At 42.6% G+C, this 72,089-nt stretch overlaps 3 protein-coding genes across 21 annotated transcripts in view; all 3 read left to right on the top strand.

The window, feature by feature from the left end:
• The first annotated feature begins 19,411 nt into the window (after positions 1 to 19,411).
• LOC109889935 (polymeric immunoglobulin receptor-like) lies at positions 19,412 to 28,878 on the top strand. Of its 17 annotated transcripts, none has more exons than XR_004209834.1 (12): positions 19,413 to 19,562; positions 21,443 to 21,766; positions 22,203 to 22,538; positions 22,872 to 23,007; positions 24,517 to 24,605; positions 24,760 to 24,800; positions 25,129 to 25,197; positions 25,765 to 25,830; positions 26,034 to 26,099; positions 26,269 to 26,322; positions 26,508 to 26,632; positions 27,899 to 28,878. XR_004209834.1 is itself a non-coding variant. In XM_031823566.1 (11 exons), exons 1-10 carry the CDS (start codon positions 19,505 to 19,507, stop codon positions 26,320 to 26,322), a joined length of 1,128 nt encoding a protein of 375 aa, XP_031679426.1. In that variant the 5' UTR covers positions 19,413 to 19,504; the 3' UTR covers positions 26,508 to 27,276. The 17 variants fall into 17 exon arrangements, 14 of the variants coding, with proteins under 14 accessions (XP_020337370.1, XP_031679421.1, XP_031679426.1 ...); XR_004209835.1 differs by having other exon boundaries at positions 22,941 to 23,007; positions 27,899 to 28,875; XR_004209836.1 differs by having other exon boundaries at positions 19,414 to 19,562; positions 22,941 to 23,007; positions 25,765 to 25,818; positions 27,899 to 28,875.
• A 10,119-nt stretch (positions 28,879 to 38,997) lies between these two features.
• Positions 38,998 to 44,202, top strand: LOC109889937 (CMRF35-like molecule 1). Of its 2 annotated transcripts, none has more exons than XM_020481786.2 (5): positions 38,998 to 39,143; positions 39,858 to 40,181; positions 40,621 to 40,956; positions 41,383 to 41,431; positions 42,125 to 44,202. In XM_020481786.2, the coding sequence occupies exons 1-5, from the start codon at positions 39,086 to 39,088 to the stop codon at positions 42,363 to 42,365; spliced, it is 1,008 nt and encodes a 335-aa protein (XP_020337375.1). In that variant the 5' UTR covers positions 38,998 to 39,085; the 3' UTR covers positions 42,366 to 44,202. The 2 variants fall into 2 exon arrangements, with proteins under 2 accessions (XP_020337375.1, XP_031679419.1); XM_031823559.1 differs by having other exon boundaries at positions 38,999 to 39,143; positions 41,299 to 41,431.
• A 21,477-nt stretch (positions 44,203 to 65,679) lies between these two features.
• Positions 65,680 to 72,089, top strand: part of LOC109888975 (polymeric immunoglobulin receptor-like) — a 7,677-nt gene continuing 1,267 nt past the window's right edge. The window contains exons 1-5 of one of the 2 annotated variants that reach the window (XM_020480122.2): positions 65,680 to 65,822; positions 69,211 to 69,534; positions 69,941 to 70,276; positions 70,727 to 70,793; positions 71,860 to 71,948. In XM_020480122.2, the coding sequence (XP_020335711.2) occupies positions 65,765 to 65,822; positions 69,211 to 69,534; positions 69,941 to 70,276; positions 70,727 to 70,793; positions 71,860 to 71,948 (874 nt within the window). In that variant the 5' untranslated portion in view covers positions 65,680 to 65,764. The remainder of the gene's footprint in view (positions 65,823 to 69,210; positions 69,535 to 69,940; positions 70,277 to 70,726; positions 70,794 to 71,859; positions 71,949 to 72,089) is intronic. The other variant, XM_031823558.1, reaches the window with a different exon arrangement.

Here is a 72,089-nt window from a genome sequence, read left to right as displayed (position 1 = left end):
AGCATGATAATGCACGGTCCCATGTCGCAAGGATCTGAAAATGTCACAGTTCTTCCATGGCCTGCATACTTACAAGCCATGTCACCCATTGAGCATGTTTGGGATGCTCTGGGAAGACTTGAACGACTGCGTGTTCCAGTTTCCGCCAATATCCATCAACTTCGCACAGCCATTGAAGAGGAGTGGGATAACATTCCACAGGCCACAATCAACATCCTGATCAACTCTATATGACGGAGATGTGTCGTGTTGCATGAGGCAAATGGTGGTCACACCAGATACTGACTGGTTTTCTGATCCACACCCCTACCTTTTTTTAAAGGTATCTGTGACCAACGTTTGCTTATCTGTATTCCCAGTCATGTGAAATCCATAGATTAGGGCCTAATGAATTTACTAATTTCCTTTAATATGAACTGTAACTCAGTCAAATCTTTGCAATTGTTGCATGTTGCATTATATTTTTGTTCAGTCTATATAGTTTATCTGACACATAACATTTGTATTTTTGTCTCTCAGAGATTTCAGGTATTCCAGGCCTATATGTTGACCAACAACATGTCAAATCAAATCAAATTTATTTGTCACATACACATGGTTAGCAGATGTTAATGCGAGTGTAGCGAAATGCTTGTGCTTCTAGTTCCGACAATGCAGTAATAACGAACAAGTAATCTAACTAACAATTCCCCAAAAAACTACTGTCTTATACACAATGTAAGGGGATAAAGAATATGTACATAAGGATATATGAATGAGTGATGGTACAGAGCAGCATAGGCAAGATACAGTAGATGATATCGAGTACAGTATATACATATGAGATGAGTATGTAAACCAAGTGGCATAGTTAAAGTGGCTAGTGATACATGTATTACATAAGGATGCAGTCGATGATATAGAGTACAGTATCTACGTATGCATATGAGATGAATAATGTAGCGTATGTAAACATTATATAAGGTAGCATTGTTTAAAGTGGCTAGTGATATATTTACATCATTTCCCATCAATTCCCATGATTAAAGTGGCTGGAGTAGAGTCAGTGGCATTGACAGTGTGTTGGCAGTAGCCACTCAATGTTAGTGGTGGCTGTTTAACAGTCTGATGGCCTTGAGATAGAAGCTGTTTTTCAGTCTCTCGGTCCCAGCTTTGATGCACCTGTACTGACCTCGCCTTCTGGATGACAGCGGGGTGAACAGGCAGTGGCTCGGGTGGTTGATGTCCTTGATGATCTTTATGGCCTTCCTGTAGCATCAGGTGGTGTAGGTGTCCTGGAGGGCAGGTAGTTTGCCCCCGGTGATGCGTTGTGCAGACCTCACTACCCTCTGGAGAGCCTTACGGTTGAGGGCGGTGCAGTTGCCATACCAGGCGGTGATACAGCCCGCCAGGATGCTCTCGATTGTGCATCTGTAGAAGTTTGTGAGTGCTTTTGGTGACAAGCCGAATTTCTTCAGCCTCCTGAGGTTGAAGAGGCGCTGCCGCGCCTTCCTCACGATGCTGTCTGTGAGTGGACCAATTCAGTTTGTCTGTGATGTGTATGCCGAGGAACTTAAAACTTGCTACCCTCTCCACTACTGTTCCATCGATGTGGATGGGGGGGGGTGTTCCCTCTGCTGTTTCCTGAAGTCCACAATCATCTCCTTAGTTTTGTTGACGTTGAGTGTGAGGTTATTTTCCTGACACCACACTCCGAGGGCCCTCACCTCCTCCCTGTAGGCCGTCTCGTCGTTGTTGGTAATCCAGCCTACCACTGTTGTGTCGTCCGCAAACTTGATGATTGAGTTGGAGGCGTGCGTGGCCACGCAGTCGTGGGTGAACAGGGAGTACAGGAGAGGGCTCAGAACGCACCCTTGTGGGGCCCCAGTGTTGAGGATCAGCGGGGAGGAGATGTTGTTGCCTACCCTCACCACCTGGGGGAGGCCCGTCAGGAAGTCCAGTACCCAGTTGCACAGGGCGGGGTCGAGACCCAGGGTCTCGAGCTTGATGACGAGCTTGGAGGGTACTATGGTGTTGAATGCCGAGCTGTAGTCGATGAACAGCATTCTCACATAGGTATTCCTCTTGTCCAGATGGGTTAGGGCAGTGTGCAGTGTGGTTGAGATTGCATCGTCTGTGGACCTATTTGGGCGGTAAGCAAATTGGAGTGGGTCAAGGGTGTCAGGTAGGGTGGAGGTGATATGGTCCTTGACTAGTCTCTCAAAGCACTTCATGATGACGGATGTGAGTGCTACGGGGCGGTAGTCGTTTAGCTCAGTTACCTTAGCTTTCTTGGGAACAGGAACAATGGTGGCCCTCTTGAAGCATGTGGGAACAGCAGACTGGTATAGGGATTGGTTGAATATGTCCGTAAACACACCGGCCAGCTGGTCTGCGCATGCTCTGAGGGCGCGGCTGGGGATGCTGTCTGGGCCTGCAGCCTTGCGAGGGTTAACACGTTTAAATGTCTTACTCACTTCGGCTGCAGTGAAGGAGAGACCGCATGTTTTCGTTGCAGGCCGTGTCAGTGGCACTATATTGTCCTCAAAGCGGGCAAAAAAGTTGTTTAGTCTGCCTGGGAGCAAGACATCCTGGTCCGTGACTGGGCTGGGTTTCTTCCTGTAGTCCGTGATTGACTGTAGACCCTGCCACATGCCTCTTGTGTCTGAGCCGTTGAATTGAGATTCTACTTTGTCTCTGTACTGGCGCTTAGCTTGTTTGATAGCCTTGCAGAGGGAATAGCTGCACTGTTTGTATTCAGTCATGTTACCAGACACCTTGCCCTGATTAAAAGCAGTGGTTCGCGCCTTCAGTTCCACACGAATGCTGCCATCAATCCACGGTTTCTGGTTGGGGAATGATTTAATCGTTGCTATGGGAACGACATCTTCAACGCACGTTCTAATGAACTCGCACACCGAATCAGCGTATTCGTCAATGTTGTTGGCTGACGCAATACGAAACATCTCCCAGTCCACGTGATGGAAGCAGTCTTGGAGTGTGGAGTCAGCTTGGTCGGACCAGCGTTGGACAGACCTCAGCGTGGGAGCTTCTTGTTTTAGTTTCTGTCTGTAGGCAGGGATCAACAAAATGGAGTCGTGGTCAGCTTTTCCGAAAGGGGGGCGGGGCAGGGCCTTATATGCGTCGCGGAAGTTAGAGTAACAATGATCCAGGGTCTTTCCACCCCTGGTTGCGCAATCGATATGCTGATAAAATTTAGGGAGTCTTGTTTTCAGATTAGCCTTGTTAAAATCCCCAGCTACAATGAATGCAGCCTCCGGATAAATCGTTTCCAGTTTGCAGAGAGTTAAATAAAGTTCGTTCAGAGCCATCGATGTGTCTGCTTGGGGGGGGATATATACGGCTGTGATTATAATCGAAGAGAATTCTCTTGGTAGATAATGCGGTCTACATTTGATTGTGAGGAATTCTAAATCAGGTGAACAGAAGGATTTGAGTTCCTGTATGTGTCTTTCATCACACCATGTCACGTTGGCCATAAGGCATACGCCCCCGCCCCTCTTCTTACCAGAAAGATGTTCGTTTCTGTCCGCGCGATGCGTGGAGAAACCCGCTGGCTGCACCGCTTCGGATTGCGTCTCTCCAGTGAGCCACGTTTCCGTGAAGCAGAGAACGTTACAGTCTCTGATGTCCCTCTGGAATGCTACCCTTGCTCGGATTTCATCAACCTTGTTGTCAAGAGACTGGACATTGGCAAGAAGAATGCTAGGGAGTGGTGCACGATGTGCCCGTCTCCGGAGTCTGACCAGAAGACCGCTTCGTTTCCCTCTTTTTCTGAGTCGTTTTTTTGGGTCGCTGCATGGGAACCATCCCGTGGCACTGGTTGTAAGGCAGAACACAGGATCCGCATCGCGAAAAACATATTCTTGGTCGTACTGGTGGTGAGTTGACGCTGATCTTATATTCAGTAGTTCTTCTCGGCTGTATGTGATGAAACCTAAGATGACCTGGGGTACTAGTGTAAGAAATAACACGTAAAAAAACAAAAAACTGCATAGTTTCCTAGGAACGCGAAGCGAGGCGGCCATCTCTGTCGGCGCCGGAGGATCCGACTGGAATTGTAGGAGGGAATCTCAATGTTAATTGTTATGGGAATTCTGGAGCTATGAGGTGGAGCAGGCTGGGTGGCTCTTGTGGGGATAGGAATGTTGGGAATTTAGATGGAGCATCAGTAGAATTAAAAGGGATTATTGATGCCATTGGAAGAATAGTCGTAACAGTGACTATGAGTGCACTAAAAATAAAGAACACGGGCTGGTACTGGTGTGCATTGGGAGACCTACAGATGCCTGTTCATATGACTGTCAATCAACAAACCACAACACAGAATTCCACCATAAGTAAGTATTGAGTGACTATTTACAACGATCCATGCTTTAATCAAATCAAATCAAATCAAATGTATTTATATAGCCCTTCGTACATCAGCTGATATCTCAAAGTGCTGTACAGAAACCCAGCCTAAAACCCCAAACAGCAAGCAATGCAGGTGTAGAAGCTTTACTTCCTCATTTAGAAGCTAGTTAAATTCTGATAGTAGTGTTATTTTCTTAAAACCTTTGTAGCAATGCAAATCCCACATAAATGTATGCAAACTTACCACACATTTTATGTTCAATTTAAATATTTAGATGGCTGAACATTTGATTGATAAAAGGTTTCTATAAATAAATACAAATATGGTATTTACATTTTATTCAATTGGCAAATGTTCTTATCCAGAGCGACTTACAGGAACAATTAGGGTTAAGTGCCATGCTCAAGGGCTCTTTGAGTGGTTAGAAAATGAATAACTAGATATGCAAATATATTCTGGAGAAGGGAAGTATAGTATAGGGAAGTAAGGAGGTAAGTATAAAGTGTTTAGAATTAAGCATCTCCAATCCAAAATTCAATCTAGAATCGGCTTCCTATTTCGCAACAAAGTCTCCTTCACTCATGCTGCCAAACATACCCTCGTAAAACTGACTATCCTACCGATCCTTGACTTCGGCGATGTCATTTACAAAATAGCCTCCAACACTCTACTCAACAAATTGGATGCAGTCTATCACAGTGCCATCCGTTTTGCCACCAAAGCCCCCTATACTACCCACCACTGCAACCTGTATGCTCTCGTTGGCTGGCCCTCACTACATATCCGTCGCCAAACCCACTAGCTCCAGGTCATCTATAAGTCTTTGCTAGGTAAAGCCCGCCTTATCTCAGTTCACTGGACACCATAGCAACACCCACCCATAGCACGTGCTCCAGCAGGTATATTTCACTGGTCATCCCCAAAGCCAACACTTCCTTTGGCCGCCTTTCCTTCCAGTTCTCTGTCGCCAATAACTGGAACGAATTGCAAAAATCTCTGAAGCTGGAGTCTTATATTTCCCTCTCGAATTTAAGCATCAGCTGTCAAAGCAGCTTACCGATCACTGTACCTGTACACAGCCCTTTTGTAAATAGCACGCCCGACTACCTCATCCCATGTTATTACTTACCCTATTGCTATTTTGCACCCCAGAATCTCTACTTGCACATCATCATCTGCACATCTATCATTCCAGTATTAATGCTAAATTGTAATTATTTTCATCTCTAGGGCCTATATATCGCCTACCTCCCTATTCTTCTACATTTGCATACACTGTACATAGATTTTTCAATTTCTCCTCTTGTTGTCACACCCTGACCATAGTTTGCTTTGTATGTTTCCTGTGTTAGTGTTTGTGCCACACGGGACTGTTTTCGGGTTTTCACTTTGTTGTTTTGGTTATGTGTTCATGTTCAGTTTTCTAATTAAAAAACCATGGACAACTACTGCGCTGCATTTTGGTCCGCCTCTCCTTCAACAGAAGAATCCCGTGACAGAATCACCCACCACAACAGGACCAAGCGGCATGGTAACAGGCAGCGGCAGCAGGAACAGCGCGAGGAGTACTGGACATGGGAGGATGAGTTGGATGGAAAAGGACCCTGGGCACAGCCTGGAGAATATCGCCGCCCCAAAGAAGAGCTGGAGGCGGTAAAGGCGGCGAGGCGCTGGTATGAGGAGGCAGCACGGCGGCGTGGATGGAAGCCCGAGAGTCAGCCCCAAAAATGTATTGGGGGGACACACAGGAAGTGTGGCGAAGCCAGGTTGGAGACCTGCGCCAACTTCCTGTGTTTACCGGGGGGCTAGAGAGACCGGGCAGGCACCGTATAATGCTGTGAAGCGCACGGTGTCCCCAGTGCGGGTGCATAGCCCGGTGCGGTACATTCCAGCTCCGCATATCGGCCGGGCTAGAGTGGGCATCGAGCCAAGTGCCATGAAGCCGGCTCTACGCATCTGGTCTCCAGTGCGTCTCCTTGGGCCGGCTTACATGGCACCAGCCTTGCGCATGGTGTCCCCGGTTGGCCTGCATAGCCCAGTGCGGGCTATTCCACCTCGCCGCACTGGCAGGGCGACCGGGAGCAGTCAACCAGGTAAGGTTGGGCAGGTTCGGTGCTCAAGAGCTCCAGTGCGCCTGCATGGTCCGGTCTATCCGGTACCTCCTCCACGCACCAGCCCTCCGGTGGCAGCCCCCCGCACCAGGCTGTCTCTCCGTCTCATCCTTACAGGTGCCCCGCCTGTCCAGCGCTGCCGGAGCCTTCCTCCTCTCCAGCGCTGCCGGAGTCTCCCACCTTTCCAGCGCTGCAAGAGCATTCCTCCTCTCCAGCGTTGCTGGAGTCTCCAGTCTGCCCAGCGCCGCCTGAGCTACCCGTCTGCCCAGGGCCATCAGAGTCGCCAGTCTGCCCAGCGCCATCAGAGTCTCCAGTCTGCCCAGCGCCATCAGAGTCTCCAGTCTGCCCAGCGCCATCAGAGTCTCCAGTCTGCCCAGCGCCGCCTGAGCTACCCGTCTGCCCAGCGCCGCCTGAGCCACCCATCTGCCCAGCGCTGCCAGTGCCACCAGTCTGCAAGGAGTCGCCAGTGCCGCCAGTCTGCAAGGAGCCGCCAGTGCCGCCAGTCAGCCAGGAGCCGCCAGTGCCGCCAGTCAGCCAGGAGCCGCCAGTGCCGCCAGTCAGCCAGGAGCCGCCAGAACCGCCATTCAGCCAGGATCTGCCAGAGCAGCCAGTCAGCCAGGTTCTGCCAGAGCTGCCAGTCAGCCAGGATCTGCCAGAGTCGTCAGCCTGTCCCAAGCTGCCCCTCTGTCCCGAGCTGCCCCTCTGTCCCGAGCTGTCCCTCTGTCCCGAGCTGCCCCTCAGTCCAGTGGGTTCATTTAGAAGGGTCGCCGTGGTTAGGAGGCCACGGAAGCGGACAATGGGGTGGATTAAGACTATGGTGAAGTGGGTGCCACGTCCAGCACCAGAGCCGCCACCGCAGACAGATGCCCACCCAGACCCTCCCCAATAGGTTCAGGTTTTGCGGCCGGAGTCCGCACCTTGGGGGGGGGGGGGGTACTGTCACACCCTGACCATAGTTTGCTTTGTATGTTTCCTGTGTTAGTGTTTGTGCCACACGGGACTGTTTTCGGGTTTTCACTTTGTTGTTTTGGTTATGTGTTCATGTTCAGTTTTCTAATTAAAAAACCATGGACAACTACCGCGCTGCATTTTGGTCCACCTCTCCTTCAACAGAAGAATCCTGTGACACTTGTGTTATTGACTGTACATTTGTTTGTGTGTAACTGTGTTGTTTTTTGTTACACTGCTTTGCTTTATCTTGGCCAGGGCGCAGTTGTGAATGAGAACTTAAAAATATATATTTTTAACTGCTTTTGTTCGCTATGTATCTCTCTGAACCTGTCAGGGTTCCACCTGTCACCAGAGGGCGTCAGGTACTGTCCTAGAGACATTAACGACACGCAGGTGTGTCCTATTTACTCATGATTTCCCTGTTCAAAGAGATGTGTTTTATGTTGTCCTTTGCAGAAACTTGACTTGTTTACCATGTGCGGTAATTTCCTGAGTGAGTTTTTTGAGACCTAGTGTTGTGTTTTTTCTAGTGCACTGTGATCCTGCGGCTATGGTTTCTCAGTAAAGTATTTATGTGTATCCTTAACCAATGATTCCTCATTCCTTTTCGCGTTATGCTTGTAAGGCTCCGATTGTCAAAAAGGATTTCCCACCCGTCTTCTACTATTGTTCTCCTCTTCAGTCACAACGTATCCGGTGACTTGCCGTGTAGACCTGAATAGAACTACAGAGTTTATTCTACTTCCATTCGCTTTGGAAGATGCTTAATTGAAGATAGGCTAGCCAGCCGTGTCGATGGTTCCCAATGGGGTGATGAGAGTAGCGTACTACGGGGGTTTGAGCAGAGTCGTAGAATGGTCCCACTTCAATTAGCTTTCTAGATACTTAGAACAGCTAATCAGTTGTACCAGTGATTGTTCAGGTGGTGACTTTATTGGCTCTACCTCGTGTTGAGAGTCAGAGTTCAAACCATGTTAAATGTGAGCTGGAGCTCTATGTCTCTCTGGTCTGACAAGTTAATTTCGTTACCAATAATTTTGGCAGTTTGTTTGAGAATGGTGCTTCCGTCAGGCTGAAACACACTCTTTCCTCACTCCGGGGCATAACGTGTCACTTGTAGAAAGTTATGTAAAACCATTATCTCTTATGGCTCCTAAAACCATGTCCCGCTTAGCACTAACACAAATGTCATATTTCATTCACAACGCATCGGATGGACACTTCGAACATGTAGTGTATGTACTTTTCAAGTTACAGTATTTCCTTTAACATTTTTAATGACATCACAAAATAACAACCAAACGACATTAGTGTCCTTTAGATCGTCTCTTACCATTCCCCACATTCTATGTTAGATGCAGTTAACATACACTTAGGTTGGAGTCATTAAAACTTGTTTTTCAACCACTCCACAAATTTTAACTTCCTATGGTATAGGGGACGCTTGCGTCCCACTTTGAGCAAAAGCCAGGGAAAATGCAGCGCGGCATATTTTTTTTTTTTAGATCAAAATCAAACTTTCATTAAATCACACATGTAATATACTCAATTAAAGCTACACTCGTTGTGAATCCAGCCAACATGTCAGATTTTAAAAAGACTTTTCGGCAAAAGATTAAGCTATTATCTGATGATAGCACAACAGTAAACAAAGACAGTAAACACCCAACTTATGGTGGGAAGCTTGTAGAAGGCTACCCAAAACGTTTGACCCAAGTTAAACAATTTAAAGCCAATGCTACACTCAATTAGTATTTGGTATGTAAACTGGCCATGTTCTGTTATAATCTCCACCCGGCACAGCCAGAAGAGGACTGGCCACCCCACATAGCCTGGTTCCTCTCTAAGTTTCTTCCTAGGTTTTGGCCTTTCTAGGGAGTTTTTCCTAGCCACCGTGCTTCTACACCTGCATTGCTCTTTGGGGTTTTAGGCTGGGTTTCTGTACAGCACTTTGAGATATCAGCGGATGTACGAAGGGCTATATAAATACATTTGATTTGGTCTTGGCCATAGTGGAGTTTGGAGTGTGACTGTTTGAGGTTGTGGACAGGTGTTTTTTATACTGATAACAAGTTCAAACAGGTGCCATTAATACAGGTAACGAGTGGAGGACAGAGGAGCCTCTTAAAGAAGAAGTTACAGGTCTGTGAGAGCCAGAAATCTTGCTTGTTTGTAGGTGACCAAATACTTATTTTCTACCATAATTTGCAAATATATTCATAAAAAATCCTACAATGTGATTTTCTGGATTTTTTTTTCTAATTTTGTCTGTCATATTTGAAGTGTACCTATGATGAAAATTACAGGCCTCTCTCATCTTTTTAAGTGGGAGAACTTTCACAATTGGTGGCTGACTAAATATTTTTTTGCCCAACTGTTTACCTCTCCTTAATGCAACCACTGTGTCAGATTTTTTTAAAACTTTACGGAAAAATCAAACCATGAGGCGGAGCTCAGAAATTCTTTAAATTCAAATAATATTATAAATATTCCCTCACCTTTGATCTTCATCAGAATGCACTCCCAGGGATCCTAGTTCCACAATAATTGCTTGATTTGTTTGAGAATGTCCATTATTTATGTCCAAGTAGCTACTTTTCTTAGGGCTTAGGTACACAAATCCAAACGCTCGTGCAGGTCCAGCGTAACGTCGGACAAAAACTTCAAAAAGTTATATTACAGGTCTTAGAAACATTTCAAACTAAGTATAGAATCAATCTTTAGGATGTTTTTATCATAAATCTTCAATAACGTTCCAACCGGAGAATTCCATTGTCTGTAGAGAAGCCATCATCAGGTCGCTATCATGTGAATTGCGCATGACCAGCCCTTGGCTCTCTGCCAGACACCTGGCTCATTCAGCCCCACAACACAGTAGAAGCCTCATTCAAGTTTCTAAAGACGGATGACATCTAGTGGAAGCCCTAGTAAGTGCAACTTCATCCATATCCCACTGTGTATTCAATAGGGGTTGGGTTGAATATCAACCAACCTCAGATTTCCCACTTCCTGTTTAGATTTCTTCTCAGGTTTTTGCCTGCCATATGAGTTCTGTTATACTCACAGACATCATTCAAACAGGTTTAGAAACTTCAGAGTGTTTTCTATCCAATACTACTAATAATATGCACATATTAGCAACTGGGAATGAGGAGCAGGCCGTTTACTCTGGGCACCTCTGGGCACCTTTCATCCAAGCTACTCAATACTTCCCCTGCAGCCATAAGAAGTTAAATGCAGTCGTATCATATTTATATATTTTACCATTAATTAAGCAGGGAGTTACCATTGAGACCAGGGTATATTTTACAAGCTCTACGTATACAATTTCATATGAACCAACGTGCATTTGCATCGTTATAGAAAGTAATGTTCTATCTTTGTAATGCTCCCAACCGAAGAAAAAAAAGTTATTTACAATGTTTTGACCATGTTGGTCGTCGTCAGGTTCAGCCTCTATTTCACTAGGATGTTGCGCAGGGCACAGAGTTGCGTTAAAGACAGTGATGTCTATGTGTGAATTGGGAAGTAGAAGACACACACCAGGTCACAAGTACCTAAACACACACGCTCTCTCATCCATTCATGGCTCCACATCTCCTCCTTGTCCTGCACATCCTTTTCTTCCTCGCTGGACTTTCAGGTAAGAGAGGGTACACCGTTTCTTCATTGATGTTAGTATCAGGGCTCAGTTCCTCCAAATCAGACACTGAGTACATTCTGACATTCATTGGACTTGTAGCGTTCTGTCTACTTTGCCCAAGGACATGGTAGTCACATTGTGCATTGTCATATTTGGTCTGATGTGTTGATGAGAGCTGTTTTTAATGATAGGTCTCCACATTCAACGTATGTATTTTTCAGCAGTTCTCTTTTTTTTTAAATAGAAAAGGCAAAAGCTCCCATGTCTACAAATATATTTGTAGATTACAAATATTATTACCTATGTCTTTTCTAACAAATGTTGAGTAACATATTATAGACTAACATAAAAATAAAAAAATTCAAGGATGTACTACAGTACTAAAGTATCAGAACAACCATCCAGAGTATGTGACAATATACAAAATATTACCACAACTTCAACTCATTATTCTTTTCAAACAGCACTTTAATTAATTGGAACTAGAGATGTCTTCTTAGTTTAGGGGTGTAGTATGTCAAAGATAAGTATGATTTTAATGGTCAAAGTTTTGTCTCTGATCATGGCTAGACTTGGGTGTGACAACATCAGCACTTAAAGTGGATATCTCAGTCATTATCTGCTGTCACAACCACATTTGGCCACATTTCCAAAGTAATTTGTTTGATCAGCTGGTGGGACTGTTTTAATTCAAAATGGGTTGGTTGTTTGTTGTTGTCTCTACAGATATACAGAGTGTGTCCACAGTGAGACATGTGTCTTTAAAGCAAGGAGGCTCCATCACCATCCCATGTCTCTATGATCTGAGATATAGAAACAGTGTGAAGTACTGGTGTGCGGGATCTAGTATCCTTGGTTGCTCTTCTGTAGTACACACTGACCATCCTAAGACCAGTGGAAAGACCTCAATCTCTGATGACATCAACCAGCGAGTCTTCACTGTGACCATGACAAGTCTTAGTTCTAGTGATTCTGATTATTACTGGTGTATTGTGGAGAGGAAGAACAAGGCAGGTGATGGGGATAGACTGCAGATATCTGCAGATATCACTGCTTGCATATCCAGTAATGCAGGATGAATAGTGCTCAGTAATGTTGCATGGACAACCTGTTGATGAGTGTGTTACTTTTCCCTTTGTGGCTGTAGGAGACAATCACAAATACTTTCACCAATTAAATCCATAGAGGAATATTGCTGAATTATAAAATAGGATTGAACATACCAATCACTGCTGGTTTTTCCAATGATACAGCAAAATATGCTTTATCAAACATACAGTCTGTTCTGACCCAGGAGGCATACACAAATAATTCATTTAATTTCAACTTGAATATATTATTTGATTATTAAAAATGGCTTCAATGCAAAAAGGCACAAAATAAGCATTTGATTGAAATCCATAGACAGTTGCATATTGCTGTAATGAGATCATTCACTTCTGTGTTATTTTATATGGGCTGGTGTATCTCTGACAATATTTATAACATTGGTGACTTTAGGATATCTCCCAATCTTATGGGTGTGGTCTTTTATCTGACTCATCATATCACAACTTCCTATCTCCATTGTGTTCAGATATTCCAGGACTGTATGTGGATCAACAAGAAGTGACTGGAGTTGTAGGACAAAATGTCACTGTGCAATGTTACTATAGTGAAGCTGGAGCCAGAGGGAGGTGGTGCAGGATGGGTGGGAAATGTCTGCTGAATTCTGGAACTCTAGATGGAACATCAGTGACATTACACCAGCAGACCAATATTGTCACCAATGGCAATGTTTTAATGGTGATTATGCGTGCACTGAGGATGGTGGACACTGGCTGGTACAGGTGTGCAAATGGATACTACCAGATGCCTGTTCATATCACTGTCAATCAGCAAACCACAAAGCAAAATACTATCACCTTCAGTAAGTACTGAGTGACAATTATTGGTAATGTTAGGTTCTAATTTTCAGAGTACAAACTCAACGGACACTATGAGAACTTTAAACCAAGTTTATTCTGCCCCGAGGGTCAATACAGCTGCGTTAGACAAAGACATGGTTTCACCCGTGGTAGTATACATACCCCACTTAGGGTGGAGTCTCCTCCTCACCCGTGGTAGTATACATACCCCACTTAGGGTGGAGTCTCCTCCTTATCACTATACATTGCATCATTATTGCTAGGCAGGGAGCTGAGTGATATGGGTCTTAAACGGTTCCTCCCCTTAACAGTACGGCCACATGTGACCATTTTCCCTGCACTCAGCCCCTCCTAAGCTTCATTATGGCACCTCTCGTGTCTCTTTTAGAACTAATGATTTACAATAGTTAAAGCTCAGAAACCAAACCTATCAGTAAATAATGCTTTACTTCCCAAATTAGAAGCTAGTTTGAGAAATGCTGAAAGTGCTGTATATTTCTTCTACCTTTGACACTGACAACATTTCCAGTGCCAACAGCCCAATCTGCAGTCTCTTCTCAGCCATCAGTCAGCAACATCCAGACGTAAGTATACACAAACACCCCTCAAAAATCACCACTCAATTTAAATGTGCATGACTGAAATGTGGACTGTTGAAAACCATGGTTCCAAAACATTGTTCTAGCCTACAGAAGGTCTGTGGATGACTTTACAGCAAATTCTTCCTTCTACAGAAATGGCAAAAGAATGCACAATTGTGAGGTGATATAGAGAGCAGATGTTGCTTTGCAAGGTATCTCTACCTGAAAATACACAAGTGATTAATAGCTGGTATTCAGCAGTCATAAAAGTATGCCTTATTGACTTTGAAGATTTACAAAATAGTGATTTTGTCACACAGCACATGCAGCAGCTCTACAGAGATGAGATGTTGACTTGCAATGAAAAAATGTAATATACACAACAACTGAAACATTTGATTATTAAAGTAAAGTAATGTGCATAAATTGTTAATAAGTGATACGCAGTAATGGGCAGTCACTACCACATCATGGGACTTTTATTCATTGTTTTATTCTGTGTTGTTACAACATTCAAACCAAATAATAGAAAACGAAATTGAAAACTGTGATATTTTATAAAGAATTGAACCGAAACCGACTGGCCTCAAAAAGCACTAATTGGTCAGCACTAACTCTTCTACAGATTCGAACATACATTTTTCTACCTGCTGAAAGTTGGTAATGCACTGCTCTTCCTCCTGTGCAACATCATTGGAGTGGTAAAGTTTAGGAAAAACCGGCATCAAGATGATACCAAGGATGTATAGAAACCAAAGAGGTCTGTCTGGAGTGATCAAGGGTCAAATTTACCAACGATTTGCACCAAATGCAAGGCGTGCACCTTTTTTTCCAAGTACAGGGAGGAAAAAACTATAATATGCCTCTGTCATTAGGCTTAACCTTTTTTCTTTACCACAACCTTCATTTGACATATTTGCGTACCTTTCATTTTTAATTCCCTTAGAATTAGACTAAGGTATCATATTATATTCCAACAACACCTTCTATTTTCTTTATCCAGCTTTATCTGTGTGATTCATTTTATTCAAATTATTGTATTATTATGTACAGTACATGTGTTGTGGAATTAAATTATTGTCCGATGTGTCTCTAACCCTTTTCCTGATGGTTATTTCTCATGGTTTAATTGTCACATTCTGACCTTAGTTATTTTATTATGTCTTTGTTTTGGTATGGTCAGGGCGTGAGTTGGGTGGGTTGTCTATGTTAGTTTTTCTATGATTAGCTGTTTCTGTGTTTGGCCTGGTATGGTTCTCAATCAGAGGCAGCTGTCAATCGTTGTCCCTGATTGAGAACCATATTTAGGTAGCCTGTTTTCTATTGTGTTTCGTGGATGATTATTTTCTGTTGTCTGTTGTGTGTCTGCACCAGCCAGAACGGTTTTTGGTCGTTTCTCTTTGTTATTTTGGTTATTTCCGTGTTCATTCTAATAAATATGGACACAGACCACGCTGCACCTTGGTCCTCACCTTCTTCCACCACGGCCGTTACATTAATGTAACAAATCACAGCCTGGTTGAACTGTTCCATTAATAATTCCTCTAGATTAATAAATAAAAATATCCATGCTAATAGACTAAATTGTTGATAAACATTGTTAATAAAGAAACTAGACCAACACAGGACTCAGGAGTTAATACATGACAGGTTATTAATGTATAGAGGATGGGGAATAAACCACAAACAATCATCAAATTAACCAGTATACATAGTAGCTTCATTTATCTGTTATTTTACCAGGGAAGTTGACTGAGAACACATTCTCATTTGCAGCAACACCCTGGGGAATAGTTACAGGGGAGAGGAGGGGGATGAATGAGCCAATTGTAAACTGGGGATTATTAGGTGACCAGATTGGGAATTTAGCCAGGACCCTGGGGTTAACACCCCTACTCTTACAATAAGTGCCATAGGATCTTTAATGACCTCAGAGAGTCATAACACCCGTTTAACATCCCATCCAAAAGACAGCACTCTACACAGGGCAGTGTCTATATCCCCCTTGGTCAGGTTCAACAGTTCAACACCAGTTTTAGACAAGGTCTTTCACGGGGCACATGGTTGCATTGTGTCATTAAAACAGGAAGAGCCTTAAAGGAATGATGGATCAGGAAGTAGTGTCAGTTGCTTGGATTTCTTGGTCCTTGACACACACCAGGGTGCCCATAAAACATAAATACTCACAGACACTCTCTCTCTCATCCATGGCCGGCTCCAGGTATAAGTGACATAAGCGGTCACTTAGTGGCCAAGACCTCTAGGGAGCCCCCAACCAGCTGAAAAAACTCAGTCAAGGTCTCATCTTACTGTCGAGAGTTAACATAATAGAATACACAAGGCACAAGTTCAAAATGTGGCTGTGCATCAACAGTTTTTTTTCTTGTTTTGTCAGTCACTTGACAGTCACTCAATTAGCCATGTCAGCTAACAATATTCAGAATGGTAAATTACTTTTTTCAAACTTCTGTTGAGAATTAGAATAGTACAATACACAATGTGCAAATTCAAAATTTGGTTAGTCATCAGAAAATTGGGCTACAACCAAATCTCTTAGGGCCCCCAAAAAGCTAGTGCCGGCCCTGCTCTCATCCACTCATGGCTCCACATCTCCTCCTTGTCCTGGACATCCTTTTCTTCCTCACTAGATTCTCAAGGTAAGTGAGGGAAGACATTTTGTTGTTTGATATTATTAGACTCAGTTCCTGAGTCAGACACTGAGACTGATTACATGCTGAAAGTTATAACACTTGTAATGTCCCAGGGTTACTTTTACCATTGACATTTTAGTCACATTATTTTTGAGGGACTCAATATTGTACAAAGTAATCCATTCAGTTTTCAGTATATAAACATGCCAGTAACTTATTTTTTTCAAACATAACTTTGAATTGATTGAAACTAGAGATTGTCACCATAGTTTAGGGGTGCAGTAAATGTCAAAGCTACACTATATATACAAAAGTATGTGTGCACCACTTCAAAATAGTGTGTTTGGCTATTTCTGCCACAGCCGTTGCTGACAGGTGTATAAAATCGAGCACACAGCCATGCAATCTCCATAGACAAAAAATAGCTTGGTGACTTTCAACGAGGCAGCTAGAGCTGCCCCCGTCAACTGTGAGTGCTGCTATTGTTAAGTGGGAACGTCTAGGAGCAACAGTGGCTCACCCGAATAGTGGTAGGCCACACAAGCCCTTAGAAAGGGACTGCAGAGTGCTGAAGTGAGTAGAGCGTAAAAATTGTCTGTCCTCGATTGCAACACTCACTACTGAGTTCTAAACTGCCTTTGGAAGCAACGTCAACACAAGTACTGTTTATCGGGAGCTTCATGAAATGGGTTTCCAGGGCCGAGCAGCCGCTCACAAGCCTAAGATGACCATGCACAATGCCAAGCGTCAGCTGGAGTGGTGTAAAGCTCATCGCCATTGGACTCTGGAGCAGTGGAAATGCCTTCTATGGAGTGATGAATCACGCTTCACCATATGACAATTCGAAGGTCGAATCTGGGTGTGAAGGATGCCAGAAGAACGCTACCTCTACCAATGCATAGTGCCAACTGTAAAGTTTGGTGGAAGAGGAATAATGGTCTGGGGCTGTTTTTTATGGTTTGGGCTGGGCCCCTTAGTTCCAGTGAAGGGAAACAGCATAAAATTACATTCGTGATGATTCTGTGGCAAGAGTTTGGGGAAGGCCATTTCCTGTTTCAGCATGACAATACCCCCGTTCACAAAGCGAGGTGCATACATGGTTTGTCGAGATCGATGTGGAAGAACTTAACTGGCCTGCACAAAACCCTGAACCCTGATTTGGACAAAGTTTAGCGGTAGCTTTTTGGTTTCCTTTGTCTGCATGTTGAACGAGTGGATTACTGAAATCGATGATGCCAACTAAACTGACTTTTTGGGATATAAAGAAGGATTGTATCTAACAAAATGACCATTCATGTTGTAGCTGGGACCCTTGGGATTGCAACCAGAGAAAGATCTTCAAAAGTAAGTGATTTATTTAATCGCTATTTGTGGTTTTGTGAAGCCTGTGCTGGTTGAAAAATATGTTGATGTGGGGCGCTGTCCTCAGACAATCGCATGCTTGCTTTCGCTGTAAAAATATTTTGTGAATCGGACAACGCAGTTAGATTAACAAGAATTTAAGCTTTTAAATTGTATAAGACACTTGTATGTTCATGAATGTTTAATATTACGATTAATTATTTGAATTGCGCACCCTCCAATTTCTCCGGATGTTGTCAACAGGTGTCCCACTAGCGAGACGCCTATCCCTAAATGAACAACCAGCTCATTCCAATAATCTGGTGACATTTGGACCTCATAACCTTACAAAAAATGTATTCATATGTGTATGTTTTTTTGTATTCTGTTAGAAAAGGACATGTTTGACTGTCAGAAAAACATATAAGTCAAGCTGTTTAGGTGCATTTTCCAACCTGTTAGGTGCATAATCCTAACAGGGTGGAAGCTAACAGGATGGAAATTTGTAACCTAAATTAGCCATATGTCACGGTCGTCCTCCTCTTCATCTGAAGAGGAGAGGCGAGATGGATCGGAGGACCAAAATGCGGCGTGGTATGTGTTCATCATTAATTTTAATAAAGAAAACACTGAACACTGAAACCCTATACAAAAACAATAAACGAAATAACAACCGTGAAGCTAATGCGAACTGCGCTGAAACAAGCAATCAACATAGACAATCACCCACAAACAAACAGTGCAACCCAGGCTACCGAAGTATGATTCTCAATCAGAGACAACTAATGACACCTGCCTCTGATTGAGAACCATACTAGGCCGAAACATAGAAATCCCCAAATCATAGAAAAACAAACAGACTGCCCACCCCAACTCACACCCTGACCATACTAAATAATGACAAAACAAAGGAAATAAAGGTCAGAACGTGACACCATAGCTTTGTGAGTGTGCAATATTGAGCTAGAATAATTTCAACTCCTTTATCAAATATATTTTAAGTGGGACATATAGACCAACAATATGACATACAGACTAACAACATGACAAATGTAAAAATAGATACAACTGAGTGTTTATATTTATTCAGCTATGCACCGTTTTTCCCACCAATAGAATTATGACACTTTATGAATGTGGTGTAATTGTAAGAAGAGGTTGTTTTCTTAAAGGAGAAGTACAACAAACTAACAGGGGGGAAAGTGATATCAGGGACACAGAAAATCTTCCACAAGAATAAATACAATAATCATTAAAAACATTCTTGAGAGAATTATTTTAACAAAGACTACGAAATAATGAAGAAAGATTTGAAACATTATTTTTGGCTTATATTTCTCATGGAAGTTGATGAATAACACCCAGGGACATGGTACAAACGTCTACATCCACTGAAAAAAAAGTGCTAAAATGAGTAAAACTTTCTTTGAAGATCCATATTTTTCTGTTTTTAAAGGTAAAGGACACCTGACTTTGTATTTAAAGTCTATTGGAAACCACTTTTGAATATATATACTGAATAAGAAGTGATATTTCCTACCACGAAGTAGGAATGACCCAACCAGCCAAGGTACATTTTACATGTACTTTATCTGTACCATTGTAACTCATTCGATGACTATAGCCAAGGTGTAAAGTGGTTATGAGGTTATCAGTGTATTAAGGATGGTGAATATTCCATAAATAATCATCATATAAACAAGCATATGTATTAGCATACATTTTGACACATTTTGACCATATCAGCCTTGGTCAGGTTTTCAACAGTTCAACATCATTGAACACACAAGGTCTGGAACAGGGCACTGGTTGAACTATGTTGTTAAAGCAGGAAGAGATTTGAAGATAGTGATGTCTATGTGAATCAGGAAGTAGTCAGTTGACTGGGTGCCTTGATTGCGGACACACCAGTACTCCCACACAAACATAAATACTACCAGAGACGTTCTCTCTCATCCATTCATGGCTCCACATCTCCTCCTTGTCCTGCGCATCCTTTTCTTCCTCACTGGAGTCTCATGTAAGTGAACGAAGACCTTTAGTTGTTTGATATTATTGGGCTTAGTTTCTCCAAGTCAATCAGTGAAAACGTGCTGAAAGTCATAACACTTGTAATGTTCTGTCTACTTTGCCCATAGATATTGTGGTCACATTATGGATTTCAGCATTTTGTGGTCAGGTGATAGATACATGCTGTTTTTAATAATTTCTTGTGAAACAGTTGTACTTTTCAACAGTTGTATATTTCTAGTTGTTGCGTAGCACATGTAAATGAGACTTCAAGTAAAAGAGAAGTAACATACTATTACTAAATAGAAGAGAAAAAGTGACGGTGTCTATCAATATCAATTCAAACAAATCTGCAAGTTACATATTTTGCAGAATTGTTTTTTTTCTGGGTTCAATGTACTACAGTAGATGTCAAGAACAATCCAGTCAATTGTTTTACCACAGTTGTCAGACGTTTACATACACTTAGGTTGGAGTCATTAAAACTTGTTTTTCAACCACTCCACAAATATCTTGTTAACAAACTATAGATTTGGCAAGTCGGTTAGGAAAGTATCTATATCCACAATAAAACGAGTCCTATATAAACATAACCTGAACGGACGCTCAGCAAGGAAGAAGCCACTGCTCCAAAAGTGCCATAAAAAAAGCCATACTACGGTTTTCAACTGCACATGGGGACAAAGATCGTACTTTTTGGAGAAATGTCCTCTGGTCTGATGAAACAAAAATAGAACTGTTTGGCCATAATGACCATCGTTATGTTTGGAGGAAAAAGGGGGAGGCTTGCAAGCCAAAGAATACCATCCCAACCCTGAAGCCCGGGGGTGGCAGCATTAGGTTGTGGGGGTGCTTTGCTGCAGGAGGGACTGGTGACCTTCACAAAATAGATGGCTTCATGAGGTAGGAAAATGATGTGTATATATTGAAGCAAAATCTCAAGACATCAGTCATGAAGTTAAAGCTTGGTCGCAGATGGGTCTTCCAAATGGACAATGACCCCAAGCATACTTCCAAAGTTGTGGCAAAATGGCTTAAGGACAACAGAGTCAAGGTATTGGAGTGGCCATCACAAAGCCCTGACCTCAATCCTATAGAAAATGTGTGGGCAGAACAGAAAAAGCGTGTGCGAGCAAGGAGGCCTTCAAACCTGACTCAGTTACACCAGCTCTGTCAGGAGGAATGGGCCAAAATTCACCCAACTTATTGTGGGAAGCTTGTGGAAGACTACCTGAAACGTTTGACCCAAGTTAAGCAATTTAAAGGCAATGCTACCAAATACTAATTGAGTGTATGTAAACTTCTGACCCACTGGGAATGTGATAAATTAAATAAAAGCTTAAATAAATAATTATTTCTGCTATTATTCTGTCATTTCACATTCTTAAAATAAAGTGGTGATCCTAACTGACCTAAAACAGGGAATTTTTACAAGGATTAAATGCCAGGAATTGTGAAAAACTGAGTTTAAATGTATTTGGCTAAGGTGTATGTAAACCTCCGACTTCAACTGTATATTCTAAACATTCCCAAACTTGAATCTTTTTTTATTTTTAAATAGATATTTTAGTTGATTAATTAGTGATTTTCTCCATAGTTTAGTGGTGTAGTAATTTCCATGTCAAAGCTAAATATGGCTATAGTTGTTCAAGTGTTGCCTCTGTTCTAATGGATGGACATGGGTGTGTCAACATCAGCAGTTACATGTCTCAGTTACTGTCTGGTGTTACAAACACATGGTGTGACCACAGTTTGCCTTTTTTTTTTACAGAAGTCACAAATTCAATCATTACAGTAGATCAAGTTGTTTGGCTAATCATCTGATGGGATTTATGAGCAGCTGGGTAAAAGAAAATAATCTAAATGTGTTCTCTGTTGTTGTGTCTACAGATGCACAGAGTGTGTCCACAGTGAGTCATGTGTCTGTAAAGCAAGGAGGCTCCATCACCATCCCATGTCTCTATGATCAGAGATATAGAAACAATGTGAAATACTGGTGTAGGGGATATAATTGGTTAAGTTGCTCTACTGTAGTACGCACTGACCATCCTAAGACCAGTGGAAAGACCTCCATCTCTGATGACATCAACCAGCGAGTCTTCACTGTGACCATGACAAGTCTTAGTCCTAGTGATTCTGATTATTACTGGTGTATTGTGGAGAGGAAGAGCAAGGGAGATGATGGGGTTAGACTGCAGATATCTGTTACTCCAGGTGAGATCCAAACACTGCTGTGTCCATTAAAGCAGAATTAATAGTAGTGCTCAGTAATGTCTCATATGTTAATGTTCCATAGCAGTCCTGTTGATGAGTGTGTTACTTTTCCCTCTACAAAGCAGTCATGCATATTTTCACCAAATTAAATCCATAGAGGATATTATATTGGTATATTACATCTCTGCGCACCTCCTGGGTCAGGACAGACAGTGTGTTTGATAGAATCACATGTTTCCGTATCATCATCAAACACACTGTCTGTTCTGTATGCTATAGTCTGTCTATTGTACATACTATCAGTGACTGAACCAGTTTTTCAATTTATACTTTCTCAGTGTAATGTGAATATCAATAATGACTAGATAGACTCCAATATATATTGGTGTATTTTTTGTCAGACTCCTCCAATCACAGCCTCTATCATTGTGTTCAGGTACTCCAGAACTCTACGTGGACCAACAACAGATGACTGAAGTTGTAGGAGGGAGTGTCACTGTGCTCTGTTGCTATAGTTCACAAGGAAACCGTGGGAGGTGGTGCAAGATTGGAGGCTCTTGTGTGGCTGTGGGACATTCTGGGGCTTTAGATGGAACATTTGTGAAGTTAGTGCAGGAGGAGAGCCGAACCACCAACGGTTATGTCTTAATGGTGACTATGAGTGGATTGATGATGGAGAACACTGGCTGGTACTGGTGCGAAAAGGGAGACATACAGATGCCTGTTCATATCACTGTCAATCAACCAACCACAACACAGAGCACCACCACAAGTAAGTACAGAGCAATCCCACATAAAACCAAGTCTGATTCTCTTTTTATTCATCCAGTGTTGTTAGAGATTAAGGAACATTGAAAGGCCTTTTCTGAAACAAAGTGGAAATCTCTGGACAACACGTTCTCTTGAGTTTATCCGGTCATTCATGTTAAATATCATTAAGAAAATGGATTCATTGAATTAGATTCAATTGCGTGTCACACATTAGCTAAGGACGCCTGACAGTGATTAGTTTCAATCAACATCACAATTACCCGATTTTATTCATTTGAATATTAATGATACACCAGTTAGTTTGGAGCTTATTTATCATTTCTGCCTCTTACAGCAACACAAGCTTCATCCACTCACCAAGCGTCACTAACCAGTGCTGAGTCTAACACTTTTCCGCCCACAGTTTCCCCTTCTGTTACAAACAGGGACAATGTTGTAACTAACGAGAACACAGATGAGAAGCACCAGAGGTCAGTATTCATTCTTCACTATTTCCGTCACTTTTACAGTCATCCAAATAGTTGGTGATAGTGTAAGGGTGTTGGGGATAAGGTTATTATAGTAAATACAAACGGATAATGAAAAAACTATTTAGTGAACTTCTGAAATAAAATAATTAACACACCTGCTTAAAAAACTAAAACTATACTGAAATGATTTTCTTTAACTCCAAAGCGAACTAAAATATAACATAAATAATTACGATCATGTTAAATTTTAGTTTTTCGTCAAAAATGAAATGGGATTTTCAATGTTGTTTTAAAGCTTCTGAATCTGACGGGTCACATTGAGACTGACTTTCCTTTAAAGGTATACTCTGCAAAATGTTGTTGCCACCAGCAGCACTGCTGATATTGGTCACATTCCCCTGCTCAGACATTAGATGCATCAACCAATGGTAGCGTGCAACGTCATGGACTGTGCAGTCAGACACCAGATCACTATAACATGTCCGTCATATTCCTCTGCTCAGACGTTGCTGATGCCTGACAGATCTTACAACACCTGGATAGGTATTTTACGTACATGTTATATCACCTGACCACGTCATATGGTAAAACAGTCTGGTGCCTGACTGCACAGTCGATGACGAGTCATGAAACTATTGGTGGATAGAGCCTGTAAGTAAGCATTTCACTGTAAGGTCTACCTACACCTGTTGTATTTGGCGCACGTGACAAATAAACATGGATTTGATTTGATACATGCAATGTCTGAGCAGGGGAATGCAGCCATGATGTGGTTAACTGATATGTAAAATAACTTTCAAGGTGTTGCAAGCTCTGGCAATCACACAGAGTATCTGCCCATGTGCAAGGGTGCGCTTCACACTACTACAACATCATAGCTACTGACCAAAACTACTGAGAAGTTTAGCCTCTCGCTACAATGTTCCTGGTTGTTGCTGCTATTGACACACTACTACTGTTTACTTTGTGCATCTATGTAATCTCACTGAGTCTACCTTTAAACCCAACCTAACCTACGACCTTACCCATCACCTCGTGCGTTACTGTCCCACAGTTGCAAGAAGTGACATCCCATAAACACATAAACGGCTCCTAACCTCCCATGCGTTGGCTACAGCTGAATCTAAGTAATATAAAAAATAAATGTTAAAGTTAACCTTAAACTAAATAAAACTAGTAAATCAGATCTGAAAACTGAAACTAAACTGAATTTCAAATAAAAATATTAAAACCAATAGAAATAAAAACTAAAATCAAAACACAAAACTATAATAACCTTGGTGGAGACACCTGTGACTAGCAAGGCTGATCAAACCAGAGACCAGTGTCTGGGTTAACAATAATAACTGTAGTTCCCCACATTACAAAACTATGTCTGTTTCATTTTCAGATAAAGAAAAATCTATACAAAATTAAACATCTTCCTTAAATGTTCTTGCTTAAGCATTTACCACTTTCCCACGCCTGAAATTATCTATATATTCAATTTGATTGTATTTTATATTCCAGTTGGCTGGAATTCCTGTTCATTCCTCTGAGCCTATTGGTGGTGTTGATAGCTGTTACCTTGGTCACATTGAAGATGTTGAGAAAACATAGTAAGTATTTTTTTAAATGATATTTCAAATGTATAATGTTTATGACTAATGTCATTTGCAGAATATTATAAATACAGTAGAGTTCTTGCTTCAACAAATGAAAGGTTTGACATGAAAGATCATCAGTACCAACATCCTCTTTTCTATATTTCAGAGGACAAGAAAGCAAAGGACCAACCACCAAACACCACAGTAGTAAGCTATGATCATGTTATCTTCTCACACATCTGTTCCTTTCACTTCTTGATATTCTAGGGCTCACTTTGGTTAGTAGTTAGTCATAACTAACACTTTATAACACGATCTCTTACAGTATGTGAATATTGAAATAAACAGTTTCAAGATGACTAAATAAAAAAATAAAAGTTCTGAGCTAAGTGTGCGTCTTTAACTACTGGGGAAAAATTAAACTGCAAAGAAATATCTAATTCATGTCAGTATGCGTGAGGTACAACATTCTTCTATGGCTTATTGTAAAAAAACATGGTTTGATGTTAACAAGGTTTGTGTTTCATTCTTTCAGCAGTCTTCTGACTCTGAGCAGAACATTACCTACAGCACTGTGAGTCACATCAGAGGATCAACACAACAGGTTAAACCTAACCCTTTTGACCGAATCTCCTCCAACACAACCTAAACCTTCTGCAACCCAACTCAACCCCCCTCAAACCAACCTAACCCCCTCCAAACCAACCTAAACCATCTGCAACCAAACTTCAGCCCCCCACTTCAAACTCAACCCAAACCAACTCAAAGTGAAAGTCCACAGTGTCAGTCTCTCTCTGAGATGATGTGATCATGTTACTCTCTGTCCTCCATCAAACAGGTCCTGAACCCTGAGAGCCTTCCCCTAACACTAAACTTCACCGATCTTTTACACTTTCTCTGGAACATGAAATTTGTTCGTACCTCAAGTTCTGTGAGGTGGAAGGATTTTCTTTGTCTCCATGAAAAACTACTCTATAACTGTGTGTCCATGAGGTCTTCTCAGGAATTTACGACCTCTGACCACAGCAGCCTAGTTGAAGGAGGCAAGGGGGGGAGGGGGGGGGGGGGCAGGGAGAGGGGGATGGGGTTGCTATACTCAAAGAGGCCAACGTCATGACAGTAGAATGTAAAATGGATGTATATGTTTTCTGAATAACTCCTTGTGTAACAGGACCCATTACCTGATGATGCAGTGACATACAGCACCGTGGTCACCAAGAACAAGGTCCAACCAAATGTACAGAATTTACTGATGTTTAGCAGTGTTCTAGCCACAGCTAGGCTAATAGTTATTATGAACTAATGTGTATACTGTGACTGTTTAAGCATGGTAAATAACACCAGTTAAAATATTTAAAAAATGCAAAGATTGGGCTGACTAACAATAATTATGTGTTTTGTGTTTTCTGAATAACTCCCTGTGTGTCTGTCTATGAACAGATTCCATTACCTGATGATGCAGTGACATACAGCACTGTGGTCACCAAGAACAAGACCCAACCAAATGTAGGCCTACATAAAAAGCTGCACTACTGCGTTGATGATTTGACTAACTTATTTGTGCCTGTATGTGTCTACTGTGTACTGCATCAATACAGAAGGTGCTGTATATCACCATTATAACTGTGTGTGTGTGACTGTGTGTGTGTGTGTGTGGGTTCCTCCTCTCTTACAGGCAGCAGAACCAGATGATGTGGTCTACAGCACAGTGGCCCAACACCAGAGATAGGTCTGTGTAAAGCATAAACATAACATTACTCTTCAGTCATGCAGCATGTTTGCCTTTTCATTTGCTGTCATCTTTTAACTTCGTCTGACAACATGTTGCTATGATTGTGAATCCAGTGGGAAACCACACTGCACACAAATGATGGTTTTAGGTGAGTGACTGAAGGTTCACTTTCTCTCCAGCAGGGAGTAGCAGCAGAGCAGTGACAGAATTAAATCCTTGGTCCCAAAGAACCAGACAAGCTTTATGGGGAAAATACTGGAGGATCTCAGTGTACTAAGGCATCAGAAGAAATGTGTCCAGATTGACAGTATGTTATAGTATGTTAAAATATGTTATTTTATTTGTCACCCCCTGCTCCAACCCTTTCTCATTATTATTTATTGTTTACGTTTTCTTTTTAAAGGATGAATCCAAATGTATGTAAGGGGACAGCCGAATAACCCTTTTAGGTTTGAGATGGCACATCTTTTTCTAAGAGTGTAGGCTGACTGTCTTAAGTGGAAAGGTTGGCCAAACTTTTGAAAGTACCATGCTCAGATTCCTGATTTAATTATTTGCAAACAGCGACAGTTTCGTTGCAAACAGGACAAACTGATTTGGCATTGGAGAAATATGAAATATTTAAGGCTCTGGTCTGTACAGGAGGTGAGGATAAACGGGAGACATGTTCAATGCTATCCACTTTGTTTTAATTATTTATTTTGGGTAGAGGGGAGGGTCACTTGTTTTCTTTCTAGGGTTTAGGTCAAATATATTTAGCTGAAGAGCAGGCCATCCAATTTCATTTCAGAGAGGTCCGATTTTCTCCATTTAACTCTTATTATAATTAACGTTCACTCCCTAACCTGTATATATTATAGACTGAACGTCTTGTATTAAATTGTCACAATTATGTCCATGTGGACATTTAACTAACGTGTGTTTCTTCAATAAAAACAGAATAAACCTGAATGTTTTATTTTTATTGAAGAATATTGAGTAAGAGCCTTATGTCAAAACTAGCCTATTGAATGCAATTGTTGCTATCTGCCACTGAGGGGGGAATTATCACCCAAACAAAAGCAGGAAGAGAATAACAGATAATCAGTGATGTCTATAGATTACGAAACGGAGTCATTTGATTCGGTGCCTCAGATCTTGGCACACAATTGTGCATAAGTACCACAAGACATACAGACTCCAAACCCACAAATGGTTCTTATACATCCCTCTCCCTCCTACTTATCATCTTCTCCAGACTCTCAAGTTAAACTGTTTATATCATTAAGAAGTCGTAGTGTTTTGATTCTCTCTTCTTTATTCAATGCATTTCTATGTAAGAAAGATCTGAACTATATCACAGTTTTGGGTGGGGAATGAACACTGGCGAAAACACATTGCTTCTGTCGTGAAAAAATACATCAATATTTTATTGAAATCAGAAACAATTTTATTTTGTTTCTTTAAATAAATAAATAAAATCTCTTAAACTTAAAAAATGTATATATATTTTTTATATTTTTGTAACATTTCTTTACATTGTTGAGTTGCTTTAATTACAACCTAAATGGGTGTCATGTTTTGTTGTCTGCAGGAAGTCATGATGTAAGTGGTGCTTGTGAAGACAGGAGGATCCATTACAGAGCTATAGAGCTATAGAAACCATGTGAAATACTGGTGTAAAGGACATCGTTGGAACAGATGCTGTTATGTAGTCCTCACTAACCATCCTAAGAGCAGGGATAAGACCAGAATCACTTATGATATCAATCAGGGAACCTTCACTGTGACCATGGCTGACCGGGAGCCAGGGGACTATGGGTATTACTGTTGTGATGTGGCGGATAAAATGACAGTTTTACAGGATACAAATGTCCTTGTCAGTCACTCTAGGTAAGATGCAGACACTGTTTGCATCTGTTCTTCATTTTCCATTGACTATCCTGTTGAGTATCCAGCATAATGTTGCCCCACTGTACATATTTCGACGACGATACTTTTATGGTGGATATTTCCAAGCTAGACCATACATTGTCCAGATCTTAATATCTCAGTGTTGTTTACTTTGTGTGTAGATAATACAGAACTTTGCATGGGCCAACAACAGTTGACTGTTACACCCATGGCCCGAACATGATGTGGTGCAGGTTTGGTGCCTTGTGTTTGGGGTATCCTGAGACTTTGGATGGCACATCATTAACATTACAGCCAATCAATGGTCAATCCAGCGGTTATGTTTTGATGTTGACCCTTATTAAGTGGACTGAACATGAAAAACACTGACTGGTACTGGTGTGCAATGGGAGACCTACAGATGCCTGTTCATATCATTTAAGGAATAAGGCATGAGGGGGTGTGGTATATTGCCAACATACTACTGCTAAGGGCTATTCTTATGTACGACGCAACGGAGAGTGCCTAAACACAGACCGTAGCCATGCTATATTGGTCATATACCACAAACCCACAAGGTGCCTTATTGCTATTTTTAAACTGGTTAACAATGTAATTAGAAAAGTAAAATAAATGTTTTACTGTTCAGCCAATCAGCATTCATAATTTCAATCAACCAATCACAACACAGCGTACCACTACCACCACAAGTAAACACAACAGTGTTATGTAATTAAGTATCATCTTGTTTGGGTTTCATGTGCACCAATCAGATTTTCGAATTGAGTCTTGCTATACAGCTAGATCTGAAGTTGCTTTATTTGCTGAGCAAATGTTATTGTAATTGAAACATGCCGTTGATGACGGCTTGTTTTTCATACACTACAGTTCAGGCTGTCTTTCTGGTATACAAGCTATTTAATGTGTCTTCAAACACTCAGCAACCCTCTGCCACTCCAAATTCTGAGCCTGCTGTCAGGAATGACAAGTCTCAGTCTGCAGACAACCCTTCTGTTCCTGTACGCAACACAACCCTGGGAGCTAAAGGGGACGTAGACGACAACCACCATAGGTCAGGCCGCTCTCAGATCCATATCTTAATTATTAATCCAAACAAATTATATTAAATAGAAATAAAAAAATATTTTGATTTCATTTTCAGATGCAATATTTAGAAAAACATCATTTGAAAAGGGTATACTAGTAGCCGATCCATTTGTGACAGCAGCATATAACAAATGATCCAGCCTGGTCTCAGACTGTATGAACCAACGTAAATATACATCTGGGACAGTCAAATTAGTATGACATCTTACTTTTGGTATGTTTACATAAGACAGATGGTTATTTAAGGTAAAAGCAAAAGTAGGGTGTTTGGCCGGGGTTGTACTCACAACCCAAAGGTTGTGAGTACATATCACATCACGGACAACTTTAGCTAATTAGCAACTTTTCAACTACTTACTACTTTTTAGCTACTTTGCAACTACTTAGCATGTTAGCGAACCCTTCCCCTAACACTAACCTTCATAATTTTAGCTAAACCTTTCCCTAACCTTAACCCATTAACCAAACTCCTAAACTTAACCCTAACCCCTAACCCTAACCAACGTTAGCCATTTAGCTAATGCAAGGCACCTAGCTAGAATTTGTAGCATATTAGATGTTTTGCAAATTCTTAAAATATAATACAAATTGTCATTCATAATACAAAATGGTTGATGGACATCCACAAATTAATACATACCATACGAAACGTAACATATCATACAAAATGGATTGTCTCGGATTACATACAGAATAATATGAAATGCTTTGAGACCAGTTTCGATTAGTCTAGTAATAATCTATTTAGCTGTCTTTTTCTATACAACATATTGTGATAACATGCGTCTTGGTGAGAGGTGTAGGAGTCAGGCGCAGGAGAGCAGGGATGTCTGAGAAGCGTGTTTTAATAATATAGTCCACCAATACAAACGGCACAGAAGAAAATCCCAAAACTACGCTCTCGAATACTCGTGCAAACACACGGAGGAACAAACACAGTTCCGACACTTTACATACACGTGCGTAATAGCGAAAAAACAACAAACATCAAATACACTCGAGCGCAATACACACAAATCTAATCCTGCACGAATTACGGCAGGTAACAGGTGCCCTATATACCAACAGAAATCAAAGCAATTGAAAACCAGGTGTGAAAAGGAACACAGACAAAAACAACCAGAAAAAGAAAAAGGGATCGGTAGCGGCTAGTAGACCGGCGACGCCGAGCGCCGAGCGCCGAGCGCCGAGCGCCGCCCGAACAGGGAGAGGAGTTACCTTCGGTAGAAGTCGTGACAGTACCCCCCCCCCCCCCCCCCCCCCCCCCCCTCGGCCCGTTTAAGGTACCCGTGGGCGGCCTCCCAGGTTTCCCTTGAGCGTTTCATCCAATCGTCCACCGCAGGAGCCTCGGTCTGGCTCTGATGCCATGGTACCAGGACCGGCTGATAGCCCAACACACATTGGAAGGGCGACAGGTTCGTAGAGGAGTGGGGGAGTGAGTTCTGGGCCATCTCCGCCCAGGGGATGTACTTCGCCCACTCCCCTGGCCAGTCCTGGCAATACGACTGCAGAAACCTACCCACATCCTGGTTCACTCTTTCCACCTGCCCATTACTCTCGGGGTGAAACCCTGAGGTCAGGCTGACCGAGACCCCCAAACGTTCCATGAACGCCTTCCACACCCTGGATGTGAACTGGGGACCCCGATCAGAAACAATATCCTCAGGCACCCCGTAGTGCCGGAAGACGTGAGTAAACAGGGCCTCCGCCGTCTGTAGGGCCGTAGGGAGACCGAGCAAAGGGAGGAGACGACAGGACTTAGAAAACCGATCCACAACGACCAGGATCGTGGTGTTGCCCTGTGACGGTGGCAGATCGGTCAAGAAGTCAACCGACAGGTGTGACCAAGGCCGCTGTGGAACGGGAAGGGGTTGTAACTTCCCTCTGGGCAGGTGCCTAGGAGCCTTGCACTGAGCGCACACTGAGCAGGAGGACACATAAACCCTCACGTCCTTGGCTAAAGTGGGCCACCAGTACTTCCCACTAAGACATCGCACCGTCCTCCCAATCCCCGGGTGACCAGAGGAGGGGGATGTGTGAACCCACCAAATTAACCTGTCTCTAACCTCCAGCGGAACATACACCCGTCCCGCTGGACACTGTGGAGGAGTGGGCTCAACACGCGATGCTCGCTCAATGTCTGCGTCCACCTCCCACCTTACAGGTGCCACTAGACAAGAAGCCGGGAGGATGGGCGCAGGGTCAATGGCCCGCTCCTCTGTATCATATAGTCGGGACAGTGCGTCTGCCTTAGTGTTCTGGGAGCCTGGTCTATAGGAGATGGTAAACCTAAATCGGGTGAAAAACATGGCCCACCTTGCCTGACGAGGGTTCAGTCTCCTCGCTGCCCGAATGTACTCTAGATTACGGTGGTCAGTCCAGATGAGGAAAGGGTGCTGGGCCCCCTCAAGCCAATGTCTCCACACCTTCAGGGCTCTGACAACAGCTAGCAGCTCCCGATCCCTCACGTCATAGTTTCGCTCCGCCGGGCTGAGCTTCCGAGAAAAGAAAGCACAGGGGCGGAGCTTCGGTGGCGCACCCGAGCGCTGGGAGAGCACGGCTCCAACCCCAGCCTCGGATGCGTCCACCTCCACTATAAATGCCAAAGAGGGGTCCGGATGCGCTAGCACGGGAGCAGATGTAAAAAGAGCCTTCAGGCGACCAAAAGCCCTGTCCGCCTCAGCCGACCACCCCAGACGCGTCGGCCCCCCCTTCAGCAGTGACGTAATGGGCGCTGCCACCTGCCCAAAACCCCGGATAAACCTCCGGTAGTAGTTAGCAAACCCTAAGAACCGCTGCACCTCCTTTACCGTGGTTGGAGTCGGCCAATTACTCACGGCTGCAATGCGGTCATCCTCCATCACCAACCCCGATGTGGAAATGCGATATCCAAGGAAGGAGACGGCCTGTTGGAAGAACGAGCATTTCTCAGCCTTGACGTACAGGTCATGCTCCAACAGTCGCCCAAGTACCCTGCGCACCAGAGACACATGCGCGGCCCGTGTAGCGGAATAGACCAGAATATCATCGATGTAAACCACCACACCCTGACCGTGCAGATCCCTGAGAATCTCATCCACAAAAGATTGGAAGATTGCTGGAGCATTCTTCAACCCGTACGGCATGACGAGGTACTCATAATGGCCGGATGTGGTACTAAACGCCGTCTTCCACTCATCTCCCTTCCGGATACGCACCAAGTTATATGCACTCCTGAGATCCAGTTTTGTGAAAAACCGTGCTCCGTGAAATGACTCAATCGCCGTGGCAATGAGAGGTAGCGGGTAACTATACCCCACCGTGATGGAATTTAGACCTCTATAGTCAATGCACGGACGCAGACCACCCTCCTTCTTCTTCACAAAAAAGAAACTTGAGGAGGCAGGTGAGATGGAGGGCTGAATGAACCCCTGCCCCAGAGATTCCGATATGTATGTCTCCATAGCCACCGTCTCCTCCTGTGACAGGGGATACACGTGACTCCTGGGAAGTGCAGCGCCTACCAGGAGATTTATCGCACAATCCCCTCGTCGATGAGGTGGTAATTGGGTCGCCTTCTTTTTACAGAAGGCGATAGCCAAATCGGCATATTCTGAGGGAATGTGCACGGTGGAGACTTGGTCTGGACTCTCCACCGTTGTAGCACCGATGGAAACTCCTACACACCTGCCTGAGCACTCCTCCGACCACCCCTGTAGAGACCTCTGTTGCCACGAAATCCTGGGGTTGTGACGGGCCAACCAGGGGATCCCCAACATCACTGGAAACGCAGGAGAATCAATGAGGAAGAGACTAATTCTCTCCTCATGACCCTCCTGTGTAACCATACCCAGTGGAGCCGTGGCCTCCCTGACTAGCCCTGACCCTAATGGTCGGCTATCTAAGGCGTGCACTGGGAAGGGTTTGTCCAGCTGAACAAGGGGAATCCCTAACCTGTTCGCTAAACCGCGGTCAATAAAATTCCCCGCCGCGCCTGAATCTACTAGCGCCTTATGCCGGGACAGAGCGGAAAATTCAGGAAAAACAATCCATACATACATGTGACCAACAGGGGGCTCTGGGTGAGCCTGGTGCCGACTCACCTGAGGTGTCCGGGCGGTGCTCGGCCTGGCGTCTCGACTCCCGGGGGGACCCCCCCAGCACCGGTCAGCAGTGTGCCCTCTGCGACCACAGCTGGCACAGGAAAGGCCCCCTCCTCCGGTCGCCCTTGCTGAAGCACCTCCTAGCTCCATGGGTGTTGGAGTGGTGGAGCTGGGAGATGGAACTGACAGAGCCCGATCTGGACGTCCGCGGGTCGCCAGTAAGTTGTCCAACCGAATGGACATGTCGATCAATTGGTCCAAGGACAAGGTGGTGTCTCTACAGGCCAGCTCCCTACGGACGTCCTCACGCAAACTACACCTATAGTGATCGATCAAGGCCCTGTCGTTCCATCCCGCGCCAGCGGCCAAGGTCCGGAACTCTAGAGCAAAGTCCTGAGCACTCCTCCTCTCCTGCCTCAGATGGAACAGCCGTTCACCCGAACTCTGGGTAGTGGTCCCTCGCCGAATCAGGATCATTCCATACCGCGTTGGCCCACTCCAGGGCTTTACCTGCGAGGCAGGAGACGAGGGCGTTCACGCTCTCACCCCCCGAAGGAGCCGGACGAACAGTCGCCAGGTATAGGTCCATCTGGAGTAAGAAGCCCTGGCACCCGGCCGCCGTCCCATCATACTCCCTCGGGAGGGCGAGTCGAATTCCACTGTGCTCAGGCAATGAAGGAGAGGGTAGTGGTGCTGGTTGGGGTGTAGCTGATAACGGTGTGGGAAGGCCACCTCTCTCCCATCTCTCCATCGTCGCCATCACCTGATCCATGGCGGTCCCCAGTCGGTGTAACACTGCCGTGTGGTGTTGAACTCGCTCCTCCACGGACCCTGGAAGTGCGTCCGCTCCTGCTGACTCCATAATTATATTGGTGCAGGATTCTGTGATAACATGCGTCTTGGTGAGAGGTGTAGGAGTCAGGCGCAGGAGAGCAGGGATGTCTGAGAAGCGTGTTTTAATAATATAGTCCACCAATACAAACGGCACAGAAGAAAATCCCAAAACTACGCTCTCGAATACTCGTGCAAACACACGGAGGAACAAACACAGTTCCGACACTTTACATACACGTGCGTAATAGCGAAAAAACAACAAACATCAAATACACTCGAGCGCAATACACACAAGTCTAATCCTGCACGAATTACGGCAGGTAACAGGTGCCCTATATACCAACAGAAATCAAAGCAATTGAAAAGGTGTGAAAAGGAACACAGACAAAACAACCAGAAAAAGAAAAAGGGATCGGTAGCGGCTAGTAGACCGGCGACGCCGAGCGCCGAGCGCCGCCCGAACAGGGAGAGGAGTTACCTTCGGTAGAAGTCGTGACACATATCATTAAATGTAAGCTTGCTGTTTGTCCTCCATCAGTTCCAGAGACCTGAAAGATTGCTCATGCCTCTGAGCATGGTGGTGGTGATGACAGTTGGTGCATTTATTGCAGGGAAGAGGTTTAGAAAGTACAATAAGTATTTATTCTATTCTTTTTAAACAATAGTATATATTTGACTAAGTTGAGTTACAGTTGAATGACTCCTGCACACATTATTATGATAATACTCATCATAGATCATATTTTGTACAGCATCATTCAGCACTGAGGAGACCGGTGTGTTTTTTTTAGCAATGTGAAACCCCAGGGAGACAGTAATACAAATGTAATACAAACGACAAGTGTTTTTGAAGTGAGACAAAGTTTAAGGGGCACTATTGGAACAGATTCAGGACTGTGCTACTGTAATTAATGTCATTGACATTAATCATTAATCTTTCTTTCAGAGCACAATAAGGTCAATGCCCAACCAATGAACACCTCAGTGGTAGGCAACTCTCATGTTATCCTTCATTTTTGATGCATGCTTTTCTCATCCTTATCACTCTCTGACTCGAGGTGCTGTCTTTGGGTGATAATCCAAATCTGTTAACCAATAATAGATACATGCAGTTAAATGCTTGATTGAGAACAGGATGCAGGATTGCGCAGGATTTTAATCATACAGTAATTAGTATTTAGGCCATTAACTGTAAGTATGTATGCCTATTTTTATGAAACTGACTGGGTGCCAGAAATATGTGCAATACGGAATAAGTCATACATACTGTGGAGAAATGTGTGCATGTTATCTTTCTTACTCTTACTGTGTGCTTTGACTGTGGTATTGTCACACTGGAAATAGCTTGGGGAGGTTGAGGCAATTGGTGTAATTTCTTGGTCAATTGTACTTGTTGTTCCTTTGTAGTCTAAGACAGTGTGTTGCTTTTTGCCAGAGAGACGTAGTATATTGATGCTGTCAAAATGTATTAAAATAACATCTGTGTATATTCTAATTGAAATTGTGGATTATATTGATTGTTGAATATTTTGGTCTTTATTATTTTATTAAAACCTGTTTTTTTTGTGTTGACCTGCAGGAGTCATTTCCTGAAGTTGATGATGTAACCAACTAAGAGCAGAACCCTACAAAAAGTACAGACCTTAGGTAGCACGCACCATGTGCTGATATCTGTTTTGATAGCTGATGTTTAATATGTGTTTTAATACCTGATACATATTTTGTCATTGTAAGCATATTTACAACAGTGTAATAACAATTATAACTGTGTTACTACTAAACATGAATTACTAATTAGACTAATATGTTTCCAACCTGTATATTCCATCAAAACATACATCAGTCTTCACCTCTACCTGTCTATGTGTTTCTTCTAACAGGCAGCAGATCCAGGTGATAATGTGATCTACATCTCACGAGCCCTAAACCAGAGAGAGGTTTCTGTTGGATAATAGTGAGTTACTGAAGGTTCATTTTCTCACCAGCAGGATAGGCTTTTTTTTTCAATTTCTGAGAAATTCTTACAAAGTAAAAGCACTGTCTGCAACCATATCTGTCCTGTTTGTTCCCACAAAATCTCCTGAGATGAGATGAATGGAGGTAGCCTATAAACCATCCTAAACATGATCATTCCTCTGAGATTGAAAATGTCAGAATGAAGAGCATTCTACAAGAAACAGCCATTCTACAAGAAACAGCCATTAGTATGTAAAGTATTTTACTGTAAAAGATTACAATTCGACATTTGAGGGTATCAATCTGTTGAATACATAGTGGTATGAGTGCAGACGAGTTTATGAATAAATCCTTAATATTAATTGTAACCTATACACTAGGAGTCAGGAATCATGTGCAGAAAGTGAGTTTAATAATAAAACAAAGGCAGATGAACAAAACAGGAGAAGCGTACCGAACATGACCAAACCAATACTGCCTGCTGACTGAGGCTACTGAGGGCTGAATAAAGGGAGAGTAATCAAGGTAGTGAAGAGGGCCCAGGTGTGCGTAACGATGGGGAGCAGGTGTGCGTAATGATGGTTGCCAGACTGGTGGTTAGTAGACCGGCGACATCGAGCGCTGGAGCGGGGGAGTAGGCGTTATAAGTAATGAGCTGATTAACTGAGTTCTCATTAAACTTGTTTGAGAGATTTTAAGGAAAGACATCCATCTAACATTAAAAGCATTAAACGATGCCATCTCTTTCTCTCCAAGCCAAGCTACACAGGTAAAACGTGTGAAAATGTTTTCTTGAAGATTAGTCTCTCATCCTTCCTACTAGGCAAAGTGTCCAAATTAATTACATGGACATCATTTCAGCAACAGATGACACATGGATTTGACAAGGAAGGTTTCCGAGGCATGTTCATTGTGACAATAGCACAATTCTAATATTACAGGTAACTGCCAAAATAAAGGAAACAACAACATAAAGTGTCTTAATAGGGCATTGAGCGCCACGAGCCAAAACAGCTTCGATGCGCGTTGGCATAGATTCTACAAGTGCAAGGAACGCTATTGGGGGATACGACACAATGTTTCCATGAGAAATTCCATAATTTGTTGATTGTTGATGGTGGCGGAAAACACTGTCACAGGTGCTTTTCCAGAATCTCCCATAAGTGTTCAATTGGATTGAGATCTGGTGAATGAGACACACACACACACACACACACACACACACACACACACACACACACACACACACACACACACACACACACACACACACACACACACACACACACACACACACATACACACACACACACACACACACACTTTAAACCCCTATGCTCCTTTAAGACCCCTCTTTCAAAGTCAGTTAGCTCTCTTCTTCTAGCTATACTTGCCAAAATAATGGTCAACTAGGCATTTGTATACATGACCCTAAGCCTGGTGGGATATTCATTGCTTAATTAACTCAGGAACCACATCTGTGTGGAACCTCCTGCTTTCATTATACTTTGTGTCCCTCATTTACTCGTGTCTCCTTTACTTTGGCAGTTACCAGTATCTGTTTTTATATCTCAACCATAAAGCCAATAAAATCAGCTTACTTAGAAAACATCCTACAGGCAAAGCTGCAGGAAATTGGGGTGCTGAGGGTGCTGCAGCACCCCCTGAAAAAAAAATATATATAAATATATATATATATTCGTTGGGGCAAAAAAAGTATTTAGTCAGCCAACAATTGTGCAAGTTCTTCCACTTAAAAAGATGAGGGAGGCCTGTAATTTTCATCATAGGTACACTTCAACTATGACAGACAAAATGAGAAAGAAATCCAGAAAATCACATCGTAGGATTTTTTATGAATTTATTTGCAAATTATGGTGGAAAATAAGTATTGCACTGTTGTTTTCCCACCAATAGAATTATGTGGTGTAATTGTAAGAAGAGGATGTTTTCTTAAAGGAGAAGTACAACAAACTAACAGGGGGGAAAGTGATATCAGGGACACAGAAATTCTAAAATAAGAATAACTAAAATAATCATGAAAAAAACATTATTGATGAGAGAATTTAACAGACAATAAAATAATGACTTAAATTAGGGCTTATATTTCTCATGGAAGTCGATGAATATCACCCAGGGACATGGTACAAACATCTACATCCACTGAAATAAAGTGTTAAAATGCGAAAAACTGTCTTTCAAGATTCATATTTTTATGTTTTTAAGGTAAAGGACACCTGACTTTCTATTTAAAGCCTTTTGGAAACCAAATTTTAAACAATTTAATACTGAATAAGAAGTGATATTTCCTGAGGACAGAAAAAGCACAGCAATGTAGGAATGACCCAACCTGCAAAGTGACATTTAACGTATACTGTACCTGTACCATTGTAACTCATTCGATGACTATAGCCATTGTGTAAAGGGTTGAAGCAAGTAGTATGCCAAAATAATGAAGATATTTCTGTGAGAATATGAATCAGCAATACTTAAAGGTTCTTCTAAGCAGCAACGCCAGTGAAGGCTGCATTTGCACCTCATTACTATCAGACAGGAACAGACCAACACAGGACTCAGGAGTTTATACACAAGATTATCAGTGTATTGAGGATGCGGAATAAACCACAAATAATCATCATATAAACAAGCATACTGTACGTATTAGCAGACAATTTACAACATTTTGACCATTTCAGCCTTGGTCAGGTTTTCAACAGTTCAACATCAGTGAACACAAAAGGTCTTGCACAGGGCACTGGTTGCATTATGTCTTTAAAACAGGAAGAGTTAAAGAAGTGATGTCTATGTGGATCAGGAAGTGGTCAGTTGCCTGGGTGCCTTGACTGCTGACACACCAGTACTCCCCCACAAACATAAATACTACCAGAGACGTTCTCTCTCATCCATTCATGGCTCCACATCTCCTCCTTGTCCTGCGCATCCTTTTCTTCCTCACTGGAGTCTCAGGTAAGTGAACGAAGACCTTTAGTTGTTTGATATTATTGGGCTTAGTTTCTCCAAGTCAATCAGTGAAAACATGCTGAAAGTCATAACACTTGTAATGTTCTGTCTACTTTGCCCATAGACATTGTGGTCACATTATGGATTTCAGCATTTTGTGGTCAGGTGATAGATACATGCTGTTTTTAATGATTTATCTTCTGACTTATCTTGTACTTTTCAACAGTTCTGTATTTCTAGCTGTTGATTAGCACATTTAATTGAGACTTCAAGTAAAATAGAACTAACATATTATTAATAAATATAAAATAAAAAGTTCCTGTGTCAATCAATATGAATTTGAACAAATGTGCAAGTAACTTATTATTATTATTTTTAAATAGACATTTGAATTGATTAAAACCAGAGATTGCCTCCATAGTTTAGTGGTGTAGTAATTTCCATGTCAAAGCTAAATATGACTTTAATTGTTCAAATGTTGCCTCTGTTCTAATGGATGGACGTGGGTGTGTCAACATCAGCAGTTACATGTCTCAGTTACTGTTTGGTGTTACAAACACATGGTGTGACCACAGTTTGCCTTTTTTTTTTTTTTTTACAAAAGTCACAAATTCAATCATTACAGTAGATCAAGTTGTTTAGCTGATCATCTGATGGGACTTATGAGCAGCTGGGTAAAATTAAATTACCTAAATGTGTTCTCTGTTGTTGTGTCTACAGATGCACAGAGTGTGTCCACAGTGAGTCATGTGTCTATAAAGCAAGGAGGCTCCATCACCATCCCATGTCTCTATAATCAGAGATATAGAAACAATGTGAAATACTGGTGTAGGGGATATAATTGGTTAGGTTGCTCTACTGTAGTACGCACTGACCATCCTAAGACCAGTAGAAAGACCTCCATCTCTGATGACATCAACCAGCGAGTCTTCACTGTGACCATGACAAGTCTTAGTCCTAATGATTCTGATTATTACTGGTGTATTGTGGAGAGGAATAGCAAGGCAGATGATGGGGGTAGACTGCAGATATCTGTTACTCCAGGTAAGATCCAAACACTGCTGTGTCCATTAAAGCAGAATTAATAGTAGTGCTCAGTAATGTCTCATATGTTAATGTTCCATAACAGTCCTGTTGATGAGTGTGTTACTTTTCCCTCTACAAAGCAGTCATGCATATTTTCACCAAATGAAATCCATAGAGGATATTATATTGGTATATTACATCTCTGCGCACCTCCTGGGTCAGGACAGACAGTGTGTTTGATAGAATCACATGTTTCCGTATCATCATCAAACACACTGTCTGTTCTGTATGCTATAGTCTGTCTATTGTACATACTATCAGTGACTGAACCAGTTTTTCAATTTATACTTTCTCAGTGTAATATGAATATCAATAATGACTAGATAGACTCCAATATATATATTGGTGTATTCTTTGTCAGACTCCTCCAATCACAGCCTCTATCATTGTGTTTTAGGTACTCCAGAACTCTACGTGGACCAACAACAGATGACTGGAGTTGTAGGAGGGCGTGTCACTGTGCTCTGTTACTATAGTTCACAAGGAAGCAGTGGGAGGTGGTGCAGGATGGGAGGCCCTTGTGTGGCTGGGGGACATTATGGGGCTTTAGATGGAACATGTGTGAAGTTAGTGCAGGAGGAGAGCCGAACCTCCAACGGTTATGTCTTAATGGTGACTATGAGTGGATTGATGATAGAGAACACTGGCTGGTACTGGTGCGAAAAGGGAGACCTACAGATGCCTGTTCATATCACTGTCAATCAACCAACCACAACACAGAGCACCACCACAAGTAAGTACAGAGCAATCCCACATAAAACCAAGTCTGATTCTCTTTTTATTCATCCAGTGTTGTTAGAGATTAAGGAACATTGAAAGGCCTTTTCTGAAACAAAGTGGAAATCTATTGACCATGCATTCTCTTGAGATGATCCTGTCAGTCATATTAAATATCATTAAGAAAATGAAACATTTGTATACAACTTTTTCATCATAGCTACGAAACAGATTTGAAATTAATACTGAAAATGAAAAGATTTGGATTATAATCATCATCTGAAGTTCAATTTATTTGAATGTGAATGATACACCAGTCAGTTTATTGGAGCTACTTTATCATTTCTGTGTCTCACAGCAACACAAACTCCGACCTCTCACCAAGGCTCACTATACAGATTTTACACTTCTCAGCCCACAGTCACCACTTCTGTTCCTACAGACCAGAACAATGGGGGAACTGACGAGATGCAACAAGAGAAGAACCAGAGGTCAGTATTCAGTCTGCTGCATATCCCTCACTATAATAGCCATCCAAACAGTTGGCTATACTGTAAGGGTGTGGTTCACCTGACTAGAAAGGCTGATCAGAGCAGAGACAGGTGTCTGGGTTAACAATAATACTTTAGTTTCCCAAATCACAAAGACATCTATTTAATTTTCAGCTCAAGAGGAGTATATACGAAACAAAAAACCTTCCTTAAATATTCTTGTTTGAACATGTGTCACTTCCTCATGGTTCGATATCTTTGTGTGTGTCCTGTGACTTGCCTACAGGAGGTCTGTGGATGCCTCTAAAGCAACTTTTCACACTTCCATATTCAAATATGAAAACTAAGATGTTGAGCAGAGGAGGCTGGCAGGATGAACTGTAGGAGGATGGGCTCATTTTAATGGCTGGAATTGAATGAATGGAACGGTATCATTCCATGAATTCCATTCCAGCCATTACAAGGAGCGTGTCCTCCTATCTCTCCGCCAACCAGCCTCCACTGATGTTGAGTGGTTAGGAAATCAATAGATAGACAAGATGTGTTCTGAAGAAGGACAGTACAGTATGACAGCTTATGTTATCTCTCTTTTTAAATACAGGAAGTTCCCCCTGGACACTTATCTCTCCAAAAACTGTCTAACTGACTGCAATTTTTATAATGTCATGACAAAGTAATTGTGTTCTTCTACAGATTGGAACGCATGTTTTTCTACCTGTTGAAAGCTGGAAGTGCACTGCTCTTCCTCCTGTGCACCATCATTGCTGTGGTGAAGTTCAGGGAAAACAGACATCAAGATGATACCAAGGATGCATTGACACCAGAGAGTTGTTTCTGGAGAAATTTACCAACAGTTTGCACCAAATACTTTTTCCCCGAAAGAAACAACAACACACTGAGTGTACAAAACATTATGAATGAGTCACGACAGTAAATATAATATGTTTCTAAACACTTCTACATGAATGTGCATGCTACCATGACCACGGATAATCCTGAATGAATAGTGAATAATGATGGGAGAAAGTTACAGATGCACAAATACACCCAAGACAAATACAATAACAGAGGAGGTTAGCATTTTTTGGAGGGTGGGAGGGGTGGTACGATATTTGTGCATCTGTAACTTTCTCACTCATAATTTTTCACTATTCATTCAGGACTTTCCGTAATCATGGTAGCATCCACATTAATGAAGTAGTGTTTAGAAATGTATTCTATTCTTATTTACAATAAAAGTGACGACAAAAGTGATGACACATTACATTACTTACCATTCATTTCTATTGGGCACAAAATAATCTGAAACACAACCATAACAAAAAGCAAATGCATCCAACACATTTCTAGAGTCACAAACTTGATGTAATCATTGCATGCTAGGAATATGGGACCAAATACTAAACTTTGGACTACTTTAATATATATACGTGAATTTGTCCCAAAACTTTTGGTCCCCTAAAAGGGGGGACTGGGAACAATCGGTTTTTGTAATTTGTAAAAATTTCACCCGATATGAAAGAAAATACACTCAAATTAAAATTGACAGTCTGCAATTTAAACTCACAGTAATTGAGGTTAAATTGCAGACTGTCAAAATTCAAAGTGTTGAAGCACAGAGCCAAAATAACAAAACATGTGTCACTGTCTCAATACTTCTGGAGGTCATACTTTGGCCAGGTGAATCCAGGTGAATGTTATGATCCCTAATTGATGTCACTATTTAAGATGAAGAGGAGAAGACAGGTTAAAGAAGGATTTTTAAGCATTGAGAAAATCGAGATATGGATTGTGTACCCTTACCCTCTACAGGATCGGTTGCATTCCCTGTGGGAAGGTTGAGCTAACGTAGGCTAATGTGATTAGCATGAGGTTGCAAGTAACAAGAACATTTCCCAGGACATAGACATATCTGATATTGAAAAAAAGAGGTGGATCCTTAAGAGGTTTTAAGAGGGTGAATGGGCAAGATAAAAGATTTAAGTGCCTTTGAACGGGATATGGTAGTAGGTATGTGTCAAGAACTTTAAAATGCTGCTGAGTTTTCACATTCAACAGTTTCCTGTGTGTATCAAGAATCGTGTATCAAGAATCGTCCACTACCCAAAGGACATCCAGCCAACTCTACAAAACTGTGGGAAGCATAAGAGTCAGCATCGGCCAGTATCATTGTGGAACACTTTCGACACCTTGTTGAGTCCATGCCCTGACAAATTGAGGCTGTTCTGTGGGCAAAGGGAGAGGTGTTTTGTGCAATCAGTGTCTACAACTGTCAATAGGCTTTACCTGTATTTTTCCTTATCGTAACCTTCATTCTACATTTTTGTATACCTTCAATATTTAATTCCCTCTGGGAGTAAGAGCTATTCATCTTCATTCTTAGATCTACGTGCAGTATGCCATGCTGTAAATGTGGGTATCAGATTCTATTCCCAACAACACATTGTATTTTTCTATATCCAAAATGTGTCTAAACACCACACATTAGCAATAACGATATATATACTTTATGTGTGTACTGTATTTTATCTGCACATGATGTATGATTCATGGTTTTACATAATTATTCCACTCAAATGTGCATGTGTTTTGAAATGAAACTCTTGACCAATGTAGTGCTGGCTATTGGCAGTGTCTCTAACCCTTTTCCTGATGGTTATTTCTTATGGTTTAATGTAACAAATCCCAGTTGTTGTGTACTGTTCCATCAATAATTCTGTGTGCTAACTTGCTGGTAAACCTGGTTAATAAAGAAACTCTACTGCTCTCAATATCATTTGCCTGGATTTTATAACCAGACAAAAACACTAAAGGCTGCCTCCTAATATCTTACATATTGGTGACATTGTAACTCATTCAATGACTACAGCAAGGGTGTTAAAATGGTTGAATGAAACATTATGGCATGTTTCTTGTGATTAATTATTTATTATCAAATGAGGAGAGACAAACTTATCACACGAGTTATACTTAAACAAATTCTTTATTCACTTATTAATAAGGGAGCAAGGTCACCACATGCACACAGAGTGAAAGGAGTGAGAGCTGAGACACAAGGGGTTTATATAGAAACCCAAGATCGGCTTAGTCATGGTTGGTTCCACCCCTCCCTGGCAGATCAGGGCATCATAAGCTCTACCAAGCTAGCCTCCATTCTCTTCCATCTCCCCACAGCTGTGCCCTTGGAAGATAGCAAACGAACAGGATGGGCTGAAGAATTGTGGTCACTTCTCAGAGGCTCTTTGTCTTAATGCCGTGTGACCAGGTTACTCAGAAGCAAAGAGAAATTAGAAACAATACCAGTCTATTTGTTCCTCAAGCTTATCTGTATCCCATGTCCATGACTACATGCGTAGACCAGCTGTGGGGAGTGAGTGTGGAAGAGATTAACCATCCTTTCTCAGAAGCACAGCATTGGCACCAAATAAATGTCTTTACTATTGTTAAGCATAGAAATTGTTAACTATTAATATTAAACAAAAAAGGTAAATATGTGATTTTTCTCTCACATTCCACTCTTAGAAGATTCAATCTTCTATAAAATAACATGACATATTCACACCATATGTAAAGATAAAAATAGAAGACCTTCCAGATGTAACATATGAGGTTTATCCCTGTGAGGAACCTTCCGTTAAGGTACTGAGTTTCAAACCTTTAACCTTCATACCATAAACAGTTCAGTTCAAACTTGCCAGTGTCTGCTGATGACAGCCAAGTGGATCCTTTCTCAGCAAAGCGCTTGCTCCCAGTTTACGAGAGAACACCTGGCAATCACAGAGTCTGGGCGTTCAGCCAATATTCCACTCCCACTGACCCGACCTTGTGATAGCAAAGCCTCTGTCTACAACAGACGCATTTCTAAGTATGCAACAGGTCAAACATCACTGTCTTCAGCAGTAAAATGTAGCTCATGCTTCACATCTTGCATTCTGGCCCTTGTCATGGCAACAGTTAACATTACATTTGGCCTTGAATTTGTTTCCAGTTTTAAACACATATTGCAGCAAAACTTCAGCATGAGGATGAACTGCAAAATCAATACAATGACTAAAACAACGGTCAGACACAGTTGCATGATCCACCCTCCAAACTTAGTATTACCTGGCCTAGCAAACAACGGTGGTCCTGTGTGGTAGTGACACAACAGAGAAACGTCATAAGGTCAGAGTTACATGGTATCTCCACTAAGAATGGTAAATCCATTTGTATAGTCAGATGAACCCCTATGGGAACTCCCACAAGTTGTGAATCTGCTCCTACCTTAACTTGATTGTGTCATTGAACTTGACTGTGAAACATCCACTAAAAACTCAATTAAAATAACAAATATTCATAACATAAACATTTCGTTAGTTTTCACTTTGCTAAATCTTAATCAGTCCAAACCATTTAAAATTTGAATTCTTACTTTCTGATGAACTTTTCAATCAACTTCGCCTTCACGTAGTGCAAAACATTCTCAAGGGAATCGTTTAAACAATACAAAATGATACAGAAGTACACTCTTCATCTGTACAAAGAAGACAATCATCACCTTGATGCATTGATCTCCGTCTTCTTAAACAATGGGGGGGCTATTGTTTTCTGGACTCCTGTACTGAGCCTGCCGTTGACTCGAGCTGGAGCGGCTGTTATTTAAGTCCCGCTATGGCTGTCAAGAGAGCATACCATTTTGTCCATCTTCCAGGACCGGTTGTCCTTGAGTCACTGTCCATATGGTAACTGTAATGAGAATGCTCAAGACAAGTGCAAAAAACACATGATGCATAGAGTTTGGGCCAGATTCTCCCAAGGCCATCTAGTCGGTGACCTCAGGCATCTCGGCTCCTCCATCCTCTGGGTCTGGTGGGCAGTATTGCACCTTCCTACAGTGGCTGGCATGGATCCAAGTAGACCTCTCAGCTATGCAAACAGCAGTGTGGATAATCAGCATCACCTGGTATGGTCCAGTCCACCTCTGCTGGTTCCAATGCCTTCGTCTCAGGACTTTCACCACCACCCAGTAACCAGGTTGCAGTTTGTGCAGGATCCCCACCAGAGGCTGGGGCAGAGCCACTTTCACTCTGGGGAAAATAGCCTTCAGAACATTGTTTAGAGCAGTACAATAACTTACCATGTCATCGTCACAGCCCATCAGTGTCAACTTGTTCTGTGGGAAAGGGGAATTGATCATTCTCATTGGTCTACCTGTCAGAACGTCATGAGGAGCCAATAGGACCCTTCAGGGGTTGGATGAGCCGACATAGGAATGGGAATCCCTCTTCCCATGTTGTTAGTCATACAAATGACATATTTTGCACAAAATTGTTCAGCAAACACAGAAAACCCAGGTGCAAACCAAAATGTATTTACAAAATCAACCACTTTCCCCTTTGACACATGGTCTCCACCATGTGACAATTTAGTCAAGTAAGGAAAACAAGAACGTGTTAGGACTGGTAGCCCAGCCGGACCCAGCAAGAGTTTCTGCACCTGATCGTATGTGCAAAGTCATTTCCACTTCTTTGATTCAGCTGGACCTACAATCCTCTGTATGCCAGATATATCAGTAGGAGATTAAAAAGTTAACTGGAAGTGAAACCATCAGTAACACATGGGAATAAGCAGACACAGTTGCTGCTTTGCTGCCAAATAAGTGATTGTGTTGCTCTTGGAGACAGAAGCAAAATAGTATGAGTATGAGCCAAACATTTACATACAGCTATTTCAGAAAGGGGAATAATGGCTGTCAAGAGGTTATCAACAAATTTCAAGTGAGAAACAGTTTCCTCAGAGGAAGTAAGGAACCCACGCTGTTTCCACAGGGTGAAATCTGACCTTTGTTTTGATACCATGTCGACCAGAGAAGTGCAGTCGTAGGGTTCTCCATCCATGGGCGGCAACAGTGTTGCTGGATTGAGCCTGAGTCAACACAGGAGACATAAAAGCATTCTTCTCACACACAAACAGATTGAAAGGGTTTAGAATGTGCACAGGGAGACCCAGACATGGAGAAGCCATGTTGTGACCGTAAATGAGATCTGAGAGAGGCTTGACAACCTCGGCATAGTCAGGCAGCCACGCCCTACAGTACCCTGTCATACCAGTCAGTGACATCATATGTCGTTTGGTAACCGGCTGTGGGACAGAGATAATATTTCGTACTCTCTCTGGACCCCAGCTGCCTGCCATGTGATGGTATCATGTCTCAACATAAAAAATACATTGGGATGGTATCATGTCCCAAAATACAAAATACATTGGGATGGTATCATGTCCCAAAATACAAAATACATTGGGGTGGTATCATGTCCCAAAAGAAGTAGCAACTAAAAAAAAATGTTGACTTCATGGCCTTTCTCTGCCAGAACGATCAAAGGAGCTTGAGTGTCAGTATCAAATGCCTTGAGAGTTTCAAAGCACAGTTGTCAAGTTAGTTCCTTTTGTATGTCTCTGTTTTAGGTTGGTCAGGGCGTGAGTTGGGGTGGGCTTTCTATGTTTTGTTCTATGTTCGAATTTCTATGTGTTTGGCCTGGTATGGTTCCCAATCAGAGGCAGCTGTCAATCATTGCCCTTGGGTTGTGGATAGTTGTTTTCTGTTTTGTGTGTATCACCTGACCTCACCTCTCGTTATTCCTCGTTATTATTTTGTTTAGTGTTCAGTTTTGATTATATTTCCACCATGAACACTTACCACGCTGCGTTTTGGTCTACTCCTTCTTCCACCAACGAAAACCGTTACAGAACTACCCACCACAACTGGACCAAGCAGCGTGGTAACCAGGAGCAGAGGGTTCTGGACTCCTGGACATGGGAGGAGATTTTGGACGGTAAGGGACCCTGGGCACAGGCTGGGGAATATCGCCGCCCCAGCAAAGAGCTGGAGGCAGCTAAAGCCGAGCGGCGGCGATATGAGGAGTTAGCACGGCAGCGCAACAGGGACGAGAGGCAGCCCCAAAAATTACTGGGGGGGAAACACACGGGGAGTGTAGCTAAGTCAGGTAGGAGACCTGAGTCAACTCCCTGTGCTTACCGTGGCGAGAGGTTGACCGGGCAGGCACCGTGTTATGCCGTGAGGCACACGGTGTCCCCAGTGCACAGGCATAGCCCGGTGCGCACGGTGCTCCTCGTATCGGCCGGGCTAGAGTGGGCATCGAACCAGGAGTAACGAAGCCGGCTCAGCGCATCTGGTCTCCAGTGTGTCTCCTCGGCCCGGGTTATATGGCACCAGCCCTACGCACGGTGTCCCAGGTTCGCCAGAACAGCCCAGTGCGGTCTGTTCCACCCCGCCGCACTTGCCGGGCTACAGGGAGTATCCAGCCAGGACAGGTTGTGCAGGCTCGGTGCTCGAAACCTCCAGTGCGCCTCCACGGTCCGGTCCATCCGGTGCCTCCTCCACGAACCAGGCCTCCTGTGGCAGCCCCACGCAGCAGGCTGTCTCTCTGTCTCATCCCTCCAGGTTCTCCCTCCTGTCCGGCGCTTCCAGAGTCTCCCTCCTGTCCGGAGCCGCCAGAGCCGCCCTCCTGTCTGGAGCCGCCAGAGCCGTCCGTCAGTCAGGAGCCGCCAGAGCCGCCCGTCAGCCATTACCAGCCTTTCAAAGCACTTCATGGCTACGAATGTGAGAGTTACGGGTCTGTAGTCATTTAGGCAGGTTGCCTTTGTGTTCTTGGGCACAGGGACTATGGTGGTCTGGTTGAAGCATGTTGGTATTACAGACTCAATCAGTGACATGTTGAAAATGTCAGTGAATACACCTGCCAGCACATGCCTGGAGCACACACCCTGGTAAACTGTCTGGCCCCGCAGCCTTGTGTATGTTGACCTGTTTAAAGGTCTTACTCACTTTGACTATGGAGAGCGTGATCACACAGTCATCCGGAACAGCTGATGCTCTCATGCATGCCTCAGTGTTGCTTGCCTCGAAGCGAGCATAGAAGTGATTTACCTCGTCTGGTAGGCTTGTGTCACTGGGCAGCTCGCGGCTGTGCTTCCCTTTGTAGTCTGTAACAGTTTGCAAGCCCTGCCACATCCGACGAGCGTCGGAGCTGGTGTAGTGTGATTAAATCTTAGCCCTGTATTGACGCTTTGCCTGTTTGATGGTTCGTCGCAGGGCATAGCGGGATTTCTTGTAAGCTTCCGGGTTAGTGTCCCGCACCTTGAAAGCGGCAGCTCTAACCTAGCTCAGTGCGAATGTTGCCTGTAATCCATGGATTCTGGTTGGGGTATGTACGTACAGTCACTGTGGGGACGACCTCCTCAATGCACTTATTGATAAAGCCTGTGACTGATGTGGTGTATTCCTCAATGTCATCGGAAGAATCCTGGAACATGTTCCAGTCTGTGATAGCAAAGCAGTCCTGTAGTTTTTATAGACCAAGTCACTGGTGCTTCCAGCTTTAATTTTTGCTTGTAAGCAGGAATCAGGAGGATAGAGCTGTGGTCGGATTTAGCAAATGGAGGGCGAGGGAGACCTTTTTACGCGTCTCTGTGTGTGGAGTACAGGTGATCTATAATTTTTTCCCCTCTGGTTGTACATTTAACATGTTGATAGAGATTTGGTAGAACTGATTTAAGTTTCCCTGCATTAAAGTCTCCGGCCACTAGGAGCGCCGCCTCTGAGTGAGTGGTTTCCTGCTTGCTTATTTCCTTATACAGCTGACTGAGTGTGGTCTTAGTGCAAGCATCTGTCTGTGGTGGCAAATAAACAGCCACGAAAAGTATAGCTGAGAACTCTCTAGGCAAGTAGTGTGGCCTGCAGTTTATCACAATATACTCTACTTCAGGCGAGCAAAATCTAGAGACTTCCTTAGATTTCGTGCACCAGCTGTTGTTTACAAATATGCACAGGCCGCCAGTGCCATGATTTCTGTATTTATGTGAAAGCTATTGTATGCTTGCAATGCTCAATGATGGAAATGTACTGAGAAATGTTTTAGTTCTCAGATTGAGAACTGCCTGCACCTGCTGATATTCACGCAGCCTCAAGGCCGAGATGTTCCGAAAGTAGCAAAGCGCCTGAGACTACACAGGTGTGGTTGATGGCTTATAGTACAGAGTGAGAAACCACAGTCTAGACATGGTTTCTCATCTTAGATACTTTGTATCTAATCCAATGCAACAATGTTAAGGTATGATTGACGGTAGGTTGTCCTCACCAACTAGTATAAAGAGTTTTGTCTCCTGTTTCGCCAAACAGATCTTTACTATAGACTACTGATGTACTCTGTATGTGAATCTCTGTCTGCAATTCAATTGTATTACTAAAGAGTTTTATACCAAGGTTCCTGTGTCTAACATTAGTGGTGATCTTTTAGGGGTGTTTTTATACACTTACTGTCATGCCCTGATATGTTTCACCTGTCCTTGTGCTTGCCTCCACCCCGTCCAGGTGTCGCCCATCTTCCCTACTTATCCTCTGGGTATTTATGGGTATTTACACAGGTATTTACCTGTGTTTTCTGTCTGTCTGTCTGTGCCAGTTTGTCTTGTTTGTCAAGCTTACCAGCATTTGTCCTGTCAGCGCCTGTCTTTGTCCAGCCGCTCTTTTTATCGTCCTCCTGGTTTTTGACACTTGCCTGTCCTGACCCTGTACCCGCCCACCTGACCACTCTGCCTGTCCTTGACCCTGACTTCCATCCTGTACCTTTGCCCCACCTCTGGATTACTGAACTCTGCTTGAGACTGCCTGCCATCCTATACCTTTGCCCCACCTCTGGATTACTGAACTCTGCTTGAGACTGCCTGCTGTCCTGTACCTTTGCTCCTACTATGGATTATCGACCCCTGCCTGCCTTGACCTGTCGTTTGCCTGCCCCTGTTACAATAAACATTGTTACTTCACACAGTGTTGTTGACTGAAGCCTGACAGGTAAAAGTGACTGCAGAATCTCCAGTCATAACTGCAGAGACATGGATTAAAGTGTGGTTTGTTGAAAATAGTCACGCAGTTCTTACTTATGGTGTTGGGATTCTGTTTTGTGGTTCGTTGACTGACAGTCATATGAACAGTTATCAGTAGGTCTCCCAATGCACACTGGTACAAGCATGTGTTCATTTTTAGTCCACTCATAGTCACTGTTACGACTATTTTACTATTGGCATGAATGATCCGCTTTAGTTCTACTGATGCTTCATCTAAATTCCCAATTACTACTCTCCACACGAGTCACCCAGCATGCACAAACTTATAGCTCCAGAATTACCATAACAATTGACAATGACACTCCCTCCTACAATTCCAGTGACCTGTTGTTGGTCAACATAGAGGCCTGGAATACCTGAACTCTGAGAGACAAAAAGGCAGGTTGTGTAAGAAACTATATGATATGAACACCATAACTATTCAATCATGGAAACATTTCTTCAAATTGAAATTACATGTATTGATAAAATCCTTTTTACATCAGCAGATGTCACGAAGTGCTTATACAGAACCCAGCCTAAAACCCTAAACAGCAATCACTGCAGATGTAGAAACACGCTGGCTAGGAAAAACTCCCAAGAAAGGCAGGAACCTAGGATGAAACCTAGAGAGGAACCAGACTATGAGGGGTGGCCTGTGCTCTTCTGGCTGTGCCGGGTGGAGATTTTGAGAGTACATGGCCATTAAGGCCAGATCGTTCTTCAAGATGTTCAAACATTCATATATAACCAGCAGGGTCAAATAATAATCACAGTGGTTGTAGAGGGTGCAACAGGTCAGCACCTCAGGAGTCAGTTGGCTTTTCTTAGCCGAGCATTCATAGGTCGAGACAGCAGTAGAGAAGGAGAGCGAGAGGGAGGGAGATGGTTAGAGAGGGTTGAAAACAGAAGGTCCGGTACAAGGTAACACATCCGGTGAACAGGTCAGGTTTCCATAGCCACAGGTACAACAGTAGAAACTAGGTCAGCAGCACGATCAGGTGGACTGGGGACGAGGACAGCCAGGAGTCATCAGGTCAGGTAGACCCGGTGCATGGTCCTGTGTCTCAGGTCCTCCGGGAGGGGAGAGAGAAAGAGAGATGGAAGAATTAGAGAGAGCATACTTAAGTTCACACAGGACACCAGATACAATAGGAGAATTTCACCAGATAGGACAGACTGACCCTAGCTCCTGGGCACATAGACTATTGCAGCATAGATACTGGAGGTTGAGTCAGGGTGGGTCGGGGGACACTGTTGCCCTGTCCCACGATACCCCCAGACAGGGCAAACCAGGCAGGATATAACCCCACCCATTTTGCCAAAGCACAGCCCCCACACCACTAGAGGGGTATCAACAGACCACAAACTTACTACCCTGAGACAAGGCTGAGTATAGCACACAAAATATATCCTCCACCACACTAGCCCGAGGGGAGCGCAAAACTGGACAGGAAGTTCACGTCATTGACTCAACCCACTCAAGTTGAGTAATCGTTTCTGTGAAGTGTTGACCGTGTGGGGAAATGGGAAATGTAGCATATTCATCACATGATATAGGACTGTGGTAACATTACTTCATCCTATTCATTCTGCTTCAATGAACAGAGATGCTAGCAGTATATAGATCGTATACATTATTATGTCGTCATCCACTACATCTTTGATACCAAGGTCACACCAGTAAAGCCCAGTGTCCCCTGTATCCAGGTCTAGATCACTGTCAAGATTTGCTTGTTGACATCATCAGTAATTATGTGTCTGACCACTGCTCATAGGGGTGTCAGTTCATTACTGGATTTGATCCTTTCTTCTTTCTTTTGATCCTGACAAACTCCCAAGTCCCTGCTGTTGGGGTAGGTTCCTTGTCAATCATAGGCTTATTGGTGAAATCATCAATCAGACAATATCTTCTTTAACCTCTTGGGTAGGGGGCAGTATTTTGACGTCCGGATGAAAAGCATGGCCAATGTAAACTGCCTGTTACTCAGGCCCAGAAGCTAGGATATGCATATAATTGGTAGATTTGGATAGAAAACACTCTAAAAGTTTCTAAAACTGTTAAAATGATGTCTGAGTATAACAGAACTGATATGGCAGGCGAAACCCCGAGGACAAACCACCCCCCCCAACCCCCAAAAGAAAGAATCAGCCTACCACTGTTTTCAATGGTTATCACTTTTATTGTAAGGCCAAGTCCTCCCAGATTACAGTTCCAAGGGCTTCCACTAGATGTCAAGAGTCTTTAGAAAGAGTTTCAGGCTGTTTTTTGGAAAAATTAGCCAGAAATTGTCATTTTTCTAGGTGGCTCCCATTTTGACTGTAGCGTTTCCAAGTGCGTGGAAGAGAGCACGTTCTTTGGTATTTTCCTCCGGTATAAACAATAACGATTCTCCATCTTAAATTGTATATTTTCTTTACGTATTAGGATACTTAAGGTTTGATTATAAACGTTGTTTGACTTGTTTGGCACAGTTTATTGGTAACGTTTGGGATTCATTTTGTATGCATTTTGATGGAGGGAAACTGGGTAAATTATTGACTGAAGCGCACCAGCTAAACTGAGTTTTTATGGATATAAAGAAGGACATTATCGACCAAAAGGACCATTTATGATGTAACTGGGACCTTTTGGAGTGCCAACAGAAGAAGATCATCAAAGGTAAGGCATTTTTTATATCGCTATTTCTGACTTTCGTGTCACATCTGCGGCTGGATTAACAAGAAGTTAAGCTTCTTTATTTTGATGTATTACATTTGTGATTTTATGAAAGTTCAATATTTATAATACTGTAGTATTATAAATACTACAATACTACAATTGTTCTAGAGTATGAAAGTCAGATATTACCTTTTAGGTTGATGATAGTTGAAATATCACGACGCCACTGTCCCACCTGGCCAATAAGAAGTTAATCTATTACATCAACAATCATCAAAACACTTACTACTATTAATGCCTTATATATGTATTACAACAAGCAGTTAATTACCTTAATTGACCTTTTTGGCCCCCAAAGAGTATGTTCTTCCACTCACAATTTCTCCAGAGGCTTATCCCATCACTTAGTATCTGTTTCTCCTACTAGAAGTTTGTATTATGATTCGCTGAATCTTGTTAAAAGGCTGTGTCGAGATCAAGACCCTTCGTATCTCCACTGATGCTGTGTATCGACTCCAGTTACGGGGTGGATTATGTAGGCAATCGGAGTGTACTGGGTAATGGTCTCTGTTCGTCTCTTTACAAGATCCAGAAATCAAAAGTTACAATTGTTCTAGAGTATGAAAGTCAGATATTACCTTTTAGGTTGATGATAGTTGAAGTATCACGAGCTGTCTGTCAGTGATAAATCAAGTAGCACTATCACACCTTTCCATTGAAAGCATGCTTCTTATATACTCTTTCTTCAGGACCAAGTCAACCCATGCTCTGAGGCACATTCTAATCTTGCGGCTAGCTATTCCTGTAAAGGGTCAGTTTGACATGTCGCACTGGCACATCACACTGACACATTTTTAGATGAGGCAAGCTGTCACTGTGAAAATGTCACTGTGAAATGCCAATGCATCATTTTATCCCAAATCTTGCATCAGGTTAACCCAGTCACATTCTACTGTTGGTTTAGCTTTCTTGTTTTGTCGATGACTCGCCTTCTTCCTAATCTGGGGGCGGTACTTGAACGTAAGGTACCTCATTGAACCACTTAAGAGGCGGAACCGGTGGTGAAGGTGTGTGCGGACCCAGCAAAGGAGGTGTCCTCAGAGTCCTTTTTTTGTGCTACCGCATCACCCTCTCCAGGGCTTTGAGGACTCCTCTCCGGGTCCCTTTTCTTTGCCTTTTTGTCATATTTGCTTGTTTCACTAATGACAACTGACCCTAACATGAATCCATCCCAATTTAACACCACTCCTATTAACCATTTTAGATCAGCTTGATAAACATATCTCTGAAGCACATGCATACTATTCCCATTTTTGCTATCTCTATAAACTCTACATCTTATCTCCATGGCTCCATGGGACTACACCAAAACATTTCCCCACCTGCTCTGTGTCCAGGCAATTTACAAAAGCAAGTTGTACACAATGGTTTCCTTCCTCGAGCTCCCCCACCTGGGTGGCTAATTACTTCAGTGGTTATTCTCATACATTTACTACATGCGTTGAAGTGGCCTCCTGCCATCTCTTGGGAAGGTCCAGCCTGTATAATACACTCCTCCCGTTAAACCCTTCATACTTCATACTACTTTCCCAGTAAATGGATCCCAGGGAACTACTGCTCCATCATGTCTGAGCGTTAATTCCATGGGTATTTCGTCCTTCATTAATACCCCATTTTGATTAACAAACACATTTTGCATTGGCCAGCTTTGGGCCCTGGTCAAACACCTCCAGCAACAGCTTTCTGTTGTGTTACCCCTTAAATTAAGGTGTCCATGTAAGTATCCCGCTACCTTTATCCCACAACTACCGCACTTATCTAACTTACCCCCCCATGCTTTTCCACAACAACACTTCCCCCTGATACATATCCCCTGATGGTCTAAACCATCCTCTGCATGGGGTGTTCCCCCGTAAAAGTTCTCTAATTTGAAACAGGTTTGATCCCCTATATCCTCTAGATATGGGCAGATCTGATTTCCACTACTCCCTTCTTCATCCTCCACTCTTTCTTCTTCATGTTATGTTTTGGGGAAGCAGGGGGTTAGTCTCTGCTTTTTCTCCCTGTCTTCCTGTTCCTGGGGGGCGGACTGTCTTCACTAGGCCCCCTTTTTGCTTTATTTCCCTTCTGTTTCTCGGGTCTTTGGCTCTTAAAGCCTTTCTGTAGATTAAAACATACTTTACTTAGCTCTTCAGCCAGCAATACTGCTTCTTCCACTCTTTTGGACAGAACTTCATCACCCCTCTAATTTCTCCCTCTGTGCTGGTCCTTCTCATAATCCCTAGCCTTTCTCTCTACCTTTGGATTCTGAGCCTCTCCCTCTGGGGGAGTCTCTTGCTTTTTCCCTTGTTCTGCCCTGGAGTGCTAGCAGAGGCCTCCAGCAGGTGCCATTCACCTCCCAACCATCCTTCTACCCTGAGTATCTCTGCCTTTTGCCACATTCTCTGTTCTACACAGGTCATATCCGGGGTTAGAACATGAAGCCTCACCCTTGAGACAGACTGATGTCTTCTGAGTCCTTCCACTGGACATCCCTCTGTGTTTACTAACTCCCACCTGTTGCAGTCTAGTCGTACCCATTCCTTCTCTCCCCTTGCCAGTGAGTGTCTGGTAAATCTGCCATCTTTTTTTATATTTTTTTATCCCTCCTGTCTAAGTAACTCCTCCTTACTTTTTTTAGACCAAAGGTCCTCTGTGTTTGACTCTAAGTCTAAGACAGCCTGTGTTGACAGGTGATTCTGATTATCAGTAGTTATCTCCCGTGTCCCCCCCATCTCAAACCCTAGAGGTCCGTATCTAAAACTGGCCTTATGTACTGGCCAATCGTCATCAGCTTGATACACTATTTGTTTTGCCGGGTCTCCCCTGAGCTATACTGTGGCTACATTCTCTCTCCCCAGTACCTGTCTCCCTGGTCTGTAGCAGGTGATTACCCCTGGGTAACTATTTCTATTGCCTATTCTATCTTGCCTATTTATCTGATACGCTTGCTCTGGTTTTATGCAGTTCAGGCACACCCAGGTGCTCTGGGATAAGACCACGCCGTCCACCCCATAGTCTTTTAACTGCTGTGGTGCCAATGATCCACAATTTCCACAGCTCACTAACAGCTTTCCTCCGGGATAGGTGGTGCACATTTTACTCTCTCTAAGGTTAACTAAAATTCTCCCATCTGACAGTTCTACATCCTCCAGGGGTTCTTGTTTAAGCCTTAACTCTTCCCAATTTGTGCCATGGAGGGTAGTTACTCTCCTCACAAAAAGTGGTCTCCTATCATTAGTACGTCCCCTATAATTTTTTAGGTTGGCTTACCCTGGAGGTGGTTGATCCCTGTTCCTCTTTTACCCTGTGATGCTCCCCCCTGGTCGTCGCCTGGTGGGTGGGTGAAGGAATATCGGTAACATTAATACAACTATTTGACAGAATCCATTCAGGGCTGGCCATTTGTTTTTAAGGGCCCCTGCCATGATGGCCACTATTGCCCATAGCACAAATCCCAATGACCCATGAGCCGCCCTGAATCGTGTGCTAGCGTTTTTCAACTGATTCCAAGTTTTGATCAATTGCCATACCACTACTATCACCACTAAACCTTCTAGTGCCCAGTTCGCATATTTAAATCCTTCTATAGTAGGGCAAAGGGATTTTGTTTGATTAGTTGCTGCATGAACTCTAGGGTAGGCTCCAATTTTGCCTATTAGTCCCGAAACCGCGGCTAAACTTTGTCCCAGAAGTATCGACTTATAATGTTTCCCAAGTATGATACACATTTGCTGCATTACCACTATGGGTACCATTGTTAGCATAATTGTCTTTCCTTTACTTAACCCAAATCTTATACAGGCACAGGTTACCGTTAGTAACATAGTTAGGCCTGTAACTACCCCATGGCCCTGTCTATTCTTATAGGCCAATACACACCATATTATTACTTGTAGAATTTCGCAAAGACAGTTATTTACCATCAGGCCGGTTTCAGGGTTCAGCTGTTCATCAGTCTCGTTGTCAGTCATGGAGTAGTTTGAGGCCATATTATTGAATTTAAATCTAGCTAGTCTGCTTAACTCTGTAGTGGTCGTCTAGCAGATAGTTCTAGTTTTCTGTAGTGGTCGAGTCTCAGCTATTCAGCCACAATGGCTTTATATCAACCATGGGTCTTTATTTATATCCCCCTTCTACTCCCTCCTTTTCACCGTATCTCACTTTAAGCCAGACACCTTACTTGTTTGTAGTTTTTAGTCCTTCTATTTATACCGCATGTTCATCTCAGTTTCATAGCAACCTCTGCTTCTGTCGCACCATTATAGTCTCCTGACTGACAGGGTCATCTGTGGTTGATGGCACAGGCGGATGTCTATGGACCCGTTCGTACACCATACTCCAGATCACTAAGCCTTTTAACAATTTACACATTATTTTTATTATGGTTCTCATTACCCATAAGATGCACTTTAATATTTTAAGGACTGCCCAGGCTATTCCTTTCCAGAATTGATTCAGTACTTGATCTACTGGCAGTCCCATTTTCTTGGCCCATCCTATTGCTAACATCAGGGCTAGAAATATTAGGATGGCTATGGTTATCCATAGACCCATCCAAAATGTGGCTTTAACTGTATCTCACCACTTAGTTACTTTTGCTATTTCTTTTCCTATTACTTCTGTATCTGCTGTAACTGGGTTAACTACTACTTCATTCCACATGGTCTCTAGATCTGTGGTAAAACTTCCCCATCCTGTTCCATACCAGTGTCCTCTAGTTTGGTCCGACTTGAGGTTTCCATCTAAATACCAGTAGGTATTGTCCCCAACTCCTTTCTCTTCCAAGAGGTTACAGTAGTTAGCCTCAAAGAGTAATTTTAGCACCTTGCAGTCAACTCATAACGTTTTGACTGGATGAGTTACTTGGTATTCTACTGCAGTCCCAATCTGATGTTCTATACATCAACCAGGTGCTATTTACTTCCCAACTTTCATTCCATTGGGGCTTATCGGTTGGCGTATTGCCCAGTCTTTAAATACTTCTCCCACCCAGGTTCTGGCTCCTGGTTTTAGCATGTATCTTGCCCAGGGGAGTAATTGATATGCTGTCCTGGGTAGTTGGTCTCTAGTTCCCCCTATGTCCCCTGGATTGTAATGGTACTTTAGGCCACCATAACAGGCCAACTGTACATACCCCTGTGACAAAGGAGTGGGGTCTAAGGGTCTTTTTCCCCATCCCATTGCTTTGGGATCATAGGATTTTGAGATTCTTACCCCTGCATGATTTATACTTACCAGGGTCATGTTGGTGGTCACTGTCTCATTCAGTTCCAGTTCCCCACATCACATGGTGTCCTGACTAGTAGTCCACTTTTGTAGCATAAGGCCATGGAACCAGAAAAGCGTATTTCCCCTGTAACCAATTGGGCTCAGGCTGTATCCAAAGTGATGTACGGGAGTTAGTTCATCTTTGGGCCTAATGCCTGGCCTAGACACATGGTCTGCATATTGGCTCCTAGGACAAGCATTTCTTTCTCTGACTCCAGAATCTTGATATTGATATTTGCTATGCACCGCGAGAGTAGGAGCTACTCCTAGATTCCCGGGGGAGGGATAATGACCTCCAGACCACTTATGCATAAAGGGTACTTTTTCCTTTAAATACCCATGCGCACTTTAAGCAATGATACCTAGCCCATGATTCTGTTTTATTACTGGGCGGCTTTGGCCAGATGGTGTTCTAATCATTAACTGTTTAGGGCTTTTTGCGATGGAAGGCATTATTTAGTTCTTGCCCCCAGTTCCATTCTGGTTTGGACCCACACATTCTTTGGGCCAGGTGCAAACTAGCTTGGTACATTCCATTCTCTTGAGTCAGGTTTGTCCCTAAGCTTCTAAGGTCTATGACTGTCCAGGGTGTATCCCTTGGTACGGTCATAGGAGTAGTTGTTCTGTTATGTATTGTGTAACTGGTCCAACCTGTGGCTGTGTAATACAAAGGCTTGCCATTTTCATCTTTGGCATGGGGTACTTGTTTCCCCTGTTCCTCATACTCCAGTCTATGGAACCTATCCTGGGGTCCTGAGACATATCTATGGTATCTATGTCCTATTCCTTTGGTAGGGTAACAATATACCATGGGTATAATTTCCAAATATCCTTCTATCCCATGCAGACGAATTCCCCGTGTGTAAGTATAGTACTATATCTTTCAGCCAGGTTTCTTCTTTATTACCCGTGGACTTCTTTAGTTTGGATGCTTTATCCTTTGAAGTGCTTCTACATACTTTAAGCTTTGCTCTGCTATTTTTTAGACACAGCACATCCTGTTCTCACGGCTGGGTCATATTCTCAGACAAACTGTCACTTCGGAGGGTTGTGGGTGTCTGAGTAGACGCTGTGACCGTGGTTGAGCTATTTCCTTGTCGGGTCAAATTTAGGGCGCTAGTGTTCCGTGGCCAGGTCGTGGTGTTTCTATCAACATCACTTGGGTTGTGGCACACTATATCCTCCCATGTACTGGCCAAGGTGTCTTGATCAAATATACATTTTATCTCAGTTAGGTTACCACTTAGCATACCTCTCCACTTTTCCCCTTTATAGGAGTTGGTGTGTTTGGCCATCCCTACATGTCTGATTTACTAATTGGGGCCCTCTGGTAAGGTTTACTGCCCATCCATACAGGGTCCCATTTTTTAAATAATTTCCACAAAATAGCAACCGGTACTGTTATATTTTCCTCAGCATTATTCCAATAGGTGTAGTTAAACCTTTGTCTCAATTTTTCTGTTGGGAACCCAGGGCATACAGTATTGCTTTGACCTGTGTCACAGCTTATTGGTTCCCACTTACGTCTTATAAGAGCTCTAAATACCGTTAGGCAGGATTCACATTCTTGTTGAAACACCTCTAAGCCTTGTCTATCTGCTTGTTCCTCTTGTAAGTGTACTACATTTAGTACCAGTCCTAAAAAATATAGCTAATGGTACTAGGACTATAGTGGAAAGGGCACGTACCCACCGGCACCAGCCGATTTTACATTCCCAGTGCTTGGTCCTATATTCCCCCAGTCTCATGTGTCCTGTGGAAACAGGGGAGGCTGGAGGTTAGAACATATATTCTTTCTTTCTTTCTTTTTATCAGGGAGGCTGTTTTCCATATTGGTGATCTGCTCTTTCTTGTGCTCTGTTGTCTACTTGTGCCCTCTCCAGGGCCTGGTTTATTTCACTGGGGGCCAGAGGGGGGTTTTCTAAAGAGATTTCTGATTTTCTCCTTAAACCCTCCTGACTGAGTTATATCTCCTTTTTGCTCACCCTTACCCTCTCCAGGGGATGTGACTCTGTCTACCATCATATGGCAGGACCAGACACAATCCACCTTGGATAGGGCATCCTGACCAATATACAATTGCCATCCCATTTTTACCGGCCACCTTTTCCTACCATCCCCCAATTCTGGGGCCTTAGTCATGTCACCTTCCAAACAGGTAACTCCATAAAACGTCTTTTCCTTTCTCATACTACGCCCATAGTGACGCTCCCGTACTATGTCCGCTTTACTTTTCCAAGGAAATATTACAATTTCAAAGTTGTATCAACTGCCGTCTCTTTTTGAGATGCAGAGTAGGTGAATGGATGATCTCCGCATGTGTGGTTCCCACCGTGAAGAATGGAGGAGGAGGTGTGATGGTGTGGGGGTGCTTTTCTGGTGACACTGTCTGTGATTTATTTAGAATTCAAGGCACACTTAACCAGCATGGCTACCACAGCATTCTGCAGCTATAAGCCATTCCATTTGGTTTACGCTTAGGAGGACTATCATTTGTATTTCAAGAGGACAGTTACCTATCACACCTCCAGGCTGTGTAAGGGCTATTTGACCAAGAAGGAGGGAGATGGAGTGCTGCATCAGATGACCTGGCCTCACCCGACCTCAACCGAATTGAGATGGTTTGTGATGAGTTGGACAGCAGAGTGAAGGAAAAGAGGCCAACAAGTGCTCAGCATATATGGGGACTCCTTCAAAACTGTTGGAAAAGCATTCCAGATGAAGCTGGTTGAGAGAATGCCAAGAGTTTGCAAAGTTGTCATCAAGGCAAAGGGTGGCTACTTTGAATATTCTAAAAGCTAAAATATATTTTGGTTTGTTTAACACTTTTTTGGTTACTACATGATTCCATTGTGTTATTTCATAGTTTTGATGTCTTCACTATTATTCTACAATGTAGAAAATATGGCAAAATAAATAAAAACCCTTGAATGAGTAGGTGTGTCCAAACCTTTGATTGGTACCGTATATGTTTAATGACAAATGGTTTATGCAGGATTAATTTTATGCAAACATTTTATGCAGGATACCTGTTTTGACATGTTCAAGGTTGTACTACAGTAGTACAGTATCAGAACAACCATTTAGAGTATGTTTCAATAAAAAACATTCCAATAACTTCAAATCAGTTCTTTTCAAACAGCACTATTAATTACTTGAAACTAGAGATTATCTTTTTAGTTTAGGGGTGTAGTATGTCAAAGATAAGTATGATTTTAATGGTCAAAGTGTTGCCTCTGATCATGGCTAGACTTGGGTGTGACAACATCAGCACTTTCAGTTGATATCACAGTCATTATCTGCTGTCAAAACCACATTTTGCCAAATTGTTTTTATTTTTTACATTGCAACGTAATTTGGCTGATCAGCTGGTGTGACTTGTTGTGTAAAATATTTGTGTTGTTGCTGTTGCATCTACAGGTGCACAGAGTGCGTCCACAGTGAGCCATGTGTCTGTAAAGCAAGCAGGCTCCATCGCCATCCCATGTCTCTCTGATCAGAGATGTAGAAACCCTGTGAGATAGTGGTGTAGGGTAGTTTGCTTTGTTGCTCTATTGTAATACGCACTGACCATCCTAAGACCAGTGGAAAGACCTCAATCTCTGATGACATCAACCGGCGAATCTTCACTGTGACATTGACGAGTATAAGTCCTCTTTGAGATGATTATTGTGGAGAAGAGAAGAAAAGATGAAGGGGTTCAACTGCAGATATCTGTTACTCCAGGTGAGATGCACTACTTGCATATCCAGTAATGCAGAATGAATAGTGCTCAGTAATGTTGCATGGACCACCTGTTGCATTTTACTTGTCCCTTTTGTATCAAAGATTTAAACCATTTACAGTTGAATATTGCTGTTATTAGATCACAAATGTCTTTGTTATTTTATAGTGCATTCTGAAACTATTCAGACCTATTCCCTTTTTATCACGTTACAGCCTTATTCTAAAATGGATGAAATAAAAATTGTTCCTCTTCAACCTACATCCAATTCCCCATAATGACTAAACAAAAACCGTTTTTTAGATATTTTACAAAATGTATTAAACATTTTAAACATAAATATCACATATACATAAGTATTCTGACATTTTACTCAGTACTTTGTTGAAGCCCTTTTAGCGGCGATTACAGCCTTGAGTCTTCTTGGGTATGACGCTACAAGCTTGGCAAGCCTGTTTTTGTGGAGTTTCTCCCATTATTCTCTGCAGATCCTCTCAAGGTCTGCCAGGTTGGATGGGGAGCGTTGCTGCACAGCTATTTTCAGGTCTGTCCAGAGATGTTCGATTGGGTTCAAGTCCGGGCTCTGGTTAGGACATTCAGAGACTTGTCTAGAAACCACTCCTGTGTTGTCCTGGCTGTGTGCTTAGGGTTGTTGTCCAGTTGGAAGGTGAACCCAGTCTGAGATTTTCATCAAGGATCTCTCTATACTTTGCTCTGTTCATCTTTCTCTTGATCCTGACCAGTCTCCCAGTCCCTGCCGCTGAAAACATCCCCACAGCATGATGCTGCCACCAACTTGCTTCATCATAGGTATGATGCCTGGTTCCCTCCAGACGTGACGCTTGGCATTCAGGCCAGAGAGTTCCATCTTGGTTTTATTAGACCAGAGAATCTTGAATTTTCATGGTCAGGGTCCTTTATGTGCCTTTTGGCAAACTCCAAGCGGGCTGTCATGTGCCATTTACTCAGGAGTGGCTTCCGTCGGGCCACTCTACCATAAAGTACCGATTGGTGGAGTGCTGCATAGAGGGTTGTCCTTCTGGAAGGTTCTCCCATCTCCACAGAGGAACTATGGACCTCTGTCAGAGTACTCTTCTCCCTGACCAAGGCCCGTCTCCACCGATTGCTTAGTTTGGCCGGGCAGCCAGATCTAGGAAGAGTCTTAGTGGTTTTCAAACTTCTTCAATTTAAGAATGATGGAAGCCACTGTGTTCTTGGGGACCTTCAGTTCTACAGACATTTTTAGTAACCTTCCCCAGATGGTCTGTTCGGTTGGCTCGGTGGGTCCCCATCCCACGTCACTCTCCACCAGATCATCGGGCTTCCTCTCTGCAGCGGGATTGACAGGTGTCTTGCCTCAGCCGTATCGTCAGGCTCCCGTGCCTCAGCCGGCTCTCACACTCCTACCAGTTCGTCGGGCTTCCACTCCCCAACCGGATTGCCCAGCGCCCACGTCTCGGCCGGTTTGCCCAGGTGGGATGCAGGGTGGTGCCCCAAGGGGAGGGGGGTGGTACTGTCACGTCTGCTCCCGCTCTCCCCCCTGGCGCTTGAAGGTGCCAGGCTGCCCTGCATCATGCACTCCTGCTATCCATTACGCACACCTGCCTTCCCTCGTCACGCGCATCAGCGTTATTGGACTCACCTTGACTCATTCATCATCTGTTTATTTCCTCCCCTATATTTGTCAGGTCCCCTGCTCTGTTCCCTGCTGCTGCATTGATTGGTTTGTATTACTAGTTTGTTGACGCTGTTCCTGTCTCGTTCCATGTCCGTTATTCATTAAATGTTTTACTCCCCGCACCTGCTTCGTCTGCTCCAGCGTCATTCCATGTGACAGTTGCATTCATGTCTAAAATGTTCTATATAAATTGATTTGATTTGTTATCAGTGATAGAGAAAATCTGAAATAAGATTACATACTATAATCCTGAAAAAAACGTAATTGATGAGAGAATTGAACTATGAAATAATGACTTTTTATATGTTATCATTTTATTGCTTGATTAATAACACTCTGGGACATGGTAAAAACTTCTACTTTAAAATCACCCAAAAAATGTAAATGCATTTTTGTGTTTTTAAGGTAAAGGACACCTGCCTTTCTATTTAGAGCCTTTTGGAATCCACATTTTACACTGTTTAACACTGAATAAAAAGTGATTTTTCCTGAGGACAAAAGGCACCACAATATAGGAATGACCCAACCAGCAAAATTACATTTTACATATATCTGTACCATTGTAACTCATTCGATGGCTATAGCAAGGATGTAATGGGTTGAATCAAGCAATATGACATACACTATTTATAAATATCTGTGAGAATGTGGATCAGTAATATTGACAGGTTCTTCTTAGCAGTAACATGAAGGCTGCATTCGTAGCTCATAACTATCAGACAGGAACAGACCAACACAGGACTCAGGAGTTAATACATTTGATTATCAGTGTATTGAGGATGCGGAATAAACTACAAATAATCATCATATAAACAGGCATGCTATATGTATTAGCAGACGTTTTACAATCTTTTGACCATTTCAGCTTTGGTCAGGTTTTCAACTGTTAAACATCAGTGAACACACAAGGTCTTGCACAGGGCACTGGTTGCATTATGGCTTTAAAACAAGAGATTTGAAGAAGTGATGTCTATGTGGATCAGGAAGTTGTCAGTTGCCTGGGTGCCTTGGTCCCTGACACAGCAGTTTGCCCGTACAAACATAAATACTACCAGAGTCGTTCTCTCTCATCCACTCATGGCTCCACATCTCCTCCTTGTCCTGGACATCCTGTTCTTCCTCACCGGACTCTCAGGTAAGTGAGGGAAGACATTTTGTTGTTTGATATTATTGGGCTTAGTTCCTCCAAGTCAGACACTGAGACTGAATACATGCTGAAAGTCATAACACTTGTAATGTTCTGTCTACTTTGCCCATAGACATTGTGGTCACATTATGGATTTCAGTATTAGGGTGGCAGGTGGACTAGTGGTTAGAGCGTTGGGCCAGTAACTGAAAGGTTGCTAGATCGAATCCCTGAGCTGACAAGTTAAATATCTGTTGTTCTCCCCCTGAAAAAGGCAGTTTACCCACTGTTCCTATGCTGTCATTGTAAATAAGAATTTGTTCTTATCTGACTTGCCAAGTAAAATAAAGGTTACAATTTGTGATTGATGGGTGCTGTTTTTAATTATTTATTTTTATTTATTTATTTTACCTTTATTTAACCAGGTAGGCAAGTTGAGAACAAGTTCTCATTTACAATTGCGACCTGGCCAAGATAAAGCAAAGCAGTTCGACAGATAAAACGACACAGAGTTACACATGGAGTAAAAACAAACATACAGTCAATAATGCAGTATAAACAAGTCTATATACAATGTGAGCAAATGAGGTGAGAAGGGAGGTAAAGGCAAAAAAGGCCATGATGGCAAAGTAAATACAATATAGCAAGTAAAATACTGGAATGGTAGTTTAGCAATGGAAGAATGAGCAAAGTAGAAATAAAAAATAATGGGGGTGCAAAGGAGCAAAATAAATAAATAAATAAAAATTAAATACAGTTGGGAAAGAGGTAGTTGTTTGGGCTAAATTATAGGTGGGCTATGTACAGGTGTAGTAATCTGTGAGCTGCTCTGACAGTTGGTGCTTAAAGCTAGTGAGGGAGATAAGTGTTTCCAGTTTCAGAGATTTTTGTAGTTCGTTCCAGTCATTGGCAGCAGAGAACTGGAAGGAGAGGCGGCCAAAGAAAGAATTGGTTTTGGGGGTGACTAGAGAGATATACCTGCTGGAGCGTGTGCTACAGGTGGGAGATGCTATGGTGACCAGCGAGCTGAGATAAGGGGGGACTTTACCTAGCAGGGTCTTGTAGATGACATGGAGCCAGTGGGTTTGGCGACGAGTATGAAGCGAGGGCCAGCCAACGAGAGCGTACAGGTCGCAATGGTGGGTAGTATATGGGGCTTTGGTGATAAAACGGATTGCACTGTGATAGACTGCATCCAATTTGTTGAGTAGGGTATTGGAGGCTATTTTGTAAATGACATCGCCAAAGTCGAGGATTGGTAGGATGGTCAGTTTTACAAGGGTATGTTTGGCAGCATGAGTGAAGGATGCTTTGTTGCGAAATAGGAAGCCAATTCTAGATTTAACTTTGGATTGGAGATGTTTGATATGGGTCTTGTGAAACAGTTATACCTTTCAACAGTTCTACATTTCTAGTTGTTGCGAAACACATTTATTAAGTAAGACTTCAAGTAAAAGAGAACTAACATATTATTATCAATATCAAATTTTAACAAATGTGCTTGTAACTTATTTTGCACAAACATACAGTAGATATCAAGAACATTTCAGTCAAATGTTTTACTATATACAAATGTATTAAACAGAAATGTTAATTGAAACCATAGATTGTCTCCATAGTTTAGGGGTGTAGTAATTTCCATGTCAAAGCTACTTTAATTGCTGCCTCTGTACTCATGGCTGGACTTTGGCATGACAACATCAGCACTTACATGTATCAATTACTGTCTGTTGTCACAAACACGTGGTGTTACAACCACAGTTTGCAAAGTTTTTCAACAAAAGTCACAACTTCAAGAATTACAGTAGGGCAAAAAAGTATTTAGTCAGCCACCAATTGTGCAAGTTCTCCCACTTAAAAAGATGAGAGGCCTGTAATGTTCATCATAGGTAGACTTCAACTATGACAGACAAAATGAGAAAAGAAAATCCAGAAAATCACATTGTAGGATTTTTTATGAATTTATTTGCAAATTATGGTGGAAAATAAGTATTTGGTCAATAACAAAAGTTTATCTCAATACTTTGTTATATACCCTTTGTTGGCAATGACAGAGGTCAAACGTTTTCTGTAAGTCTTCACAAGGTTTTCACACACTGTTGCTGGTATTTTGGCCCATTCCTCCATGCAGATCTCCTCTAGAGCAGTGATGTTTTGGGGCTGTTGCTGGGCAACACGGACTTTCAACTCCCTCCAAAGATTTTCTATGGGGTTGAGATCTGGAGACTGGCTAGGCCACTCCAGGACCTTGAAATGCTTCTTACGAAGCCACTCCTTCGTTGCCCGGGCTGTGTGTTTGGGATCATTGTCATGCTGAAAGACCCAGCCATGTTTCATCTTCAATGCCTTTGCTGATGGAAGGAGGTTTTCACTCAATCTCACGATACATGGCCCCATTCATTCTTTCCTTTACACGGATCAGTCGTCCTGGTCCCTTTGCAGAAAAACAGCCCCAAAGCATGATGTTTCCACCCCCATGCTTCACAGTAGGTATGATGTTCTTTGGATGCAACTCAGCATTCTTTGTCCTCCAAACACGACGAGTTGAGTTTTTACGAAAAATGTATATTTGGGTTTCATCTGACATTCTCCCAATCTTCTTCCGGATCATCCAAATGCTCTCTAGCAAACTTCAGACGGGCCTGGACATGTACTGGCTTAAGCAGGGGGACACGTCTGGCACTGCAGGATTTGAGTCCCTGACGGCGTAGTGTGTTACTGATGGTAGGCTTTGTTACTTTGGTCCCAGCTCTCTGCAGGTCATTCACTAGGTCCCCCTGTGTGGTTCTGGGATTTTTGCTCACCGTTCTTGTGATCATTTTGACCCCACGGGGTGAGATCTTGCGTGGAGCCCCAGATCGAGGGAGATTATCAGTGGTCTTGTATGTCTTCCATTTCCTAATAATTGCGCCCACAGTTGATTTCTTCAAACCAACCAATAGTGGAGTTTGGAGTGTGACTTTGAGGTAGTGGACAGGTGTCTTTTATACTGATAACAAGTTCAAACAGGTGCCATTAATACAGGTAACGAGTGGAGGACAGAGGAGCCTCTTAAAAAAAGAAGTTACAGGTCTGTGAGAGCCAAAAATCTTGCTTGTTTGTAGGTGACCAAATACTTATTTTCCACCATAATTTGCTAATAAATTCATTAAAAATCCTACAATGTGATTTTCAGGATTTTTTTTCTCATTTTGTCTGTCATAGTTGACGTGTACCTTTGATGAAAATTACAGGCCTCTCTCATCTTTTTAAGTGGGAGAACTTGCACAATTGGTGGCTGACTAAATACTTTTTTGCCCCACTGTATGTCAAATTGTTTGGTTGATCATCTGATGGGACTTATGAGCAGCTGGATAAAATTTTTATATTTAAATGTGTTCTCTGTTGTTGTCTACAGATACACAGAGGGTGTCCACAGTGAGTCATGTGTCTGTAAAGCGGGGAGGCTCCATCACCATCCCATGTCTCTATAATCAGAGATATAGAAACGATGTGAAATACTGGTGTAGGGGATATTATTGGTTAGGTTGCTCTACTGTAGTACGCACTGACCATCAAAAGACCAGCAGAAAGACCTCAATCTCTGATGACATCAACCAGCGAGTCTTCACTGTGACCATGACAAGTCTTAGTCCTAGTGATTCTGATTATTACTGGTGTATTGTGGAGAGGAAGAGCAAGGCAGATGATGGGGTTATACTGCAGATATCTGTTCCTCCAGGTGAGACACTGCTGTGTCCATTAAAGCAGAATTAACAGTAGTACTCAGTAATATCTCATAAAGTAATGAACCATAGCAGTCCTGTTGATGAGTGTGTTACTTTTCCCTCTACAAAGCAGTCATACATATTTTCACCAAATTAAATCCATAGAGGATATTATTCTGGCAGATTACAAACATCTCTGCGCACCTCCTGGGTCAGAACAGACTATGTGTTTGATAGAATCACAAGTTGCTGTTTCATCATCAAACACACTGTATGCTCTAGTTGACATCTATTGTACATACTATCAGTGACTGAACCAGTGTTTTAACTTACTAGGTAGTGGCTAGGTAGTAGCCAATATATATATTGGTGTATTCTTTGTCAGACTCATCCATTCACAGCCTCTATCATTGTGTTCAGGTACTCCAGAACTCTATGTGGACCAACAACAGATGACTGGAGTTGTAGGAGGGAGTGTCACTGTGCTCTGTTACTATAGTTCACAAGGAAGCAGTGGGAGGTGGTGCAGGATGGGAGGCCCTTGTGTGGCTGTGGGACATTATGGGGCTTTAGATGGAACATTTGTGAAGTTAGTGCAGGAGGAGAGCCGAACCTCCAACGGTTATGTCTTAATGGTGACTATGAGTGGATTGATGATGGAGAACACTGGCTGGTACTGGTGCGAAAAGGGAGACATACAGATGCCTGTTCATATCACTGTCAATCAACCAACCACAACACAGAGCACCACCACAAGTAAGTACAGAGCAATCCCACATAAAACCAAGTCTGATTCTCTTTTTATTCATCCAGTGTTGTTAGAGATTAAGGAACATTGAAAGGCCTTTTCTGAAACAAAGTGGAAATCTCTGGACAACACATTCTCTTGAGTTTATCCGGTCATTCATGTTAAATATCAATAAGAAAATTAACATTGTTTATTCAACTTTTCATTATATTTGACATTAATACTGAAAATTCTAAGAATTGGATTTTAATGTATGTCACATATTAGATAAGAAGGATGATAGTGAATAGTTTCAATCAACATCACAATGGCCTGGTTTTAATAATATCAATGTTAATGATGCAACAGTCAGTTTATTGAAACTACTTAATCATTTCTGCCTCTCACAGCAACACAAGCTCCATCCACTCACCAAGCGTCACTAACCAGTGCTAAGTCTAACATTTCTCCTCCCACAGTTACCCCTTCTGTTACAAACAGGGACAATGTTGTAACTAACGAGAACACAGATGAGAAGCACCAGAGGTCAGTATTCATTCTTCACTATTTCCGTCACTTTTACAGTCATCCAAATAGTTGGTGATAGTGTAAGGGTGTTGGGGATAAGGTTATTATAGTAAATACAAACGAATAATGAAGAAACTATTTAGTGATCTTCTGAAATAAATTAATAAACACACCTGTTTGAAAAATGTATTCTATGCTGAAACTATTTTCTTTGACTCCAAAGCAAACTAAAATATAATAGAAACCATTATGATTATGTTCAGTTTTTGTTTTGGGGCAAAACATTTAACTGTATTTTTAATGTTTTATAGCTTCTGAATCTGACGGGTCACATTGAGACTGACTTTCATTTAAAGGTATACTCAGCGAGATGTTGTTGCCACCAGCAGCAACGCAGATATCGGCCGCGTTCCCCCACTAAATTGTTGCATGTGTCAACAAACAGAGAAGTTTAGCCTCGCACTTCAACATACCTGGTGGCTATTGACACGCTACTACTGTTATCTTTGTGCAGCTACGTCACCTCGCTGAGTCTACCTTTAAATCCAATCTAACCTATGACCTGTACCATCACCCTGTGCATTACTGCCCCACAGTTGCAAGAAAAGTGACATCCCCAAAAACCACAACACTGTACATAAATGTCTCCTAACCTCCCATGCATTGACTACATTCTGTCCCTAACACTAAAGCTACAAATGAAACTAAATCATATAAAAAACCAAATATGAATGTTTTTATCAACATTAAACTAAATAAAAATAGTAAATAGTAAAACTTCCTGAAACTAAATTGAATTTCAAATAAAAATATTAAAACCAATAGAAATAAAAACTAAAATCAAAACACAAAACTATAATAACCTTGGTGGAGACACCTGTGACTAGCAAGGCTGATCAAACCAGAGACCAGTGTCTGGGTTAACAATAATAACTGTAGGTCTCCACATTACAAAACGATCTGTTTCATTTTCAGATAATGAAAAATCTATACAAAATGAAACATCTTCCTTAAATGTTCTTGCTTAAGCATTTACCACCATGCCTGTGGTTATCTATATATTCAATTTGATTTCATATTCCAGTTTGCTGGAAGTCCTGTTCATTCCCCTGAGCCTGTTGGTGGTGTTGATAGCTGTTACCTTGGTCACATTGAAGCTGTTGAGAAAACATAGTAAGTCTTTTTTAAATTATATTTAAAATGTATCATGTTTATGACTAATGTCATTTGCAGAATATTATAAATACAGAAGGGTTGTTGCTTCTACAAATGAAAGGTTTGACATGAAAGATCATCAGTACCAACATCCTCTTT

This window comes from Oncorhynchus kisutch, linkage group LG4 (assembly GCF_002021735.2).
Source record: "Oncorhynchus kisutch isolate 150728-3 linkage group LG4, Okis_V2, whole genome shotgun sequence".
Lineage (NCBI taxonomy): Eukaryota > Metazoa > Chordata > Actinopteri > Salmoniformes > Salmonidae > Oncorhynchus > Oncorhynchus kisutch.
Note: the sequence above shows the minus strand (reverse complement) of the source record. Positions and strands in the feature narration are given on the sequence as shown.

What these genes read in the sequence shown, in the direction of transcription:
- LOC109889935 (XM_020481776.2), top strand. Translation starts at nt 19,505, where the DNA reads ATGGCTCCACATCTCCTCCTTGTCCTGCGCATCCTTTTCTTCCTCACT. An exon ending in GAAGATGTTGAGAAAACATA is followed by an intron (nt 24,606 to 24,759) that starts GTAAGTATTTTT and finishes TCTATATTTCAG; the next exon opens with AGGACAAGAAAGCAAAGGAC. An exon ending in AGAACAAGACCCAACCAAAT is followed by an intron (nt 26,100 to 26,268) that starts GTAGGCCTACAT and finishes CCTCTCTTACAG; the next exon opens with GCAGCAGAACCAGATGATGT.
- LOC109889937 (XM_031823559.1), top strand. Translation starts at nt 39,086, where the DNA reads ATGGCTCCACATCTCCTCCTTGTCCTGCGCATCCTTTTCTTCCTCACT. An exon ending in GCAGATATCTGTTACTCCAG is followed by an intron (nt 40,182 to 40,620) that starts GTAAGATCCAAA and finishes ATTGTGTTTTAG; the next exon opens with GTACTCCAGAACTCTACGTG. An exon ending in AACACAGAGCACCACCACAA is followed by an intron (nt 40,957 to 41,298) that starts GTAAGTACAGAG and finishes TGTGTCTCACAG; the next exon opens with CAACACAAACTCCGACCTCT.